Raw genomic sequence first — 70,485 nt, 5'->3', positions numbered from 1 at the left:
TCTTCCTTCCTCACCTGTCCCAGCCCAGACATCGGGGGCTGTAGCTCTGTAATCTGTATGTGTCTAGAGTTCTGTATGTGTCTAGTGCATGTGTCTAGAGCTCTACTGGTCATGGACAGGTGCCACTGACCACATGTGGCTACTTAAATTTAAAGGATTTACAGTGAAATATTATTGGAAATTCAGTTTCTCAGTCATGCTGGCCACATTCCAGTGCTTGATTGCCCCATGTGGCCAGTAGCTACTGTGTTGGACAGCACAGAGGACATGTCCACATCACAGGAAGTTCTATAGGACAGCACTGCTTTATGTGCTTCACTTCAAGAGAGGGCTCTCAACTGCCTCCTTAACTGAAGCTGGGCTCCCTCTGCCAATTGAGTTCTCCCTGAATGAAGTCTTCTCCAGGGAAGATTCTTCCTCTCCAATGCCCATCTACTTCGGGAGAGGCTAATGTGTCCTTTGATGAAAACCCTACCTATACGAAGCTCTGATCAACTGTCCTTTGCACTGTGTATGTGAAAGCAACTGGAAGGAGGGTTGATGACAGTGAGTCAAGCTAGTGAGGACATGACTTTGGCACCCACGCCTGTGGACCAGCCATCCCAACCTGCAGGCTTCCCAGTTTTCCCACCCTCAAGTCTCCAAAGACCCTATCAACTCCACCACAGTCACCTCTCCTAGGTGCTGTCTGCATGTTGTCATTACCTCCAGAATCTCTAACGCAGGCCTCCACTTTCTTACCCCAACCACCTCTCTTTCAGGCTCTCAAGGATCTTCAGGCTCTGTGCCTCCACTTTCTTTCCATTCATTAGCCTTTTCCTTTCTTCATCTCCCCCCATATCCAGGTAAGTGTCAATGACCCATCACTTCAATGCTGTCTCAACAACGTCCTAATCTTCCTTCCCCAATGTCCTTCTGTCACCTCTGCCTTATGTAGCATCAAATTGGAAAAAAAACTAAATATCTCCATCTTCTAGACACCTACCCCAAGTTGGTGAACCAGATTGGCAAAGTTCACACAAATGTGGAATGACACCAATATAAAGTTCTGGATCCTACTCCATCCTGAGACCTTTGCAAAGAATTCCATCTTCATAATATTTCCCTCTTCTTCTTATCATAAAAATGTCTGTCTTCAGGGGGCATAGCTCAGCTGTAGAGCACTTGCCTTGCATGCACAAATACCTGGGTTGAGTCCCCAGAACAATCCCCCAACACACACACACACACACACACACAGAAGTCCATCTCATTTGGATAATTTCCATTAACACTTAAAAAAATTTTGTTGGACCCCCACTGCCACCTCGTTACTTCTCCATTTCTCTACTTCAGTATTGGTCAAATCAGAGTTCTCTACACTCACCATCTCTACTACTCCCATTCTTTCATAAACTCATCCCCATCAGGATTTCAACCCTACCACTCCCCTAAAGTTGCTCTTGTCACCAGTAATCTCAACGTTGCCAAATCCAGGGTTTACATCCCTTCCCTCACTTACCACTTAGTTACAGTTGATCATTCTTTCCTTCTGGAAAAACTTGCTTTTCTTGACATCCCACTTTTCTGAAGGTATGAAAGTTAGGTGCACAGACTCTGGGAACATATTGTCTAGGTATAAATCCCAGGAGTGCCAACTAACAACTCTGTGACCTTGGGTAAGTTACTTTCCCTCTCTGGGTTTCAATTTCCCCATTATGGGCCTCCAAACATCTCTTCTCAGCATGTCTTGATTATCATTAATGGCACCTCCCACATCCAACTAATCAGTAATCCCCGACTCTAAGCTCTACCTCCAAAACATATCCAGAACCTGACTCTGCCTGCCACTTCCATGGCCACCATCATGCCAGTTCATGCTGGCATCATGGTTCACCTCCTCCCTGCTCTTATGGCTTCTGCTCTTGCACCACTGCGTCTAATTTCTGCAAGCAGTCTTCTCCTAAGCTCTCTGCCCAAGCTGAAAATGGGGCACCCTCTTAGATCCCTCCTTCCCTTTTCCCCTCAAGGTTTGGTTCCAGATATGGCTCCAGCCTCTTCAAACTCCAACCTCCTGGCATTTTGAGTTCATACTGGGCTTCCTGCTAGTTCCTGTCTAAGCTTCATCCTCTCTCCAGACCTTAGCTTTGAACTAGCTTCCAGGTTAATCACCTGCCCTGGTTAATCACCATATTCATGTCTCTGTTCAAGGTTATTGTCTAGAGCAGGAAGATGTTCTTAGCCACTAAGAACCACTGGGTGTCTTTTCACCTCCTTCTGCTCCAGTTCTCATTACCTGGCAGGATCACTTTCTCCTACCTCCCTTCTCCTTTCCTGCTGGGCATAGGATACACAGTTTACACTCACCATCCCCTGAGCCTCTGCTATGATGCCTGAGGGGGCACACAGGAAATATTTGCCAAATGCATGAAGAAAGGGATAAAAGTTCATTTCAAAAGCAGTTTATGATCAAGGTGGCCTTTCAAATCAGTGGATTAAAAGTGTATCATTCAATAAATGATGTTGGAACAACTGGCTATTTGGAAAAACAAGCTGGATTTCCTACCTCACACTCCACACTGAAATAAACTCCAGATGGCTCAGAAATTTAATGTAAAAAAAATGAAACCATAAAAGTACTAGAAGGAATCCTGGGGTGGGGACAGCCTTTCTAAGTATGTCACGAAAACCAGAAACCATAAAAGAAAAGATGGAGAAATTAATAACTTCTGTATGGCAAAACCCTCCATAACTGTCATTAGACAAATGACAAATGGGTAAGAGATATTATACATTGGATATGACTTTGAAAGTCTTAATGTTCCTAAAATAAATCCAAAAGAAAAATAGGCCGACAAAGGAAGGGACTTGTGAGTCACCAATTAACATATGCAAATGAAAGCATCAGTTTTCACTCCTGCCTCAGGTATGTGGAACTGAAAATGAATGCATATAAACATCTACCCACAGCCAGCACCTTTATCTTGAGGCATTCTGCCTTCCGTCCCAGTAGTTAGGTATGACCTATCCTATCTGAGATGAAAGGCCAATTTCTCTTCTTGTGCCCTAGATCTCATCTCCTGTCTCCTACTCAAGGACATCTACTAACATTTTTCCCTTTCTCCTGGGTCAACAATTACTTCCTCTTGACTGGATCATTCTGATCAGTGTTTAAAACATGCTGTAATTCTACCTACTATAAACCCCCCTTTCTTTCACCCCACATTCCCTTCCAGGTATTCTCCATTTATACCCCTTCCTGTTACAGTACCAATTCTTGATGGATTATGTGTGCTCACTGTTTCTGCTTCCTCTTCTTTCATCTGTCTTTAATTCCTATCATTATACAGAATTGGCTCTTGAGAAGGTGACCAATGCTCTCTGTATCACCAAATCCAGTGGACAATTTTCAGTTCCCATTTTACTGGAAACACCAGCAGCATTTGAAATTTATATCTTTTTCTGTCTCTTGTGGGCCCCTTCTCATTTTCCACCTTCTCTCCCAGTAAACTTTGAAGGGCTCCAGGAGTCAGAGCAGAACTCTGCTCTATTATACTCATTTCTATGGTGATTTTAATTTCGAATCCATCTTGTAGCTTTAAATACCACCTGGGGGGCTAATGACTTCAAAATGTACTTCTCTAACTCAGGCCCTTTCCCTGGATTCCAGATTCTTATATCCCATGGCCTACTTAGAATCTCCACCTACATGTCTACCAGGTGTCAACCTAAGGAAAAAGCAATCAGAAAGAAATTTTCCAGAGAATACTGATATTTATTTAGGAATAGGAGAGCACTGCGATGAGAATTCACATGCCCTAGTAAACTATGGGCATACTCAAGAAGTTTGAGATTGATGATGATTTTGTAACAATAATCCTTGGCCACAGTGATTAATATTAAGGTTGTCATTAGTCTGAGGTTGAACAGACAGTTGGTGGGCAGATGTTCTTGTAGAAGTACTTTTTTGTTGTTGTTTTTGTTACCAGGGATTAAAGTCAGGAACACTCATCCACTGAGCTACATCCCCAGTCTGTATATTTTTATTTCTATTTTGAGACAGGGTCTTGCTAAGTTGCTGAGGCTGGCCTTGAACTTGCCATTCTCCTGCCTCAACCTCCTGAGCTGCAGGGATTACAGCAGGTGTGTGCCACCGTGCCCGAGTTAGAAGTACTTTTTCAGTTAGGTTGCAGTGGCCTCTGTGCAAGCTTGTATCCTGGCAAAGTCTATTGAGATAGTTACCGTCAGGTGGTCTGTGTAAGAATCCTTCATGACCTCCAGGATTTACTTTTGGGGGGTATAGGATTGTCATAATCAACTCCATTTTGATTCTGACGACTTTCACATTTCTTTTAAATAGGCATAATATTCCATATTCCAAGTTTTTGCAAACCTGTTCCTCCTCTTGCTGACCCCACCCAGATGATGGCCATAACACTTTCTAGTAGCTCAGGCCGAAGACCTTGGTATCACCCTTGGCTCTTCATTTTTCTCCCTTCCCACACCCAATCCATCACCAAATCCTTCTTTGACCTTCCCGATAAATCCAGAATCTAAACATTTCTCTGTATCTCCACTGTTTGGCCAGGGAATGGATTTGTCTAGTTCTTTTGCTGTTACGAACAACACTGTTCTGAAAAAAATGTTGTACACATATCTTGAGCACATAAGTAAGAGATTGTCTACACCAACAATTCTCAAACTTGGGTGGGCATCAGAACCCCCAGAAGGCTTATTAAAACACAGAATGCTGAACCTCACCCCCAGAGATCCCCATTTGGTGAATGTGAGCAGGACCCAGAATGTTTAACCTGATAGTAGAACACCAATTTTCCTTCCCAAGAGTCCCAAATGCTCCACATGCTGCTAGTTCATTGTGATTTTGAGTTGTACATAGGCACCTATCCTCAGATTGTAACTGCACCTGGGAGGAAAAATTAAGTATCAGAATGCTTATTACAACATTGTTTATGATATTGAAATAAACTGCTTTCAAACTGATTTTCCATCAATAAGTTTATCCAAGATTTGTAAGAGCATAGTTAGGTATGGTGGTGCATGCCTGTCATCCCAGCAACTATGCAGGCAAGTAAGAGGATCACCATTTCCAGGCCAGGATCAGCAACTTAGTGAGGCCCTGTCTGAAAATAAAGTTAAAAAAATAAAAAAGGACTGGGGGTATAACTCAGTGGTAGAGAATCCCTGGGTTTAATCCCCAGTATGGCCACAAAATTTGTAACAGGGTAATACAATGGCTGATTGAATTGATGATTTCATAGTTTTAAATCTCTAGTTATGGACATGGAAAATATCTGTTATATTGGTAAGTGAAAGAGGAAAAATCATTTTGCATAAAGGCAAGACACATGATGGCATCAATACTGTGGTTTCATTTCTGCAAAATTGTGCAAATGCATTGAGAAATACCTCAGAAAATGCTATCATGTAGGAGAGGGACTTTGAAAATTTATTCTTTGTTTTGGGTTTTTAGTTTTTTTGTTTTGTATTTCCTCTAATGTTTTGACTTTTGACATGTGCATATGCCTTCTTTTTTTTTCTTAAGAAAACAGTGTTCAAAATGCATTTTTGTATCTGTCACAATTGCATATATGTAGAAAGTACCTGGAAGGTTTCACATGAAACTGATCATAGTGGCTGCCTCTAGGAAATAGGTTTGTGTGGGCTGAGTGGGAAGCTACTTTGAGTTTTCTCTTTATTCCTTTCTGTACTCTTTGAATTTTTATGACAGTGTATTATTTTAGTAATAAAAAAACACTAATAAAAACAAAAAAGAGAGCTATTCTTAACACCCAGGAAAGCCCTGCCAACCCCTGCCACTCTAGGCCTAGACCAACCAGCCATGCTGAGGCCCCCTGAATACTTCACAAGGAGCCCACTCAAGTCATGCCAGAGCCCCTCTGGCTGGGGTGCTTTCAAGCTGCAAAGTCAGTGCCAGTCATTGCTTCTGGATGTTTCCTTGAGCCAAGAGTAATGTGTCACCCCCATAAAGTGAGTGACTGTGGGCTCCTTCAGCCTCTGTGCTGGACGGAGAGGCCTGGGGAGGAATGATTAACACAACCAAGGAGCCAACAGTCTGTCAGAGGCCAGAAAGTGCCACTAGCGAACCAGTCTATTGTTCGAACCAAGCACTTTTATGTCTGTAAAGGTGACAACTAGGAAGAAATGATGTCTACAGAACCAGAAAAGTGTACAGATAGTAAATGGGAAATTATCTACCCTAAATTTTTGTGGATCACCTTGAAATGAGAAAGAATTAACTTTAGCTAAAATGAACAAAGATTTCACTTGGTGGGTACCAAATATATAGTTTAATAGTATAGAGTTTGTAGTTTCTCAAAGACCACCAGAAGGAGATGCTTTGTTCTCATGTGCTTTGCCTGCTGAGCTTTTTTTTTGGGGGAGGGGTTTCTGGGGATTGAACTTAGGGGCACTCAACCACTAAGCCACATCCCCAGCCCTATTTTATATTTTATTTAGACACAGGGCCTCACTGAGTTGCTTAACACCTCGCTTTTGCTGAGACTGGCCTTGAACTTGTGATCTTCCTGCCTCAGCCTCCCAAGCTACTAGGATTACAGGCATGTGCCACTGAACCTGGCCACCTGCTGAGCTCTTTATGACAGCTAAGTTAACACAAATGGCTCAGTGCCTTCATGGAGCACATAATGTGGTTGTGAACTGGTTTTCCTCTATCTCCTCCATGGCACATTAACTCTTTTTTATTTTTTATTTTTTTGTTTTTTTCATTTTTACACACTGCATTTTGATGCATTGTACACAAATGGGGTACATCATATTGTTTCTATGGTTGTACATGATGTAGATTCATGTACATAGGGTAATGATGTTTGTCTCAGTCCACCATCTTTCATACCCCCTCCCTCTCATTTCCTTCTACATAGTCTAAAGTTAAGGCAGAAGGCAGCTGACATTCCTCTGAGTCTACAGTAACAGCTATGGGAACTGGCATTCTCCAACTCAGTGTTGAGGGGGAAGGGAACAGGGTCATTTCCAAAAAAGAAAGAAAAAAGATACCATTTTACAAATGTCCATGTTACTGAACTAAAGGTAGATGTCACATATGGATGTCTCCCAACATCATTGTCTAATAAGTGATGGCCCAGTTCTGGAGGCCACATGCAGAACTTGGTTCATGTTGCCTATCTCCAAATTATGGAGGTGGCAAAGCCTGTGAAATCCAGTGGTAGCACTTCACAAGCTGCCTTCTGATGGACACCTGGTAGAACCAAACTTTAACTGTCCTTGAATGATTGCATTTGTCCATTCTTAATGTTTGTGTGAGGATATATATTCACAAGGAGAAGCCCAATAAATATTTGGCATATTTTAAAAACAGGTTAAATGGAATTTTTAAATGACATTTTTAAAAAGTCATAGAACCTTGATTTAAAATGTCAAAATTGTATGGAATTGTATGAAGTCACTGCTGAAGGCATTTCCTGGAGTCCCACTCCCTGTTCCTCTTCCTACAAAACATGTCCTGAGCCCTGCATTGATTTAGCTTCAGATTCCAGAAGGCTCTGTCTGGTAGGGGAGACAAAAGTATCTAAGAGATTCAACAATTCCTCCCATACTGAGGCAAAAGGTAGCAGAGAGGAAGAAGTTGGTGAATGGGGTGGGAATAAGCAGGACAGGGGATGCAGAGGTATGTTGGGAGAAAAATAGAAAGGCTCAGTGATCCAAAGAACAGACTTAAAGAGGTGCCTGGATCCAGCAGAGATCATAGCCATTTATAAAGGGTTTCAAGATCCTCTGAGCCTCCGTCCTCCTCTACAGCGTGGATCCTGATATGGTGAAATGATGTCTTCTTTGGGTGGCTGAGAGCTCTTTCAGATCACAGGTATTAGCTCCTGGCTATGCCCACAGGGTACACAAGTGATGCTCCCTCTCTTTGGGTTGAACAGTCCTCTCCATGAAATCACCAACACATCAAGTTTCCTCATAGTTTATTCCCAATATGGAAAAGGTGGACTCACAGCAGGTCTTCTTTTCCCTCCAGATAGACCAGTCTTTATTCGTTTATTATCTTTCTTCAGGGAAAAGAGGTGGGGAAGGGATAGAGGGTTAGTGTGTACTTCAAATTGTAGAAGGAAGAGGTAAGGATCCCAGAGGTTGTAAAGTCAATCCTATATGGGCCACTGAGATCCAAGGGGGCTCCTGTGCCATCAGCTTTGGAAGGAGAGTCAGGGAGCAGGAAAATGGTACAGGCATGCTCTTCCCTTCCTATAAAGTCCAGATTCCACATAAATCACAATAAATGTGGAGTCACATTCGTCCATTAGCTCATCTTGTGGCCACTTTGATGTAGGTTTCTTGCACCAGCAGAAATATCCCTGTGTGGCTGAGATATACTTTCATCTTCCCTTTCCCTGCCCCTCACTCCCAGCTTCAATCAGGGAGGCCTCCACCAGTCTTCTCTTGAAGACTGGGGTTTGACTGTTCATCTTACCTTCCCACAGAAGGAGGGGTGTTTGGTGTGTATTACATGGAGGAATGGGCTTTGCTTACAGGGAGTTTGGGCTGGGAAGGAAAGAGAGGGTTACTGCAGGCATTGCTAACTTGTACAAAAACTTTATTCAGGAATTAGAGCCACCATGTGAAATAATTGAGGGAAGGGATCCAGTCTTCAGGACTGACCTTCTGAGGGATGGGTGATGGAGTTAGTTTGGTAGACATTAGGCCTGAGGGGCCTGTGTGACAACCAAAGGGAGAAGTTGAACTGCCACCAGGATATGACAGGGTTGGGGCTCTGAAGAGTCATCTAGGGGAAAGTCCAAGTGTATGGGGCCAGAGGCAGCTGGTGGTGTCGAGACCACAGTGGGGAGGGGATGGCATGACATCACCTAGGCAGCATGGAAAGGGTTGAGTGCATGCAGAATGATCAGAGAAGGCCAAGGAGGAACCCACGCATCTCCATCACAGGGAATCCACGAGGAAGGAACCTGAGAAAAGGCATCGGTACTCATGTTTGTCAATACTCATCTGCATGCAGAAATCTACTAATGCCCCAAAGAGCCCTTGAAAGCACTCACACCACCCACATGAGATAGCAAGTGACCTTTCATTTTTCTGAAGAGGATGGGGCAGATAGAGGAACTCAGAGCAGCTTAAATTGAGTCTGTGATTTACATTTCAACCTGGTCTGAGTTTTAAAAACCACAGGAGACCAGAAACTTCTGAAACCTATCCAAGATGCTGTCAATACATAGGAAAAGCCAACTTGACAAAGATTGATTTAGTGATTAGCTGATGTTTATTTTTTTTAAATATATATTTTTAGTTGCAGATGGACATAATGTCTTTATTTTATTTATTTTCATGTGGTGCTGAGGATCAAACCCAGTACCTCACAGGTACGAGGCAAGTGCTCTACCACTGAGCCACAACCCCAGCCCCTGATGTTTATTTAATAATCTATTTTATGTGTCAGGCACTGTGCCAAGCACTTTACAGAAATTATCTCATTCTATCCTTAAAATCTTTATGAGGTCAATATCACTATTATTCCCATTTTACAGCTGAGGACACTGAGGCACTGGAAGGTAAATATGGAGCCCACGATTGAACAGCTACTGAGTAATTGGACTGGGATTTGAACATAGGCTGTCTCACTTCAGAGCCTATACTCCTAACTTCCATGTTATTATCCCACTGGGTTCACACTGTCCAAAAGACTCTTTTCTTGTGAACTCAGAGGTCATTTGTGGGGGATGGATTAATGATAATAATGATGCTTATATTCATTGAGAGTTTATTATGTGCTAGAAATGGTGTCAAGTGCCTCTGTTAGTGGGTATCCTGACAAACTCATCCTTGGGGCCTTCTGCACTTATATGGAGGTTTTTTTCCTTTGGTTCAATTAAGTTATTGGAATTCAGTAGGCCTTAAATATACAAGAGGTTCATGCAACCTGTTGCTTATGCCAGGGTTTAAACATCTCTGCAAAATGCCACATTTGACAGAAAGCATGTGATTGGTTTGAGTAGGATATTTCTAGAAAGATCAGGAGGTGACTTGCACTTGGTAGTCCCACCTTGAATACTTGGCTGCTTGCAATGAGAGTAAGGACTCCACCTCACCAGCCCCAGCAGGAAATGCCCCATGGCTGTCTTTCACAGGACAGGCAAGGGGGGATAGGGCAGAACTCAACCAGCTGCTGCTGTTGCCCCTGCTGAGACCCCTGGCAGAAATAAGATTCCTGGAGCTGAGCAAGGCAGAGCTGGTTCCCCCACTCAGACTGCCTATCAGCTGCTGCCATCAGCATCTGTGGCACCCTTCCTGATGGGCAAATGAGCAATAACTCGTTCCTGCCCTTTGAAACAGGGATACCTTTGTAGTCCTCAGGAGGACAATGAGGCTGAGAATGGTAAGGCCATTTGCCCAAGATCACATAGCTGGGAAGTGGCTGAGCCTGGACAACAATCCATGGAAGCTGGTGCCCTTCAGAAAAGTAGAATGCTGGGTCAACTAACGTGCCACAGGAGACAATTTGTATTTTTAACAAGTGTCCCTGAAGACTCAGGTGTGCTCCAAAGATTGAGGAGGGCAGGAGAGTGGTGCAGGGGTGGAACTGAAGCATTTGAAGACCAGGAAGCTTCCTTAACCTGGTTTCTCAGCTTTGGGTCCTGGGGCATGAAGGTGTCAGGCACAATAATGATACAAAGTAATTGAAGCATATGGTCATTGATGTAAAGTGCATTTCAGGGTTGGGGCTGTGGCTCAGTGGTAGAGCACTTGCCTAACATGTGTGAGGCACTGGGTTTGATCCTCAGCACCGTATACAAACAAAATAAAGGTCAATTGACAACTAAAAAATGTTAAAAAAATAAAGAGCATTTCATTAAAAATGTTCCACATCACTAGCAATTAGAGAAATGCAAATTAAAACTACACTCAGATTTCATCTCATTCTAATCAGAATGCCAATTATCAAGAATACAAGTAACAATAAATGTTGCCAAGGATGTGGGGGAAAAGGTTCACTCATTCATTGCTGGTGGAGTTGCAAATTGGTGCAATCACTCTGGAAAGCAGTATGGAGATTCCTCAGAAAACTTGGAATAGAACCATCATTTGACCCAGCTATCCCACTCCTCGGTTTAAAACCAAAGGACTTAACATCAGCATACTATAGTGACGCAGCCACATCGTTGTTTATAGCAGCTTAATTCACAATAGATAAGCCATGGAACCAACCTAGGTGCCCTTCAACAGATGAATAGATAAAGGAAAATGTGGTACATATATGCAATGGAATATTACTCAGCTTTAAAGAAGAATGAAATTATGGCATTTGCTGGTAAATGAATGGAACTGGAGAATTATCATGCTAAGTGAAATAAGCCAGTCCCAAAAAACCAAAAGTCAAATGTTCTCTCTGATATGTGGATGCTAACACACAATGGGGGGTCAGGTAGGGAGTGGAGGTTCACCGAATTGGACATGGGAAATAGGGGGAAGGAAGGGAGGACGGGAACAGAAAATACAGTGGAATGAATTGGACATAACTTTCCTATGAATACACAACTGGTGTAACTACACATCGTGTACAACTACAAGAATGGGATGTTATACTCCATGTGTGTATGATATGTCTAAAAACATTCTACTGTCATGTATATCTAAAAAGAACAAAGAAAAAAGAAAAAAAGAAAGTGTATTTAATTAAAAAGTTTGATGGTTGGCCTGCCACTGTTTTCAACTGAATTCCATCCTGCTGTACATTAATGAGTTGCCTGGCAATTGCACCACTGCACCACCAACTTGGTCATGATGCAAGATACTTTGACATGTGCCAGTATTTTGTTGAGGCTTTTATTTTTTGCATCTATGTTCATCAGTGGAATCAGACTGTCATTTTCCTCTTCCATTCTGTTCTCATTAAGGAGTTTTCCCCTCTTTTCCTAGTTCTGGTAAATAGCTGATAGACTTCACTACTGAAACCCACTGGGGTCATAGACTTTGGGGCCGAAGTGTGCATCAGTGAGGGTTTCAGTAGAGAATCAGTAGGAGACATAGATTAAGAGATCTATTGCAAGGAACTGGCTTATGTGGTGGTGGGAGCAGGCTAGGAGGTTGAGATCCATAGGGAAGGGCATCAAGAAGAGCAGCTTGAAACTCTTGGACATGGGCTGAAGCTGCAGTCTATGGACACAAGTTCTTCCTCAGAAAACTCTCACCTCTAGCTGGGCACAGTGATGCATGCCTGTAATCCCAGCAGCTTGGAAGGCTGAGACATGAGGATTGCGAGTTCAAAGCCAACCTCAGCAATTTAGCAATGGACCTAAGCACATCAGTCAGACCCTCTCTCTAAATAATATACAAAAAAGGACTAGGGATGTTGTTCAGTGGTTAAGCACTCCTGATTTCAATCACCAGTAACAATAACAAAAAATCCTCACCTTTGCTCTTAAATCCTTCCAGCTGATTGGTTGAGGCCCACACAGATGCTTTATAGACAATCTTCTTACTTAGAGTCAACTAATGATAGATTTTAATCATATCTGTGCAAATCTCTTCTTGGTGATACCTAGATTAAGGCTTGACTGAATAACTGGGGTCTGAACACTTTTCCTGTTTTTTTTTGTTTTTTTTTTTTGCCCTGGGGATTGAACCCAGGGGCACATTACCACTGAGCTACATCCCCAGCCAATTCCATTTTTTATTTTGAGATAGGGTGTCACTGAGTTGTCCAGGGTTGGCTGGAGCTTGCGATCCTCCTGAGTTGCTGGGGTTACAGGCGTGTGCCACCACACCTAGCCTTGGAACTATTTCGACTCACAATTCTGACCCTAAATGCGTAGGTGTTTTCCTCCACCCACTGCTGATTCTCCAATTCTCCAGATCCCAATGTAGTTCTAACACTAGCTAGCCAGAGGTAGCACAGGACCTGCAGGACCACCTCCACTTCAGATGTCAGCTGTGAGTCCCTGGTTGTCACCTGTACTTTTGGCAAACTGGTTCCCAATACCCCTTCCTCAGGTTCAATAATATGCTAGAATGGCTCACAGAACCCTGGAAAACACTTTACTTATTTTCATTGTTTCTTATAAAGGATACAAAACTCAGGAATGGACAAAAGAAAGAGACACACAGGGCAAGGTATAGGGGAAGGATGCCGAGCTTCCATGCCCTTCATGGGCATGCTACAGTTTGGATCTTGAATGTGCTCCCAAGGCTCACATGTTGGAGGCTTAGTCCCCAGGGTGGCACTATTGAGAGGTAGTGGAACCTTTACAAGGTGGGACCTAATAGGAGGTCTCTGGGTAATTGGGGCATACTCTGGAAGGGGATTGTGGGACCCTGGACTCTTCTCTCTTTCACGTCACAACAGCTGTGCTCTACCACACATTTCCAGCATAATGTGCTGCCGCACCACAGGCCTAAAGCATTGGAGGTGCTTTTACAGAACTATGTTCTCTTTGGGAGCAGCCATTGATCTGAACGGTTATATATGATATGCGTGATATATACATATTATATATGATATGATATGCTTCAGTAGAAAGTCAAAAAAACAGGAGAGCACCAAACTCTGAGGTTTTGGGTTTTTTTTCTTTCATAATCTGAAAGATTGAAAAAGATTGGGGGTGGCTTTCCTTTCTTTGATTTGAATAAAGATGTTTTGGGCTTAGATGCAGCTCAGTGGCAAAGCATCTGCCTCACATTAGCAAAGCCCTGGGTTTGACCTCCAGTTCCAAAAAAAAAAAAAAAAAGACAAAAAGCTGTTTTTTGTATTGCTGATGATGTTCAAGCCTATTTATCTGCTGGGATACACAGGTAAGGTTTTAGTAAGGCGGTGCCAAGAACAAATCTGCCTGTTGCACAGTGCTGACTCTGTCTGCCACAACATGTCCACTGACTGTCCACTGAAGACACCAGCATGGTGAAGACAGCCCCAGCCCTGCCCTCCTTACCCTGCCCTATGAGTCTGGCCTGAGTCTCTCCCTGTTCTGACTTCTGGCCCGGGCTTCCTCTGACTTCCGGCAGGCTGCTGCCTCCTGGCTTTGCAAGCAGCTACTTGCCCAGTGCAAGAAATGCTTGCCTGCTGGGGTCCTGAACATAATTAGCAGAGGGATTATTTTCCTTTTTTCTACAAGGTACGGGCTACAAAGGCCTCTGAGGTCAAAGCAACTAATTCTGAGGAATATTTGAAAGTACATGGGTTCTTGTGGACATTTGTTTAGAATAGGCAGGAAGACCATTTTGGTCATGTATGGATGGTGCTAAGTATGTGACAGAGGCTCAATCACAGAAGCCATTTGTTTTGTGCATGCTTGACTGGCCAAGTGAGCCCACAGCGGGCCATTTTCTGAAGCTTGTGGAGCTGAAGTGAGTAGAGGGCTCCTGTTGGCCATGGTCCGTGGGATGGCTGGGAAAGGCACAACATGTTACCACAAGACAAGGCTCATAGACCAGCAGTCACCAGACTTTGCTTGTGGCTAGATCTGGGCACAGAATGGAGATGATGTCACTAGACCTTCAGGTTATTTCATCCAATTAACTGAGAGTTAATTAGTATTTCCAAAGTACTTTGAAGATGAGGAACACTGTTTATTCACAGTTGGGGTGGTGGTGGCAAGCTCTAGAGGCAATGCAAGGAGCCTTGGTATTCGAATGAGAAGACAGGCAGAAGGCAATGCCTCCAACCGACTTGTGAAGTTGTTGGCAGACATGTGTGAAAGGGTTTGGATTAATTTTTTAGGGTTTCTGGAACAAAGTACCATAATCTGGGTGTCTTAAAACAGTAGAAATGGATTCTGCTCCAGTTCTGGAGGCCAGAAGTCTGAAATCAAGGTTTTCAGAGGGCCATGCTCCTTTAAAAGCCTCTGGGGATGAACCTTCCTTACCTCTTCCACATACTGGTAGCCCCAGGTATTCCTTGGCTTGTGGCCACATTGCTTCAATCTCTGCTTCCATCTGTGTCTCCATTTCCTCTTCTTATGAGAACACCATCATACTGGATTAAGGCCAACCCTAATCTTAACTTGATTATATCTACAAAGACCCTATTTCCCAATACATTCACATTCATTGGTACTAGGGGATGGAACCTCAACAGATTTTTTGGGGGGATGCAATGCAATGCATAACAGTGCCCATATGATCTCCAGTGACCAATGAACGTGTCATTCCTGGGAGTTTCCCTTCCTCTGTTCTTTCCTCAGCTGAACATCTTGTAGTATCCTTCGGGCCTTAGGTTTTGCCTCTGCCTCTTTTCACAGTGCCCAGTCTTCACAGGCTTGGTCTTTGTTCCGCGTAGATTCATGTTGGAAGCCTCTTTGGTTGGGCTATGGATATGTGGCCCAGGGCTGGGAGGCATTAGCTCAGCTTCTGAGCTTCCCTCCCCTAAATGCTAATCACAGCCCCAAACAGGGCACTGAGTTCCACCCTTAATAGAATCTGAGGCTTAGACCCAATATCAGAGGTTCTAATGTTGAGCCTGGAGGCAGTACTGGCACAAGCACTTGCTCACCTGGGCCACTGAATTCTCTGGTGGATCCACCCATACTTTTCAGCACAATCCTATTGGTGACCTCTCTACAGGTTTTGCAATCATTGACTGGGTGCCAAGATGGTCCAGTGAATGGTCTGTAGTTTTGATAGACAAGGCTGAAGGGATCTAACACCTTTTACTTCAGGTCCTTGGCCTGTTGGAAGCCAAGGTGGGCCCTGTGTGGCAGGTCAGGGCATTGGTTAGACAGTCCTTCAGCACTTTACCCAAGGGCCTGCCTCTCCACGCTAGCTTGTTTGGCTGCCCCACCCTGGATTTGTGGCAATTCAACCTGTTAGAACTTGCCTGTCCTTTGACCTCTCTTCTAGCTGGAGCCAGCCTCATAATCAGGCCTCAGTATCTTCTATGCCTCAGCAGCCTGCTCAGCACCTCCTCTGTCTGTCTCCCCACAGTGACTGGGCTTCAGACTCAACTCTATCTGGCTCCACTGTAAGAGCTTGTTCTGCTATACTACCTTGTGCTGAGCTTCAGATAGAACCTGATGCTTGACTGGCTTTGCCAGGCATTAGTTAAGAGGATCAGTACGTCCCTGTCCCACTGTCCTGCCAGACAAAGAAGCCCTTTTCAAGATCTCAGGTACCTCACAAGTCATTATTGTATGTTAAATAATGGCCTCTGAAAGATAGCCATGTCACTGTTACCTTATATGACAAAAAGTGATTAAGTTAATGATCTTGAAATGAGAAGATTATCCTGTCATCTGGGTGGACTCTGAGTATAATCACAAGTGTCCTCATAAGCGAGTCAGAGGGAAATTATACTACAGAAGGAAATGTGGCTGTGGAGGCAGAGATTGGAGTGATGTACTTTGAAGATGGAGGAAGGAGCCATAAGCCAAGGAAAACAGGTGGCCACTAGAAGCTCAAAAAAGCAAGAAAATTGATTCTCCTCTTGGAGACTCCAGAAGCAGTTATCCCTGATAGCACATTGACTTTAGCCCAGTGAAACTGATTTTGAACTTATGATCCCCAGAACTGTAAGAGAATAATTTGTATTGCTTTGAACCAGTGAAATTGGAGGTACTTTGATATAGCAATCATAGGAAACAAAAACATCCAATGTTCCATCCAGTGCAGAACCAAGGGTTAAGGATAATCCTCAGAGACAAGAAGGCTATCAGGCCAAAGGATGTTGGGTCGGGGGGCACCCAATATAAGGAGGTCCTGCCTGTCATCCTCCTGTGCTCCTGTGACTTCAAGTAGCAGCAATTGGTCAAGATCCCTCAATGATTTATCTCTTAACTTCTAGACACTTCCAACTGGGGCTGAGACCCAGTTTTGCCCCTAACTGTGTGTCTTAAAAAGTCCTTTTCCATCTCTGAGGTTTGGGCTTTCCTATACAAAGTGGGGATGATAATAATAGACCTTGCTGAACCCAAAAGGCTTGCTGTGAGGATCAAAGGATAGAGTCCATGGTCATGTGTCCATCAGTAATATTTGGGAATGAGCTGGCTAGCTGAGGAGGGGCCCTTCTCCCTACAACCCTACTTCTATCATTTTGTTCAGTATTCATCTTTGTCTTTTCCTCCAGGCCTCTCCCATTAAAACCACTCAACAAACCTGGAGTGTTCATGGCATACGTAACAATTTCTGTCCTGGGACCAGAAGGGGCCCCCAAAAGGTCTAAGGAAATATGCCCTCAAGAAAACCACCAAAGAAGAAAATGGAGGAAAGGAGGACGGAAGCATATAAGTTCTGTGAGCAGGACATGGTATGTCTTGGGCAAAAGTCATCAGCCCACTGGGATGGTGCCACCTCATGTTCCAGCCTATGGCTGCTCAGCCCAATTGTAATCCATTGTTATTACCACATTGCTCCCAGCCCCAGCACAAGACCAGTTAAAAGTAGGTGCTCAGTATCCATTAATCTTTGTTCACTACCTGGGCATCTATTACTCTTCTTCAGCTTCCTCAACTTCTCTCCACCACCTGACACTGCTGATCACCTTCTTGTTCTTGATCCTTTTCTCCCTAGCTTTCCTTGACACCCCAGTTTTTTGGTTCACCTCTTAATTCTTGTTTTTTTTTTTTTTTTTTTAAATCTCGTAATTCTTAAGGTTCTGTCCTTCATCCTTCTGCACTCCTTTGGCTTCAAGTAGCAGCAATTGGTCACAACCCTTCAACCATCTCCTGACTTCTAGACACTTCCTTCTGGAAACCCCAAGGTTCAGCAAACTCACCATGGCCAGAATGGAATTCAAGCTCTACCTTGCTGCTGCCCAAATCTTACCCTCTTCTAGGCCCTTAGCACCAGCAAAGGTATCACTAGCCACTGATTCCTCTAAGCTTGAACTTCCTACTTATCCTTAGCCCCTCCTCCTTCCTTAGCTCCACTTCCAATTAACTATCCAGAATCATTTCTTGACTATGTGTTCTCTTTACCCTCATTACCAGTCCCCCAGGTCAGATGCACTCTTTTTTTCCAGGGCTAGGGGGTACTGGGGATTCAACTGAGGGGCACTTGACCACTGAGCCACATCCCCAGCCCTATTTTGTATTTTATTTAGAGACAGGATCTCACTGAGTTGCTTAGTGCCTCACTTTTGCTGAGGCTGGTTTTGAACTTGCGATCCTCCTGCCTCAGCCTCCTGAGCTGCTGGGATTACAGTCATATGCCACCATTCCTGCACAGATACAGTTATCATCTCTTACCTAGACTAAGGAAGTTCAACCTTACTAGTTCCCTGCCTATAGTGCCTCTTCTTGTATTTTGCCCACCATCCGAAACACAAATTTCACCACATCACTCTTCAGGGGGTGCTCAAGTCCAAGCTCCTTGATAGGCAGCTTCATCTCCTAAGGTGCTTTCCTTAGTTTGGAAGCTGGAATGTCATTCCTCTTCTCAAGATAGCAAAATTGTTCTCACTCTTCCATGGCTTCCTTAGGGGTCACCCTATCAAACACCTTTCTTGTTTTGATCCCTCTTTCCTCTGTGCACTCACAGGCCTTTATTAATCACTATTTTCAGAAACATTTTCAGTTCAGTAAAACACATGTAACATAGTTATCATCTTAGCTATTTTTAAATGTACAGTTTAGGGCTGGGGATATAGCTCAGTGGTGGAGTGATTGCCTAGCATGTGCAAGGCCCTGGGTTCCAACCCCAGATCCACAAAAAAAGTATAATTTATGACATTAAACACATTCATTGTTGTACAATCACCACCTACCATCCATCCACAAAAGTTTTTCATCTTTTCACAATTGAAACTAAATCCCCATTGAAAACTAACTCCTTCCTCTAGCCTCTGGCATGACCGTTCTACCTACTGTCTCTATGGATTTGACTACGCTAGGTTCCTCATAGAATTGGGGTCATATAGCATTTGTCAGTATCATCCATGTTGTAACATGTCTCAAAGCCCCCTTCCTTTTTGTGTTTGTGTGTGGTGCTGGGGATTGAACCCAATCCTTGTGCATGCAAGGCAAGCACTCTACCAACTGAGTTTTATCTGTAGACTCCTCCTTCCCTTTTAAGGCTGGATAATATTCCAGTGTATATATAGACCATCTTTGCTCTATTGTGAGAATTGCTGCTAAGAACACTGGTATACAAATATCTCTTTTAGACCTTGCTTTCAGTTCACTTGGGTATGTACTCAGGAGTGGAATTGCTGGATCACATCACAATTCTTTGTTTAATTCTTGGGAGGCCACATCATTTTCCATAGCAGCTGTACCACTTTACATTCCCATCAGCAGTGTACAAAGGTTTAACATCCTCAACAACACTTAAAAATACTATACTGAAGTGTGTGAGCTGATGTTTATTTTCACTTCTTTAATGACTCATGATGTTGAGCACCTTTCCAGTCTATAGTCGTTCTTAAGTGGGAGTTGGCAAACTTTCTGTGAAGGGTAAGACAATAAATATTTTAGGCTTTGTGGACCAGATGAAATTTTGCCATTGTAGCAAAAAGGTAGCCAGAGCTAGCACATAAGTGAATGGCTGTGGCTGTGTACTAAGAAAATTGTATAAAAGCAAATGGCAAGCAATATTTGAGTCCAGGCTCATAGTTTGTCCAACCCAGCTCTTAAGGCAAGAAACACTTGGGTTATTAATGTTGGCATTTTATTTCTTCTGTGGGATTATGAAGTCTCTGAGGGCACGGGCTCTATCTTGGTCACTTCTGCAACCCTTTGAATATAACAGGTACCCAGTTTACTTGTATTTATACATATGCATACACACTCACATATATATATATATATATATATATATATACACATATATACATATATACACAGAAGTCTGTGAGCTGATGTTTATAAATTTATATATATATATATATATGTACATAAACTGGGAAACTGTTACATTCTCTCTCTCTCTCTCTCTCTCTCTATATATATATATAAACATACATGAACACACACACACACACACATCTGCATATATATATTTGGCACCAGGGATTAAACCCAGGGGGTACTAAAGGGCTATATCCCCAACCCTTTTTATTTTGAGACAGGGTCTTGCTAAGTTGTTGAGGGCCTTGCTAAGTTATTGAGGCTGGCTTTGAACTTGTGATCCTCCTGACTCAGTCTCTCAAGCTGATGGGATTACAGGTGTGTGCCAACACACCTGGCTCAGTTAATATTTGTCCCCTATCCAGGACAGTCTAGAACATTCTCTGGCAAATTCTCACAGACAAAGGAGCTGATGTGAAAAAATCCTCCTGGGGCTGAGTGGGTAGGAGATAGCTCTAGCAAGGGGAAAGCTCCAATTTGGGTCTCCCATCATTTGGAGCCTTTCATGATCAATGGCTAAGTAGTGCTGATAAAAAGAGGTGCATACTGGAATGGAAAATTTTAGTGTCTTCCGCTATGCCTCTTTTCTTTTTCACAGTTCTTAACCATCTATTGGTTGTTACAGTTCCCATCATGTTAGAGCACCTTGGATTGGAGCCTGGATCTGACTGCCTTCCTCTCCACAAAGTCACCTTTACTACATTAGGCTGTTTGAACCTCAACGGGCTCCCCCAGCTGGCCAATGTGGGAGTTGGTGGATTTCTTTAAATGCTCTTCCAGTTTCAGAATACTTACAGGGCACCTTCCCTGGAGCAGAATTCAAAGGCCCTGGCTGTTGAGGAGCATGTAGGATTTTAGGGGGTATGGGCAGCAAGGCTGAAGGTTACTGTATGATTGTGGAAGTACTTTGATGGAGATGCAGGAAGCCAGAGGAGAGAGACTGGTGGGGAAGGGCTTGGGAGAGCTGCAAGGAGCTAATGAGGCTGGAATGGAGCTTGAAAGGGTGGCCAGATGCCCCACTGAGGGTTGTGTCACACAGAAAGCCAAGAATCTCTGAGGGGCAGGAAGCCTAGAGTCCCTTGTTGGTAGATAGAAATGCGCACCAAAGCTGGAGGGCTGTGACCAGCAGCCTCCACCATTTGTTTTTGACAAACTGGTGGAAGCTATGTGCCCTCTCCCACCAAAAGACACATACTCAGAGGTGGTGTGCAATTTATGAAGTTCATAGAGCTTCCAAATCCTTGCACAAATGCTGGGTCTGGGACTTGTGCTCCAACTCACTCTGGCTGGCTGTTCCCTTCCCCATTCCTTGGGTTGTTTCCTCTTCTGCTGTTACTCTAGGATTCCAAGCCAGGGAGATGATTATCTGCATTTCCTGAGCACCCACTCTGCTGTGGGGACTCTGATTGGTTCTGCCCTCAAGGAGTACTGGCCCAGTGGGGTTGGGAGGAAGAACAAACAGGGAACACACAAAATGAGGGAAAGGTCAAGAGTCCCAGGCTGGGAATCCAGAGAGAAGAGACAGATTAGGCTCTACTTTTAGGGGAAAGGGGACTGGCCATTTTGAACCTGGGGAAAGGGAGAAGAAGACATTGCCAGTAGTCAGGGCAATCTGAGTAAAGGTATATGACAGGGCATGAGCAGGAAATGGGCTCCAAAAAGTTTGGCTGAAACAGTAGATGTGAAGAAGCCCAGCGGAAACTGGAAAGATGGGGTGGGAGAACACTGGGACCTACATTTTCAGTGGAGAAGCAGAATCCAGATCTGGTTTAGGTTGGATTTCCTGGATGTGCATAGAGACTGAATCAGAGGAAGGACTAGGGAGGAGGCCCACAGGTAGGTTTTGCATTACACCTGACCTAGGGGCCAGGCACTGAACTAGGTCAGTATCAGTGGGGAAAGAGGAGGGACTGAAACAAATCACCCCAGTGGACATGCAGAAGTTGACAGTGAGAGTTTACCTGTCCCCAAGTTTGGGGAGAACTGCCTTCTCTTGGCTGTGATTCTCCAGATACCAAGTACCATGTGGGAGAAGTCCAGGCCTGGCTAAGTGCTCTAGAAACCATTTTAGGCTATTAGTCATCAGAATGGAACTGAAGGGGATGGTCTCTATGATCGGAGTCTGTCAGCAGGGCAAATTGTTTTGAAGTGGTCAAGGTGAGACTCTAGCTGGGCTCAGTGACCTGGGGGAAGCTACTTAAGTGGTCTGAATCATTCATAGGGCTTGTGGACACACAGTGCCAGATTTACCTCGAGTCTTAGTTCAGTAGATCTGGAATGGGGCCCAATAGTTTCTATTTCTTAAAGAGCTCTCAGGGGGGAACTGAAGCTGAGGTTTCCTGGTAGTTGGGCTTTTTCCAAATGGATTGTGGGGGTGAATGGGCCTGGGTAAGGACTGTGAATGAATACAGGGAGTGGCCAAAATACTCCCTGGGTGGAGAAGGTTGTTGGCTTGGCCAACTGGGAGTTCAGGGTCTAACTGGAGGGCTCCCCCAGCCTCTTCCTAATTAACCTGCCCTCATCTTTCAGATCTAAGTAGACACTTCTTTCATGATTATTCTGCCCCAATTTCCAGCTGGGTCAGGTTCACTTGTAGACCTATATCCGGCCCATGGCAAGCTTGACTTTTCCTTATTGGCAGTTGGAACATCTTCCTGTTATGTATAGGTTTGTGTGGCTCCACTAAATGTCCATTCCAGGCAGGCAGAAGCTGTGTCTTCTTTAATTATTGAAGCTCATGGTAGCATCCAACAAATATATGTGGACTGAAACATATATGCAATGCTGTAATTTGGATTTGAAATGTCCCCCAAAGGCCAATGTGCTGAATGTTCAGTCCCCAAAGTGGTGCTATTGGGAGGTGCTAGAAACTAGTGGAAGGAAGTTAGGTCATTGGGATTGTACCCTGGAAGGGGATAGTGGGAGCCCAGACCCTCCTTTGTCTCTTTGCTTCCAGTTGCCATGAAATAAACAGCTTGATTCTACCACATGGTCCTGTCATGATGTTCTACCTTGCCAAGGCCCAAAAGCAATGGAATCAACCATGCACTGGGACCTATGAAATTGTAAGCCCAAATAAACCTTTGCTCCTTATAAGTTGTTTATCTCAGGTGTTTTATCACAGTGATGGAAAGTTGACAGAAGACAGAAATGGTTTGGATGATCCAGAATTTGGCAAGGGTCATTTTTGGTTGACATAGTTATGAGCATTTTCCTAAAGAAGCTGTATGGACAAAGCCAAGGGAGGTTTGGTCCTTAGTGCTCATCAGTAAGTTCTGCGAGCTTCTCATCTATCTGAGATTCTCCCTCATCACTTCTAAGAGTAGCTCCAAAGCTTTGTCTTAGTCTAAGCTCCTTCCCTGCCTCTCTCTTTAGCCTGATTCTCCTCCACTGCTCCCCCTGACCCCAAACCAGCCTATTTGTTTCTTTCATTGAATCTATGTCACACCATTATTTTATGCATGCTAAAAAGTCATGCTGGTAATTAAAACTAGAACAAGCTGTTGATGGTGAGACTGACTGCTTTAGCCTGAAATGCCAAACAGAGATCTGTACCTACTGAATGTCTACTTTTCTAGGTGCAGCTGTATGTATTACCTGCCCTGTGGACACCACATCACCTCCCTCTGAACTTATACCACTTCACTTGAAGTTTGTGTATCATTTCATGCCTGGTACTACAGTGGCTTGCGAACTCATTTTAGCTCCAATATTCTAAATGCCTCAGGGGCAAAGGTGGTTTCTTATTTATGTTTATATCCCACTGCCCCATCCATCCAGCATGGTCTATCCCCAGTCGGAGACAATAGTCCAATAACACAAACGGCAGGGCTTGCATACCTTCACTTTATTCTAGTCTCCCATGTACCCCCTGCCCCTGGACAAAGGGAAAAAAAGAAAATGGAATTCCTTAAATTACATTTCAGTTAGTGGGAGAAGAAATCATGTTCTGTAAACAAAACATCACCAGAAGATAGAAAAGCCTGGATTATTATATGTGTTATGCCCCTGTGAAGTTGGTCTGATGGATTTTATGAATGTGACATACAGGGATGTAGACCCCTCTGCATCATCTCGTGGAGTTTCTGCCCGAACTCCAAGGAGTTTAAGGAGGCTCCCTTTTCTTTGGTTCACTGTCAACCAGCCTGATGCCCCATGTTAGAGAAGAGCTCAACAGTTGACATGGCATGTCACTGAGCCAGACCACTGCTGTCACTAAAAGTAACAATAGGACTGTTGATAAAAGAAAACGCTTTATGAAACAACATTGCAGGTGGGCTGGAAGAGTCCCTGAAAGACAACATGGAAGGAGGTAAACCACCAGCAGGGCCCCTGCCACCCCTGCAAGGATGGCAGGGATTATCGTCATTTATGCCCCCCCTCTTTTGCTCCAAACTGTGTGGATGTGAAATGTATGTTTGAAGTCTCATTCATGTGTTTACAAATTCTGCTTTTTTTCTAGGATACTGTTCCTTGAACAGAGTCTAGTGGCTTCCACTCTAGTACTGGTTTGCATGGTAAATATTTTGCTTTCCCATCCTCAATTAGCAAATGGATTGTTTCTTACAGCTTCCTTGATTATGTACTAGGATACCAGAATGAAATGGATGACTTCAGGGTGGTCTTTGGATAAGGAGCCTCGGGTGGGGATTGTGGGGGGGGGTAGAGAAAGATATGAAGACACAGAGGGAGAACAAAACAATATAATATGAAGGTGTATTAAAAATTCAAATCCAATGCCATGAAGGGAGGAATGTCTGCTGTTCCTGTCACTCTCATAGTCATGGAGGGAGCAGGGCATGCTCTCATCTAACTAGCAAGAAGAGTCTTAAGCTCAGAAGAAACTCATTCAAAGGATATTAGTTCATCACTGCACAGGGGAGAAAGTTATGGGCCAGGGCACGCACTGAGATGGCCCAGTCTCCAGGGTGCCTCACTTGACCTTCCGCAGGTGGTGAAAGCTCTGTATGGTCTTCTCCACGGCGTCATCCATGGTGACCAGTGGCTGGTAGCCCATGACCTTTTTGGCTTTCTCACAGCTGTAGTAGTGGAAGGTGCCAGCCAGTGCAACCCGCATTGGTGTGAAAGTGGGCTGCAGCTGGATGATGGGACTGATCACCATCACCAGCAGGGACAGCAGAAGGGCCAGGTAGTAGGCTACCCAGTAGGGGATGTGGTATTTGGGGGCCTCATAATTAAGGCCTGTCAGGATGCGGGACAGGAACGTCCAGAAAGGGATGGGTTCATCGTTGGTGATGTGAAATGCCTGGTAAGGGAACAAGAAGTTAGGAACCTCTGCTCAGCTGCAGGCATGAGCAGGCAGCCTGGAACCCAGAGTCCAACCACAGCCGCAGGCTCATCCCACAACTCATTGTGGGAAACCAGAGGCTGCTCCATGTCTGCTCGCCTGGCCAGTTCTTCTGCAGGGCAGCTAAATAGTGAGGTGTATATTTGGCTTCCTCATGTGCCTGGCTGCTCCAGTATTTCACACGGGCTGTCCTCAATTCTGCAAACTGGTAGCATTCAGAGGTAGAGAGGGAAGGCAATGCAAATTTTATCTATGGGCCAGGATTTTAAATGGAACTTAGATTGCCCTCAGGAAGGTACATTTGTTAATTTAATAACTGCTAATCATGGTAAAACTCATCTTCTTATCTTCAGATTTAATGAATGGGTGATTAATTTCTCGAACATGCTATGTTTGTTCTAAACGAAAAGCCACTCCCACTCTACTCCTAATCACCTGAAGGGTTATGAGTGGAAAACTGGCAGAGGTTCAGGACAAAAGAGGACCAAGCAGAGAGAGGAAGGATTGCAAATCTAGGAGTGAGAACTGAAGATGACACGGGGCCCTAGGAGTGGGAGATAGGGTAGGGGGACTAATCAGGCTCCTGATCTTTGCTTAAGAGCTGCTGTTCCCTGCCAGACCCACCTTACTTCAGAGAAGGCCACCAACCCAGCTCTGATCTGCCCACTGGGCACCAAATGCTAGTAGATTCAGCTATATTACCCTGCTGGAGGGGTGAGAGGCCTGAGTGATGTGAGCATGTGTGAGCCATAGGAGAAATGGAAACTTGATGAGCAGTGGGAGAAAGTGTGAAAGCCAGCGCACTGACAGATGGTCACACTCCAGCGAAGTTAGGGTTTGCATATGGACTGCTCACCCAAGGTTCAGGTGTTGAAAGTTTGCTCTTTAGCTCGCGGTACTATTGGGAGGTGGTGAAAACTTTAGGAGGGTGGGGCCTAGTTGATGGAAGTAGGTCACTAGGGGCATGTCCTCGAAGGTACACCTTATCCCTGGTCACTCGTTTATTTTCTCTCTCCTTACAACATTCTAAGACTTCTCTAGCTTCCATCTGAAAACTTTCTAAACTCCTCCCACAAACCAGTTCCAAAAGTTTCTGAACCATATAGTCAGGTACAGTCACGGTCATGACCAACAATTTTAGTGTATGTGCTACTAATAAGCCTGTAGGGACTCTTTTGCATTGTGAGATGGGCATGGACCTTTGGGGACCTGGGGTAGAATGTTATAGTTTGGAGCTGAAATGTCCCCCAAAAGTTCATGTGTTGAAGGCTTGGTCTCCGGAGTGGTAATATTGGGAGGTGACAGAAACTATAGCCAGTGGGGCCTACTTGGATGAAGTGGGTCACTGGAGGCATGTCCTTGAAGGGTATATTTTCTCCCTGGGCCCTTCCCCCTTCTCTCTCTTTGCTTCCTGGCTGCCATAATGCTCTGCCTCACTACAGGCCCCCAAACAATGGAGACAACAAAAAAACCCTTTGAAATCATGAGCCAAAATAAATCTTTCCTCCTTTAAGTTATTTTTCTCAAACATTTTACCACTGAATGGAAAGCTCACTAACATAATGGGGAATAGTGCTCTGAATCTCTGTTCAATCCTAGCTAATTAGCTCATAGATTCTGTGATGCTCAATGACACAGCCCTCCCCACTAGAGGGACTCAACCTTGGTCCAGGGGGTTCCTCACGCAGATTTGTCTGATACAGGATCACAGGAACAAGCAGTCAGCAAACCCAATGGCAGGGAGAAGAAATTGGCAGGAAGGCAAATATGCAGGGGCAGGAAGTTGTGAGCCAAACTGGAAGAAGTAGGTGCCTTACCTTCCCACCCAGGGCTGCGTCTCGGGAGAGGTGCTCTGCAGCCAGGATGTGTCCATGGACTACATTCTCCACGAAGGTGAAGTCTACCAAGTTCTTCCCATTTCTGCAGGTGCACACGGAATGGTTCAGCTGTGCTGGGAGTGCCAAGCTGTGAGCCTCATGGAGCCCCTTCAGCATGAGTGCCACCTGCCTTGGCAGTACCCACCCCCAGCATACCTGGATGTCTGTAACAGGTAAGGAAGTGGAGAGGGCCAGAACTCCTGGAGCCATCAGGTTAGTGGAATATTTGAGGACCAAGCCATGAATGTGAAAGTGGGGTGCCCTGCTCACACCATCCCAGCACCGTCAGCACTGCTACTGTCTGTTCAGGCTTCAACTACTTTCTAGGATACACTGGACCAATGCATGGCTCTTTGTAATTCCTCAAAATGATAAGTGAGGGTGGCAATTAGGCTTAGCAAGATGCAGGGATAAGAGGGGAAATGAAGGGGAGGGGTTATGGAGGTAGGAAGGGTAGTAGAAGGAATTGGACATTAATACCCTATGTGCATATAGGACTACATGACCAGTGTGATCCTACATCATGTACAACCAGAAGAATGAGGCGTTAGACTCCATTTATGTATGATGTGTCAGAATGCATTCTACTTTCATGTATAACTAATTAGAACAAATAAAAAAGACAAAAAAGAAGGGGAAATGAAGGAAGAAAAGGCACATTTGGGAGATAGCCATACTTTCTGTCACCTGTGGGAGGCCCTCCACCTGTACTTTCCTTGAGAAGGGATGTGTAACACCTACATCTACCTTCCAGATAGAAAGATTTGAGACTTTGGTCCTTCACTCTGAGCCAATTGCTTCTGCTCTGAGCCTCAGTTTCCATAATTTCTAAACAGGGAAAGAAATATTTTCCCAGTCTTTCTGAGAAGGCACACCAAGTTAAATAGTGGCCTCCAAAAACTCATGTCCTTCTGGATCTTTTGAATATGATCTTATATAGAAATGGGGTCTTTGGTGACCACCAGATTCACCTTCCCCACCAGCAAAAGGAATAAACTTTGTTGACGTCTTAATTTTGGACTTTTGGATTCCATATCTGTGACAGAATCAATTTCTGTTGTTTTAAGCATTAAGTTTCTGGTAATTTGTTATGGGAGCCCCAAGAAAGGTCACTGCTATGTTTGGAATGTTTGTGTGCCCCCAATACTCATATGCTGGAACCTAATCCCCAATGTGACGCTGTTAAGAGGTGGGGAGTTTGGGAGTTGATTAGGCTACAAGAGCTCCATGCTCATAAATGGAACTAATTTCCTTATAAAAGAGGCTTGAGGGAGCCTGTATGTTCCTTAGGCTTTGTGAGGACAAATAACAGGTGCCATCTATGAAGAATTGGCTCTTATCAGATAAAAAAATTTGCTCATGCTTACATCTCAGACTTTTCAGACTCCAGAACTGTGAGTAATATATTTCTGTTGTGTGTTGTTACTATTATGGATAGATGTGAGGTGTCCTGAAAAAGCTCATGTGTGAGACAAGGCAAGAAAGTTTACAGGTGAAAGGATTGGGTTATACGAGGTTTGATCTAATCTGCGAATTCATCCCCCTACAGGGATTAACTGGCTGGTAACTGAAGGCAGGTAGGGTGTGACTGGAGGAGGTCTGTCACTGGGTGCTTACTTTTGTCCCTGGTGAGGAACTCACTCTCTCTCTGCTTCCTGGTGTCCTGTCCTTAGCCACGTCCCTCTACCACACCCTTCTGCCATGGTGTTCTGCCTCACCTCGAGCCCTGAGGAATGGAGTAATGGAACTGGCTGTCTATGGATTGTGACCTCTGAAACCTTGAGTCCCAAATAAACTTTACCTCTTCTAATTGTTCTTGTCAGGTCTTTTAGTCACACTGGCAAAAAAGCCATCTAAAACAGTTACCCAGTCTAAAGTATTTTGTTGCAGCAGCCTGAACAAACTAAGACTGGCACATGAAGCTGCTTGGGTGTCGACAAAAGCTTCTCTGCATGTGCACTGCATGGATTAGGGAGAGGTGAAGAGCAATGGGGGTCAACTCACCCAATCATGAACTTCATCTTGCCCTTCTTGGCGGCCTCAATGAGGATGGGGACCAACTGGGGATCCCGTGGGCCGAAAATGCCATGAGGGCGGATGGCTGTGGTTAAGAAATTCCTCTCAGGATCATTGGCGTCCAGAACTGCCTGAAGGAGAAGAGGAGGAGCGTGTCCATTGCAAACTCTCAGCCCAAGCTAAGATGGCTCCTCACTGGCTGGTAGCATTTCCCATAGGGCACTGACAGATGATATGTTCTGCTGGTACACAAGCTACTGGGCAGTATTCTGCTTTGGGATGACAACCCATAACAGTTACCAGTACCTCTCTACTCCATCGGTCCTCCAAATTCTGACATGCAGGAGAAAGCTGGGTAAAAACCAGTGAGATCAAATTGAAAAGCTACGGTTTGAGTTCAAAGGCTAAGACGCATACATGCGTATCTTGGTAGCAGTTTGTGGAAAAGGTCTAAGGGTTCCAGTTATTGAGTCAGTAGTGAGCCTCCAGTGAGTCTGCTGCCACAAAAAGGGCTTGTGACTTAATGACATGTGCCAGTTACATGTTTCCCCCACACCTGGGCTGTTTGCTCAGTGCTGAGTGTACCACCTCATAGGAAAGGACTCAGATAAACCCAACTGGGCCCAGGAGGAGGGTCAGAGTGGGTGAAGGGTATGAGGAACTGACCTGGGAGAAATAGGGCAGCAGTGAAAGACATAAGCAGTCAGTGTCCCAGAAGAGGCAGCCACTCTTCCTGTTACCACCTCAGGAACAGAGGTGTCTTCTGTGGGGCTATGTGAACACACTACAGTCCAAGGGCTTCAAGTACAGTCATGTGCCAAATAATAGTGCTTTGGTCAACAACAGACCACATAAGTAACAGTGGACCCATAATTTCTAGCCAATTTTGTTCATATACGCACACTCTATGATGTTTCTACAATTCCAAAATCACCTAACAATGCGGCCCCCAGTTAACCTGTAGAGAGGAAACAGGTTTTGCCTCAAAAGTAACTAAAAAATCTCAAAGGAGTTGCTATGTTGTTGGTAAAACAGGGATGATCAAGGTGCCCACACTGATAAGACTTGGAGCATGTCACCTAGGAGTTCTAGTTCATGGTGGCAAGAAGATTGTACAAGTTTCAGTTCCATCAACTATAAGTTATTTATTGATTAAATTTATGAAAATGGAGAACCTGCCTCTTTCAACAGATTTCCAGAGTTGCCCTGCCTCTTGCTGTCAGGCCTGTGGACCCCTTGACAATGAAGGAAATAACTATGACTTCAAACAATGTCTACCACGGCTCATCTTGATTACTAAAGCGATGTGAGCTGGAGGGGTCCTACACTGACATCAAATTTGGTTTACTATTAGTAAGGAGATTGAAAAGCCATGCAGGTGTTCATCTTGGCAAAAACCAAGCTCCAGGTAGGTCACTGCTAGTGTCACCCTAAGGCTTCAGTATTCCTTGGGCCTACACTGAGCACTGTTTGGATACAGAAATTCAGCTTATTAAGGCCAAGCCTGTACACCCTGGTTTGGGGAGGTCTTTGAATCTCTCTACACCCAGTTCTGATGGGACTTTCTCAGCTGAAGTAATAGAAAACAGCTGGGAGGGATCTGGCTGGCTGAGCTCAGAGGACTCAATGCCAGTTGGGTGGAAAGATCCAGTTCATTGAGGGAAAACCTCTGTGGGTGTGATGTGCTACAAATGCCTGGAAAACATAAAGTCAGAGCTGTCCAGCTAAGACAAGCTATCTGGGGCTCAGGGGCACCCATGGCACCCACAGCTTAGGACTGCCTCAAGGTGATGGTAATGGCTCATCCAGGCCACCTGCACCCTGAAAGTTCAGTGGCTATCACTCAGTGGAGTGGCTGCTTAATCTAGCCAGGTGAAAATTAGGAGCCCCTTGATGAAGGTTCTGAATCCCTCTCTGCATCAATAATATGATCAATAATATGGTGATGATAACACTGCTCACCTTATGGAATCATTGTGAAGCTTAAAGGAGGCAGGTACCAGAAAATACTCAGAATAGGACCCCATCACATTAAACATACTGTTCTTATTTTACAATTTAATTTCACCCACCTATTTTACTTTCCAAGTTTGATACTCAGGCCTCAAAATACTAACTTTCTATGTTCACACATTTTCCTTAGGAATGTAAACCCTTCAGATGTCCGCTCACTCAAGTAGGTCTAAGTTACATACTCTTTCCTGTAAGATCTTAGTCTCCGTGTAGTAGTCTATGGGCTTCATGGCATAAGGAAGGTCTTCGGTTCCATTTTTGATGTCACTGCCCTCAAAGATGACACTGGCACTACTGGTCAAAATGAGTTTCTGGCAGAGGAAAATTTAAAGGGAAATATGAGTCAGAAATCATTGCTGTTCCAACACTCTGAGAGTTGTGTATGCATGAGAATAAAATGGCACCTCTTCCCTAGACTCACATGGGAGTCTCTGCACTAGTTATTAGCTGCAATGCCTTTTCTTTTTAGTTCTTCTTAAGATAATCACCACCTTCTGCAGCTATGTGGATTCCAGATACATCATGGTATTACAATTTAAAACGATTTAAAACACTGGACCTCCTGCTTTTTCTATCTTGTCACACCTGAGGAATGGAACAGACTCCAATTATTCATGGTATCTCACTATCAGACAGATTCTTCATGGGGGAAAACAGCCCACAAACTTCCCTCCCAGCACAGGCACAGACAGAGGCTAGCACAGCAGAGGAGGGAGTGTGGGAACAGGTTCAGTTTGGACACAAACACTGAAGGCATGGCTTGTTACATGCTGCAGGTGGCGCTGAACAATGAAGAAAGAATTAAGCAAGACTGGGCTGAACTGGTCATCTGTGTGGAGGAAAATATTTGAACTTGACCTCACCATATATAAACATAAATAGATTCCTGGTCGATTGAAGGACTTTAATGTGGGAAGCACTGCTTTAAATCGTTGAGATAAAATACGTTAAATAATCTTTTGATCTTGGTGTTGGAAATATTTTCTTAAATACAACACAGAAAGCCATTTCCTACAGCCCTACTCACTAAGCTATTCTGCCCCTTCAGTGAATGAACTATAGTCCGTATTCCAAGATGCATAGAGCTCCAAAAGCATAATACTAGAAAAGAGCAGCAAGTTGCATGTTCAATGTAATACCATTTTTATAAGGTTCTGTAACATGCAAAAGAATACCTTATATTGACTGCATATGGAGCAAACAGAAATGATTGATCTAAATTCAGAACAGTGTTACATGTAGGTAAAGAAGGGGATACAGTGTGCTTAATCTCTGCCACTAGTGTAATAAAGGCTATGATGAATATATGGGTGCTGTACTATTCTGGCAATTTAACCATAGCAGTAGCAAACTTTGCAGAGCTGCAGTTCCATAAGACAGAGTGGAAAGTCTGGAACTTGGCAAGAGAGGATCTACTTGAAATCCCACCTGTTCCATTTACTGGTGGTCTTCAATTAGCCCTTGGCTACCTAACAAGGAGAAAAATAGGGGGGAACGGCAGCAGGGCAGGGTGTCTTTTCAAGTGAAAGGTATAGGGGTCGCTATTTTAACACACTAATGGGAACCCACAAAATTCCTTCACCGCCGGCTCTTACTGGGCCAGTCAATGACGCTAGGGACTAGCTGAGAGCACCCAGAAGGATCACTGGGAGAATAATTCCCAGCTCTCTGCAGGCTTTTGTCCTAGTTATATAGTATCTGTGGCAAGTGTCATCATGAAGGAGCTGTTGCACCCACTGGCTGGAGATTCATCAAGGCCATTCTGAGGACCAAGATTTGTAAAAACAGTGCATCAAGTTCCCACATAGCAGAAATTCATGTTCTCTCAGGTCCAGCAATCCTACTTCTGGGTGCAGATGCCAAAGAAATGAAAGCAGGGCCTGGGACAGATATTTGTACAACCACATTCACAGCAGCATTATTCACATCAGTCCAAATGTGATAGTAACACAAATGTCCACTGGTGGATGAACAAAATGTGGTCCATCCATAACATGGAGTATACTCAGCTTAAAAAGGTGGGAAATCCCAATACACACCACAACAGGAACAAACCTCGAAGATGTTAGATTAAGTGAAATGAGCCAGTCACAAGAGGGATATTGTATGAGGTCCCTACAGTAGTCAGATTTCATAGAGACAGACAGTAGAATGGTGGACGCCAGGAAAGGGGAATTGTTCAATGGGGACAGAGTTTCTGTGGGGAAGAAGAAACTCTTGAAGAAGGATGGTGGTGATGGCTGTACAACAATGGGAACAGACGTAATGCCAGTGATCATATGCCTAAAATGGTGAAGATGTTACATATATTTTGTCACAATAAAAACAAAAGCAATTATCTCAATTTTGTAGCTTTTTAGTCAAAGACAGGCTTTAGAGGCCTCAGAAGGACCACGGATATAAGGTTAGAACATCCTAACTCTAACAGGCCTCGGCAAGGGGCCCTTCATGATACCCAGTGATGCCCAGGGTTTAAATGCTAAGATCTTCACATTTAAGAAACAAGAGACTGTGGCTAAGCCCAGGAAGACTGGATGGGGTCACATGTTCCTGACAGCACTTTCCACAGCCTTCCCCTTACCTGAACCCCAGCCTTTTTGCAAGTTTCAATGACATTCTTGGTGCCAATGAAATTCACTCTATAAAAGAGCTCCTTGTTGTTACTGGATGGTGGGGGTGACGCACAGTGGAAAACTGTGCTTACACCTTTCAGAGCTGGGTACAGGTCCTGGAAAAGCAAACAAAGACAAAAGAATCATTCGTGCTCTGGCAGGTCAACAGTCTTCTCATATTCTGACTCTCCAACATGTACCTAGTAGGTGGCTTGCCTTTTTATAATTGCTCAATCAATATGGAAACACATTCTTATAAAAGATCCAAACAATACAGAAGTGCATGGAAAAGAAAGCAAGTTATCCCTTCGACAGTCCCCTTTCCAAGAACCAGTCCCCAGTAAACAGAGTTTGGGGGCATGAGAAGACTATGGGATCTGGAGACAACACTGTGTTATATGTTCAGGGAATCTGTGTGGGGAGGGTAGAACTCCCACCTGGACAAGATGAGTTCATATACAAAAATTATAAATCATATGAAATAGTCCCATACCATTAACAGAGACCAGACATAATGCACAACCTGACTGTGACTTTGAAATATTGAATTTACTGCTTAAACAAATCCCCTGAGAGAAATGGCTGGTTGCAGATTTGGGTCAGGAAATACACAAGTTGAACCAGGAATACGCTGTCATTATCAGAAAGTAAGAAAGCTTGCCAAGAAGACTACTGGGGACATGTAGAAGGTACTCAAGAGCCAACACGAAGAAGCCTTAAGTGGTCAAAGATGAGATAATTTGATCATGAGTAAGATCTCTTTCTGAAACCAGCAAATAAAAGGGGAAGAACCAACAATTTAGTATGTACAAAGGTCCAAGCAACTAAGGAAAGAGAAAATAAGGGCATGTCACCATTTTGCCAAATCTTGATGAAATAAGGGGATCTAGGTATGATCCTGTCTGGAAATAATTGGAGAGTCAGGTATAGACTGCATGAACCTTGCCTCTGAAATCTTTGCCCACAACTCCTAAGAACAAAGATGTTCTCTTGAATAATCCTAAAATGGTGATCACAAGGCAAATTCCAACAGATTGGTTACCCCTATCTAACAATGACTCTATATTCAAGTTTCCCTAAGTGTGCTGATGATGTCCTTTCTAGCTATTTTTATTCCAAGGTCTAGAACTCCCTGTTTTTTCTTTATCTTTTGTAACACTGCCATTTTTCAGGAGGTCAAGTTGGTTATTTTACTGACTCTCCCTCAATTTGCATCTGTTTGTGTCCTCAGGATTATACTGACGCTCAATAGTTTTGGCAAAGATCCCTCATAGGTGCAGGTGTGTCTGTCCCAGGGTGGGCATACCTTGTGAGGCACATGTTGGTCCCACTGATTATGATGCTCAGTTGGATCATTCACTGAAGTTGACAGCTGCCTGATTCTGGCCATCCCAAGGTAACTTTACCCTTGTGTGACCAGTAAATCATCTTTGAAGTGATCATCCCATGACTGATTTCAGCATTTATTGATCACCATTTCCTGGAACACTTATCAATGTACTGGTTGCAAAATGGTGACATTCTTTTTCTAAGCATGCCTTTTAAACTTATTAGCTGGAATTCCTCTGCAAAGTAGAGCTTCCTTTCCCCCCAGTCCTAATTTTTCTTCTCCATATTTCTACGGTCACATGGATTCTTTTTAATTCAATATCTTTTAATTCACTACTATTATCATTTTTGAGGCTCAAAATGTTCTGAAGTTGGCCAGTTCTGGCCCTTCTACTTGGCTTCCCTGTCCTTCAGTCTTGTCCTCCGTAATTTGGTCCTAAGGAAAGCACTTACTGTTATTGGGGTTCTGATGATATTGAGGAAAAACTGCCTCCAACTCATTGGTTCCTACTCTGACAAAGCAGATCACTTCTGATCCCAGTGTGTGGGAAAACCCCTAAGGGTTTCCCTTTAACACTGGATTTAAACAAAGTTGGAAATAATATACCAATAACCACAGCACAGCAGTTGGGGGAATGTTTTGGAAAGAATTTAAAATTGGCTAAGGATCTCTGTCTCTTTAGAGGGGATGCACCAGTGATCAAAAAATGTCAAAATATATGTCTTCGTGGAGCTGATGTTCTCTGGTGGAAGGGATAAATAAGGACATAAACATAAAAAGTAGACACAGAGTACATCAACTCTTGCCAAATGTTATGCAGAAACATAACGTAGAGTGAGGGGATCAGAAGGGGAAGGCTGCTTAGCATACAGTGCCCAGAGACCTATAGGAAGTGAGGAAGCAGGCTCTGCAGTTCATAGAAAATTCCTGGCAGAAAGGACAGCAAGTACAAAGGTCCTGAAGCAGAAACTTGGTTGGTGAGTTGGAGAAGCAGTAAGAGAGACAGTGTGCCTGCAGCACAGCAATGAGGGGAAATGTGGGTGGGAGGAGGCCAGAGAGGGGGCAGGGGCATACTGTGCAGGTGGTGATTATATAGATCTTTGTTTGTTCTAAACGGAACTGGATGCCATTGGAGTTTTCAGGACAGAGGAGCGATGGGATCTAAGTTCTGCACTAAAAGGGTCCCTGTAACATCTAGGTGGAAGATGATGGTGGCTTGGATCAGGGTAGTAGCAATGAAAAGGGTGCAAAGTCGCTGGATTTAGAGTGCAGTCAACAAGGTTTTCTGCTGGATGGGATGAGACAGAAAGGAATCAAAGATGAATCTAAGGTTTTTGGCAAGTGTAACTGGAAAGACAGAGTAGGCTACTTTGGGAGCTTGAGAAGATTTCAGAAGAAGCAAGTTTGCTGTGGTAGGGAAGGAACCTGTGGCAGGGAATGGGGACCTTAAGTCTGGATATGGCAAGTGTGACTGTCCAACAGGTAAATGGCCACGTGTAAACCTGGACATATCCAGTTGGAGACTTAGCAGCTTCTAGAGTATATTAAATCCCTGAGGTGGGATGAATTCACCAGGACAATGAATGTACTTAGAAAAAAGATTCATGGAAAGCCCTGGAGCCTGCAAAAGTTAGAAATGATAGCGATAAGGAGACTGAGAAGGAGCAATCACCAAGGGAGGAGAAGGAGCGAGTGTGGCATCTCAGAAGGCAAGCGAAAAAAGCACCAGATGCTGATGAAGGGCCAAGTCTTATGAGGATGAGACTCAACCACCAGATATAGGCACCTCAAGGTCTTTTTAGAAGGACTGCAGAGATAATGAATACAAATAGTTCTTGAGCTCTGCTATCAAGGGCAGCAGCTGGCCTGGCGCATGGTTTTAAGATGGGCAACACAAGAATCTCTGTATCAGTGGCGGATTTAATGCAGGAGAGAGTGGGAGAATCCCTACTGTACTCATTGAATAGGGAAGGGGAGGTGCATTCCAGTTGGTACTGGATGGGAGCTTTCCCTAGGAAGAGGATTCCTCTGGCAGGGCAGGGGTGACAGGATGCAGATGCAGGGCTGGACAGCACTGGGAGCCGCCTGAGGGCCATGGCTAAGAGAAAGCCAAGAAGCAGCCAGCACATCATCTTCTCTCCAGCCCAGGTCAGCTGCCCAGATGCACAGGGAAGAGAGCGAACTGGATTTCTCCAGGGCTGGGATGACAATAAGACGTACCATGTGACATGGACTTTTATGTGTCTGGTGCCATCATCTCATCTAGCACTAGACTAGGGTTAACATCCACAATCAGTTGATGTTAACTAAAGGACACTATCCTGGATAATCTGACTGGGCTGCACCCAATCACACAAAGGCATTGAGAGCAAAACTAACTTGGGGTTGCCACATCAACTTCTGTCTGAGCTTCCTGTCGGTCCTCCAAATTTCAGACATGCTCAGCCAGCCCCCACAATCACATAAACCAATTCCTTGAATTATATCTCAACCTCTCCTTCTTCCTCAACACAACCCTACCTTATTGATTGCTTCTCTGGAGAACCCTGACAGTCAAAACCACTGAAGCACACACTTTAAAATATGAAACTTACAGTATGTGAATTCTATCTCAATTAGAAGGAACATGTACCTTGAGGTCCTGCGTGTTGTAGTCAGCAGATTACAATTCATGACATTTTTGGTAAAACTTTTGGGTAAAGTTTTATTGGTACACAGACACATCTGATCATATAAGCAGAGAGTGTTACTGCTTTTGGTCCCATGATGGAGTTGAGTTGCTGAGATGTAGATGCTAGTTATTCATTATGAGTAATAGCAATGTGTGTATTAAGTTCTTTCCTATAACTTTCAATAAAATAATTTCCTTCAAACAATTTGGTTGGCCTCTAAGCACAGGAAGTGAAACAGTTTCCCCTGGGAGTGCTGTGGGAGATTGGCAAGGGTGCAGAGTCCATACCTGTTGGCTGCAGAGGTCACCCAGAAAGAACTGCACCCGGGGATTATCAAATCCTTGCTGGATATCAAATACATTGACGTTGTAGCCCTTTGCCAGCAACTGCTCCACCATGTGCTGCCCCAGGAATCCAGAGCCTCCAATCACTGTACACTTCTTTGCCTACAGAAAGAGAAGGATGGCAGAAGAACCAGCATGATGATAACCAGAAGCTAGAAAGTGGCCAGGTTTACGTGTTGTGAGCCATTGCAATAGCAGGTATGTTTGTTTGCAACTCTAAGCCCAGGTAGATGCTTTATATAATTCAGGTATTCTATCACCAGTGCCACCTTCTCTCCTGGGACCAGCAAGAAGGAAAGACAGAGCAAATAATACTCGATAGACCTTGGTGGATTTGATGACAATACTCATGCTTTGTATTTAGTGAAGGGAAATTAAACCACTATGATGAAACTTGGATGGTCTATTTGTTTTTCTTCCTCAGTACTGGGAATGGAACTCAGGGCTTTGTGCTTGCCAGGCAAGCACTCTCTATCACTGAGCTACATTCCCAGTCCCAACCTGGACAATCTGAAAGAAAAAAAAATGAAAAGGAACCAAAGGTGACATCTTTTTGCTCCTGACATCTGATTTCTGGGCATTTCTCTATAAAAACAACAAACAAACAGCCAGTCATTTAAGAGTTTGCACTTAAAACATCAGAAAGGAGCAGTCTCCATACACACAGGACAACGTGCCTTCTTGACCACAAAGAGGCTTGGGCTCATCACCCAATCCCTTCCGGCCTCAGTTTAACTAATGAAGACTGTTCCACAGAGATCTCCTGGTACGATTGAAAGACAGTTGCTTGTCTCTCAGGCCTATGGCTTTGCTTCCCTTCTCTGAACTCTGAAGAGTCGACAAATCGGGAGTAAACTGTGATGCTTACATTTCAGCCTCCCAAGTGTGCCCAGATTCTTGGCTAAATTGCAACTTGGGAATTGGGGATGATGGAAGGACAGAGTACCCCACGTGGAGGCAATTGTGCATTTGAACTCCCTGCTGTCAATGCAAAACTGTTGCTGTCACCTGCTGAATAAGTTGGCTATAAGTGTCCCCAAAGATGACTTGTGATATTCTTCCTCCCTAGGATATCTACAAAACTATACATGGGTTTTCTCAAGATAACAAACCCCCGTTTTCCTTGGTTTATATAGAATATATCAAAGTTGAATATGTAGAACTAAAACTTTTAAGGAATTTGTGTTCTGATTAAAAACCAACCAACCTCCCTACTTATTCCTTAAACATTGACACAACTGAGCTGTGTGAGACTCAAGGGATGCCAGGGCCAGCCACCTTCTCCATATCTGCCTCTCTCCCAATCTGGGTGTTCTGTCTGAAATGGTGCTTTTACCATTTTTTTCCACCAGGCCCACCTAGAGATAGCACCATAACTTTACCATCATTTGTTCTTGCATAATCTACTGACATAACTGGCCTCACCATTCAAAACTCAACAAGTGGGGCTGGGTGTGGTGGTGCATGCCTGTAATCCCAGCAGCTCAGGAGGCTGAAGTGGGAGGATCACGAGTTCAAGGCCAGCCTCAGCAACTGAGTGAGGTGCTAAGCAATGCAGGGAGACCCTGTCTCTAAATAAAATACAAGAAAGGGCTGGGGATGTGGCTCAGTGGTCTAGTGCCCGTGAGTTCCATCCCCAGTACAAAAACAAACAAAAAACCCCAAAAGTAACTTTTCTATCTACTCTTTTCTATGCCATTCTACCAGGAAGCCCCATCTAGCCTACCATAGGCCATATGAAGGCAAAGTGAGGTGCCTGAACAACAACCAACAGTTACTGCCAAATAAGTGCATCGGGCGGGCTGGGAACATACCCCTCGGGGGTCTGCTGGGCACCTGTCACTGCACAAGTGAGCCAGGGCAAGACCAGCCAACAATCCCCGAGCTGCACTCAGCTCAAACCACAGAGTTGAGAAAAAAGGAACTGTTTTTCTTTCAAGTCACTGCATTCCAATAATGGTTGACTCAAAGCAATAAGTAACAGATATATATCTTCAGTAAAAATATTTTTCTTGTAAAAAAAATACTAAAAAAAATACCTAGAATTGGTTGATTTAATAAAAGTGATAAACATATTTTTCAGCCTATAGGTAAACATCAGTGGCTTGCTGGTAAGTTAAGTACTCGACATTTTCCCTACCTGATTTTGGTTAACCTTTTTATGGCTGTACTCACCTTGGAAATGTCCTCTATCACACTGGTGACCTGGTCTCTCATTGGTTCAACAACTGCTTGTTCCATTATGGATGAAAATATGGTCTTGTTTACAATCAACTTTTCTTCTTACTAAAGACATATTTAGAGATAGACACTAATGTTATATATAAAGCATGCCATCCACACTCTGCTGTTTTTACAAACAGCTGAACTGGAACTACAGCTGTTGGCTGAAGCACTTGGCTCATGTCCCTGTGATGCAGGTTGCACTTGCAGGGCATGACTGGGCTCATAACATCATATACTTGGAACAGGGGCATAATGGGAAGTCACTTAAATGATCTCACTTACCAGTTAGGAAAACAAGAAAATTGTGTTGTAGCTTTTGCCACTGCACTTACATGCTTACATGCTTCAATAATTTTTGCTTTCTCTTGGGGTACTTGTTAGGTGGTGGCAGGGCACAGGCCTAGGGAGTCCTGGGTTCTGGCCCTGTCATGAACTGCATAAATCCAGTTATTTCTCTTTGCTGTGACTTTATTTGCCCATCAATAAAATGGATTTGTGTGCTCATACCTATGATGTCCGGGCATGGGATACTGGGGCAGGTGGTGGACAGAGTGTAATAAGAGAACTCTTGCTGTTATGTCAAAGACATCTTTATTTTGTGTGAAAGAACTCAAGAGTGTCTGAAACCCTCAGGAAGTAGTCAGAGCATGGCGGGGACCAACCAGTTTAAAACCAGGAGAGAGTAGTGACAAAGTCCAACCATGTTACCAAACAAGTACAGCTTGTAGGGTGTGCTTCCCTCTTCCTTTACCCACAACATGGAACTGCCAACACAATTCATTTATGGAGTGTTTGGGCCTGTGCCAGCCAGAACGGTGCCTGATCACATCGGCAGTGAGGAGGTTAATTGACATAAGCGCACTCAGGTGATTTATCACTGGCCGTATTCAGCTAAGTCCACGCGCACAATGCGTTCACAGGTGTTCCCGAGCACGCCTGCTTGGGCCTGCTTGTTTTAACCCTTGCGGTGATAGGGCAGCTGGCTCCTCGCCTGATTGCAACTGGCGTGGCCCTGCCCTCCGCCTCCTGGAGGGAATATAAGTGGGCAGTGGGCGAGGGCGTGACAGTAAAAAGCAGCAGCAAGCAGAGCAGCAGCTAGCAGAAAGAAGCGGAGTAGAAGCCATTAGCAGAAAGGAAGAAGAAGCGGCAAGCAGATAGAAGTAGATAGATGCAGAGAGAAGTAGAGGCAGCTGCGGAAGGCAGATCGCAGAGCGGAGAACTGGGAACACATCTTTAGGTTGCATATCACAGATAGGCAGATCGCAGTACGCGGGACGCATCACTAAGAAGCACCTTAGGTAGACTCATCCTTAGTTCACAGGATGCAGGACGCACCTTTAAGAAGCAGCAGCAGAACAAAGAAGAAATAGATCTCTGATAAGCGTAGAAGCCTCTTTCTCTAAAACTTTCTCTCTAAGCAAAGTTTCTCTTCCTGATAAGCAAAGCCTATCTTTTTCTCAGGGTCTCTCTTCCTCTATAAATTAGTGAATATAGGAAAAATAGTTTATTTCCAGGCCCCTCCGATAAATACCTGCGCAATTGTTGTTGCGGGCGGCGACACTGCATCTCGTTTTTCTTTTCACCTGCCTGTGAAAACTTAGACTCAGAGAATACAATTTGAGTGAGGAGGTGGCAGACAGGTGGCCATCACGCCCAACCAATGGGCTAACATGTGTGCCCTTAGGGGCTGATTATGTGAGTGTATGGATTTTGTGAGCATATGGAAGGATGAAACGACCTTGAAATTGATGTTAGGACTCTCAGCATCTGATGGGATCATGCGGGGGAGCAGTTTTCTGAACTCATATGGAAGTTATTAGAAAAATGTATCTCAAAGTTTGACTATGCCTGGGCCTTAGTACAATGCATCCAATGAAAAAGCAAAGCCATCCTGCAGTTCTGTGCCTTCTCTGAACCCCCCTTTATCCCATGGTCCCCTGCATACTGGCTGGGCCCCTGTCATCTGTTTACTCCAAATGCATGTGGCTGAAATTTGACTCATTTAGCTCAATGTATAATAGGACCAAAGTAGTTGGACATTGGATTTTGGCAACCTGCACCAAAACACCTCAGAGTCTGGGTTGTCTTGGTTGGTGCTATATCACAGGCATGCAGCACAGTGCCCAATACAGAGTGGGCACCTGTGTGTCTGCCAGACTCATGGTATGTCATTCTACATATGAACCCACACGGAGCCTCTGCTGCTTGCCACCACGTACAGGGACTCTCATGGAAGCTCCCATCTAGGAGCTCTGCTGGGCATGTGGTTTTGTTCTTTGTTGGTGCTACAATCACAAATGCCCACTGATTCCCTGGGAAACACAAGCAAATGGGAAGGCATATGGCATCCATGGGGCAAGGAGATTTCTACCCCCTATCCAGCTTCTAACCCTGCCAAGGTCATTATTGACCTCTGGTAGGAAGAGGTCTGAGAAAAGCATGCCTGGGGCCATGATGATCTGCTCAGTAGCTTGCAGGATCCCAAGACAGGGCTAACCAGGCTATGTTGGCCCAAGCCTGGAGGCCTCGGCTCCTGGAAGTCTCTGCTCTCTTTTGCTGCCTGTGAAAAGCACAAATTACCCCACTCTTCAATGCAGCTGGCAATATATTAATGAATCCAGAGCTTCATGAGTTCAAGTCCCAGCTCTAGTTCTTACTGGCAGGATGCCCTGTGCACAGTTATCATTATGAGGATTGAATGAGAAAATGCATGCAACACTCCCTCAACACAGTGCCAAGTACTGTGACCACCCCATTAAATACCACTGCTATTGTCATCAAAATGTTACTTCCTCAACAGCAGTCTCCCTTACCCCACCTCCTTGTTGGTCATTGCTTTCTGCCTCTACTGTTTACCTGCACTCATGTGGTATACGCTCAGAAGCACCCATCCTGCAAGTGGCCTCAGGCCTCAGTAAGCTCATACTGCCTAATGGGAATACTTTGTAAAGTACTTACCTCGAATGTGAAAAAGGAATAAGACAGGGTGGGCTTTAGTTCAGTGGATCATGTGCTTAACATGCTCAAGGGTTCCATCTCTAGCATACATGTGTATACACATGTGCACACACATACATGCAAAGAAGGAATAATACAGATTGAGACTTATAAACAAATTTGGGTAGAAAGAGATCTGGCCCCCTTCCTTCCACTTCATTCAAAGAGCAGCATGAGTGACCTCAATGTGCTTCATTCAGTTCTTAATTAAAGACAAAGACTACATTTAATCATTCCTACAGCTTTCAGCTTTGCATGAGAATAGAAAAGAAGTAGACCAAAAGAAGGCCTGCTCAGGGTGGCTAAGGATGATAAAAATCCCACCTGGAGAGTCCTTGTCAATGGAGAGGAGCATAAACAGTGTCTTTTTCACTTAAGACCTCTGCGACAGGGTAGGGATGCTTTTGGCACCTGGGGGCCTGTGCAGCTAGGACAGGCTTGTAGGTTAACACATGGCACCACACCACTTGCTTCAAAAGGATCTGATGAGAAGAGTCAACTCTGGGGGTTGGATCATTCCACACAGAGACGGCCCTCAGGGGAGGGGACCAAGCAATGAAGGGACAAGGAGAGCACCAGGCCAGGCTTCACCTTGCCATTGCCATGTGAAGACACTGCTGGACTATTACAGAGGGGTGAGTGGTGACCCCTCTAAAGACCTGTCTCCATTCTAATCTTTGGAACCTATGAATGTGTCCTGATGCAGAGAAAGGGTCTTTGCAGATGTAAAGATGATGGGGAGGTTATTCTGGTGGGTTTAAATGCAGTGACAAGTGTTCCTGCAAGAGACAAAGAGAGAAGAGGAGGAGGCCATGAGAAGATGAATGCAGAGACCACAGTGAGGTGGCCACAAGTGTAGGAATGCCTGGGGACATCAGAAACTCAGAGAAGCAAGGAAGGAGTCAGGTTAAAAAAATATCAGGAAGAGCCCCGGTCCAACAGACATTAATCTGAAGAAGATTACTTTGCAAGATGGCTCATGAACACTTGAAACACTGTGAGACATCACTAATCATTAAGGAAGTGAAAATCAAAACCCCAATAAGAGACAGCCTCACATTCATTAGGATGGCTATTACCAAAAACCAGAAAGTGGAAAGTAGCAAGTGTTGGTGAGGATGTAGAGAAACGAACCCGTGTGTTCTGCTTGTAGAATTTTACTCTTAGGTAAAGTGGTGTAGCTGCTATTGAAAACGGCATGGCAATTCCTCAAAGATTAAACACAGAATCACCATATAAGCCAACATTTTTGCTGGTGGGTATACACCCTCCCAAATTGAAAGCAGGGACTTGGAACATGTACTTATACATCCATGTTCATAGCAGCATTATTCACTATTAGACAAAAGGAGAAAGTAACCCAAGTGTCTTTTGATGGATGAATGGTTAAACAAAAGTGGAATATTATTCATTCACAAGAGGAAATGAAATTCTGATGCAGGCTACAGTATGGATGAATACTGAAAACGTCATGCTATGTGAAATAAACCAGGCACAAAAGAACAAATGCTGGCCAGGCACAGTGACACACACCTGTAATCCCAGCACTAGGGAAGCTGAGGCAGGAGGATCTCAAGTTCAAAGCCAGCCTCAGCAATAGTGAAGTGCTAAGCAACTCAGTGAGACCCTGTCTCTAAATAAAATACAAAATAGGGTTGGGGATGTGGCTCAGTGGTCGAGTGCCCCTGTGTTCAATCCCCAGTACCCCCCTCGAAAAAAGAACAAATGCTGCCTGGTTCCACTTATTTGGGGTATAGGGTTTAAATTTTGCAGGACCAGGAGAGTTCTAAGATGGATGGTGGAGGTGACTGCACCACAATGGGTACGTATTTATTGCCATTGATGTGTATACCTAAACATGGTTAATGTGGTACATTTTCTGCTATGTCTATTTTACTACATGTATACATAGAACAGCTCTAAACTATTGAATATAGGACTCCAAAGTTCTAGGGGCTTACACATCTAAAGCTTCAAGTCTGTTTCCTTTGGAATGGTGCTCTATGAATCCATTAAAAACCAAGATATGCACACACCATTTCCACTGGAACAATGTCTTAGGCTAAAAACAGTTTTGGAAAAGAGACCCATCTTGTCCTGGTAAAACCCAAGCTCCTTGCTCCACTTTTGGTCTGCTGACAGGATTTGATGAAGAGAGAAGCAAGATAGCCCAATTGCCTCCTTCGTGGGAATGTTCCAGATCACTGACTCCTAGAGATAAAAGGAAGGGACAGTGTGTTTCAAACCAAACAAAGAGATTAAGTGCCCCCTCCTTTTAAAGGAGTGCAATGCAGGAAGCAAGAATGCGGCCACCAGGAGCTCATGGCCATAACCCATGGGCAGATGGTAGCAATCTGTAGGAGGAAACAAGAACAGGACTCCAAACATAATGAGCTTCCCCAGAGGATTCAATCAGTAGAGTGTGGCCCTCCAAAGACAGCAAAGCAACATTCCTCAGACTTCTGTCTGAATCCTGATATGGGAACTGAGCTTGGGATTATAAAGGAGGACTCCCCTGTCTCCCCTACCCACTCGCTTCATGCTTGGCATCCTGGTGAGACTGGGTTTGAGGATCTAATGGAAAAAGAGAGGGATTGCCCTGGGTGCTGGCGCATGCTTTCGTTATGTATAAGTTTTTGAGAAAGTATTGCAAAGCAGGAGTCCTGTGAAAACCAAAGTAAGGTCTCCCCTTTCACAACTCCAAGATGTGATACAGGGGAAAACACATGCAGGTTAGGACCAGTGAGGTCAACAGCTAGGTCTTTAGAGCTCTCAGGCGAGCCACTCCTGTGCTGGCACAAACTGGCTTGCCTTTGTCCTCTCCTGGACCTCAGGTGTCTGTGTGCTTCTGTCAGTGCTTCCTCTTGCTGCCTATTTGCTTTCAGAATGAAGCAAGTGCCCAGTTTTGAATGTGTGGTGGGCAACTCGGGAACCCCTCAGTCTGCTTGTGGGTTTTGCTTCCCCCTCCTCTCCATGGTGAGATCCTTCAAGCTCAACTGTCCCCTCTGGAAAGCCCCCTCCCCCAGCTTGTTCAAGTTCTCATCCTGGGTTCAAGTGATAATCGAATTACCCTGTTGCTGCTGGTTAAGAGTTCTCATCTGCCTATCTCAGAGCTGCTGTGGGGCTCAAGCAAGCCCTCAAGAATAAAAGAGGGGCTCATTCAAAAGTCATCAGATGCTAGCCACTGCCAGGTAGACACTGCATAAAACACAGTTCCAACCTTCAAGGAGCGCACCCTCTCATGTGGGAGACAGGGAGAGATGAGGAATTGCATAAGTATGTCTGAGCCCCAAGGAGGATCAGACCAGAGCACCAATACAGGCTGCTGGGTCAGTTAAGGTGACCCAAAAGCTGAGTTCTAAGGCCCCCGAGAAGTGAATCAAACAAGGTGGTGGCACAGATCCAGCACACTGATAACTGACCAGTTGTGTCATGGCAAGTATGAATGAAGTAAGACTAGGAGTAAAGTTAACAACATAACAGGGCTATGTGCCCCTCAGTTGTAGGCAGAGGTGAGAGTTAGGATCAGATCACTCAGGCTACAGTGTGAAGTCGAGATTTTAGTCAAGCCTAAGGGCCCCAGGTGTGCCAGGTAATGGAAATGAAAACAAGTCAGAGAAAAGAACTAGGAGACCTGCTAAATGTCGGGCTCTTTTACATATGAGTACATTATTCCATTAAGATTCAAAAAGCATCCAGTCAAGTAGACAGTATTGGTTTCACTCAACAGACGAGGAACTGAGGCTCAGAATTTAAGAGACTTGTTCAGGGTCACACAGTTGGCACAGAGCCCAGATAAAACTTGGGTTGTCTCTTCTACTCTGTAAGGCTGCCACCCTGTGGACTGGGAAATACGATGTGTCAGCCAGCTTTCCACCACTCTAACAAAACGTTTGAAATAATCAGTTGAAAAAGAGGAATGGTTTATTTTGAGTCACAGTTTTGGAAGTCTGAGTCAATGGCCTGTTGATGGCAGAGCATGTGGGGAAGGACACAGATTAGCAAAGAGAGAGGAAGGGGCAGGGGCTCCACATCCCCTTCAAGAGTACATCCAGTGACTTGACTACCTTTCACTGGGCCCTACCTCCTAAAGGTTCCACTACTTCCCAACAGTGATACAACCTGGCAACCAAGTCTTCAACTCAAGGGCCTTTGGGGGGACACTTCTGGTGCAGACTATAGCACAGGCTGTGGAGTGAAAAGAGCAGGAGGCGTATATGGACTTTACTTCACAGTTATGGGAAGCCTCTGAAGGTTGACCCAGAGGGCACTGACCTGATCAGAGCTGCTAACTGGGAGGATTAATCTGATGGAGCTGGGTGGACTAGATATGTGAGAGATGGGAAATGGGGTTACTGATTAGTTGTTTGACAGAGGTTTACTAAGCCCCTGTGTTCCTCCCTATTGTAGGTACTGGAGCATCAATAGTGAAAAAAACCAAGATGCCTGTCTTCTAGCGGAGGGGCAACAAAGAACAAAATAAATAAAATTGAGTTGGTTAGAAAGTAATAAGTACTATGGGGGGAAAGTAGAGTAAGGTGAGGGGCTTGAGTGTACTGAGGGTGGCCTCAGTGAGAAGCACTGAGAAGACAGCTGGGTGACCTGGAGGAAGAAAAGATATAGGTGCAGAAGACAGAAGGGTCAGTTGGGGCAAAAATTCAGTGTAGGAGTGTCCCTGACATTTGAGCCCCAACAACAGAACTAGTGTCTTGGGGCTGGAGTGAGGCAGGTTAGAGGAGAAAGACAGCAATTGTGGGGGTAATGGAAGGGGGCACATTATGCCAGGCTTTGCAGATCATGATGGGAACTATGGCTGAGACTAGTTGGGAGGCTGATACAAAGGTTTGAGAGGCAGCAGAATTGAAAAGAGAAAAGAAAGGGCATTTCAGGGACAGAACTGATTGAACTTGGAGGCTCAATATGGGGGAGGGGACAGGAAAACAGACAAATGTGACTGCAAGGTTTTGAAACTGGTTCACTGCTCAAAGGGGAGGAGGGCAAAGAGCAAATTTCCACCAATGAGGTGCGACTACACCCAGGCCTTTCTCAGTTAATAAACTTATATTCCGTCCTCAATCTGCTCAAATTATTGTCCCAACACCTGGCGGGGAAGCAGTGAACTAGTTAAGGAGGGCACTGGTGCAGTTTCATCTCTGCCATACCCTTTCGCGTATTCCTTTTTAATTCTCCAAGCAAGCTTCACATTCCCAACACTCCTGTGACTTTGATCATGAGGGTGTCTAGACCTGCCGACCTGCCGACCTGCAACGCTACACTGTCTACCATGTGAGGGTGGATGTCAAACAGGATATTCTGAAGACCTCTGAGGTCCCTCACGCTTGCAAGTATCTTCTTCACTCCGTTTACAGTCTGTTCCCAATGTCCCCGGCTCTCTATCCTGGGCTGCTTTTAGCTAGGTGAAAGCTAAAGTGAGTCTTCCGTGAAGGCTCACTTTCAAAAAAAAAAAAAAGAAAAAACAAAACAAAAAAAACCTCAGCTGAATTCAACTTCTAAGTCCCAGCGGTCTGACCCTAGGCAACAAAGCTCGGCATACCTCTTCCCCTTTCCTGCTCTCACCTGCCGGGTGAGTACAGTTCCCTCTGCAACACGTAAGGTCACATATTTTCTAGCCACTCTGATGTTGGGTGTCCCAAATTCAGTTTTAGGTAGCCCAGAAAACAACCTACCCAGACAGCCCCACCCAGCTCCTCGCCCTCCCACCCTGCCAAGCTGCAGACACAAGGCGACCTCCAAGGGCAAGATTATGATTCTTACCCGTCTTTCTGTAGGTGCCCTCCCAGTCTGCCTCCGCTTGCCCGCGGCCTGCACCCACAGAGCTCCAGCCCCGGACCACCAACCTTTTCTCCCAGCCAGCGTGAGCCGAGAATCAGCCGAGTTTCCTCCACCAACGGGATTGGTCCGGTTCGGCAGAGGATCAGCCAATGGACGATCGCAGTGTGATCTTGCCCAATGAGGATAAGTCTTGGTAGTCAGCGCACGCCTCTTGCCCATGTCCGGGGCCTTGCCGGGTTAGCCCCACCCACTCCGGCCCTAGGCCAATGGGGATCGGGGGCGCGCGCGCGCGCGGGACGGTGGGAACGGCGGGCGCCTAATCTGTGTGTACGCTGTTGCCTTAACAACCAGCAGCGGAGTCCGTTTGCAATGGTGAGTGCTGGCCACCCGGGTCCCTCTGCGTGTCTCTAGGCTGAGTCCTTCCCAGGCCCCGGTCCCACCACGCTGCTTCTCTTGCTCCTTGCTTGGCTTTGGCGCGCAAGTTCTTCCTTCGAGCTCTATCCCGGAAGGGTAGGGTGGAGACTAGAGACGCCCGCCACCCTGCTGGGCCTGCGCTTAGCCATTGTCCCCTCTTCGCCCACAGCTGGCCCCTGTACATCCCGTGGGCTCCTCTGACCTTCCCGAAATCCCTCTGTGACTGTCCCTATGCAAAGAACACCCAGATTCTCCATAGGCCTGAACCCCTCTCAGACCCTGGCCTCCAGGCCACCTCTTTTCTGTTAAAGTTTTTGCTTGTTATCACGCATTTTGCAATATAAGTATGGGGCATTCAGGAAGTACTTCCACCTTCTTGGAAATGAAATGAAGGAGCCGAATGGGTTGGATTTTGTTTTGTGATATTGACAGAAAATATATATATATATATGTAAACTTAACATTTGGGAAAATTTAGAAGTAATTGTAAAATTCAGAGTCTTCTTGGGAAGCAGAGTACTGCAAGTGGGTGCACCACGAAATTCAGAGAGAGTTGAGCATCTCTAGTTATCCAGTCAATTCTTTGGCTAGCTGTTTTTCGGGATGATTTTCAATAAAAGGGATCTCCTTGCTTCTAACAACAATACTAAAGAAAAGGGAGGGGATGGGGGAAGATAGGGACCAAATTATATTGTTATATTGTGTGCATGTATGAATTTGTAACAATGAATCCCACCATCGTGTATAATATTGGGGAACACAGGTTATTCTCATCAAAAAAATAACACGAAAGAAGGGGAAGGATAGAGGTTCATGAATAGATTGATTGTTCTTTCCACTAAAACCTTATCTCTCTCCCGTTAAGCAACATACGTATATTTTAAACTATTTTAGAAATATGTATGGTTGTCTCTAATTGTCTTACACAAAATAGGTACCATATCATGCACATGTGTTTGTATAATGTCTAAAGGCCTCCAATTTTAAGAAGGCAAACATGGCGTCAAGCGCCCAGCGTAAAAGGATGAGTCCTAAGCCAGAGCTTACTGAAGAACAGAAGCAGGAAATCCGGGAAGCTTTTGATCTCTTTGATGCTGATGGAACTGGGACCATAGATGTTAAGGAACTAAAGGCAAGATCTACATATTTCTCCTCCACTGCCTTTCCTCTTCCTTGTCTTCTTTCTCTCACTACATGATCCCTTTGACCTTCTTCTCCCTGCAGAAAGTAATGGGAGGATGTACTGTGCTTTTTTCCTGCTTTTCTTATTTCGTGTGTTATTAAAAGAAGGTAATTGCAAATATCAGATCTACATAACTGTGTTCTTCAATCACTTTAACATTATTGTATTGCATACTGTGTTAATACCCTTAGCAATCATTTTTGCCTCTGCTTGGCTTCCATGTGCTTATTGAGATGATCCTGTTTTAATTGTAGGTGGCAATGAGGGCCCTGGGCTTTGAACCTAAGAAAGAAGAAATCAAGAAAATGATAAGTGAAATTGACAAAGAAGGGACAGGAAAAATGAATTTTAGTGACTTTTTGACTGTGATGACTCAGAAAATGGTAAGTTATCTAAGATAATTAGTATGTTTCCCACCATAATGGTATATACATTTAAATCTAGATTTAAACATGACTTCACTAAAAAAAAGTCAGTCAGTAAAATCTGGAGAGTTTGCCTGATAAACGATAGTATTTTTAACTGAGAAGTTGGATGCCTAAGTTTTACTTGGCTTTTTTCAAGGTCATAAAGTTACAGAAATCATTTTAATCCCTGTAGAGTAGTAAAAATTCAACTGCTTTCACTTTTTGTCAATTATGTTTCTTCAACTGATAAGTCAATTGGATAATGACAAACAGTAAAACCTATAAGCCCCAACAATTTTAAATACTTTTCATTTTGACAATACAAAAATCCATACACTTTAATGTTCAGAACTCTTCTCTCCAGTTTTTCTTCTGGGCAACTCAGCCTAAGGGGTAGTTCCTTCAGCACCCATGCTTTCTGCCACAGTGGGGATATGTTTTACCAGCACATCTAAGGTTACACTCATCCATTCTCTAGTCTCTCAGGTGTCACCCTTTTAAATGATCTAAAAGGTCAGGAGAACATGAGCTGTTATTCTCACTGGGCCAACATCTAAGGCCTTGCTCTTTCACTGACCCCCTAGCTCCTTAGTGTGGCTTATCTTCTCTCTGCCTGTAGAAAGGTTACCCCCTGTTGGCCTAGGTATGTTTCCCAGGGCATAGGTCTTACCTTTTTCTCTGACAATTCTGTTTCTTTGAAATTATCTATTAATGCCTTCATTTTTCTTTGTGGACTGATTTATGAGATCAGGAGACTCATCATTTTGTAACCACCTAGTAAAACTCTCCCACGTTCAAGGTGGGTTCCCAGATTGCTCTTATTAAGGGTTCTCTCCATTTTTAGCTAATGGAAGTTACCCTTTTGGAGTATTTGGGATTTTGAGCTCTTGGAAATTTATTTTCTTCTGTTAAAATTCTCAGGGCCCCAGTAACTCTGTAATATAATAAGTAGAATAGCCTCTCTTTCCTCCTTGCCTGCTCCCCCTACCAAGAGGATTCCACCTCTACCAGCTAAGCAGTGTATTTTCCCTAATTTTAACTACCCACTGCTCCTTTATTTAAAAAATGAAATCAGTATCTCCTTAGTTTATATAAATAATCTTTTAGGTATAATCCTTCATATTTTTAATACTTTTTAGTTGTCAATGGACCTTTATTTATTTATAAGCAATGCTGAGAATCAAACCCAGTGCCTCACACATGCTAAGCAAGTGCTCTAATACTTAGCCACAACCCAGCCCTATATTTCCTTTTTAACCTCTGGGTTTTTAATAATTTTATTAAGTTTGTCCTCTTTTTCTACCCTGGATGATATTTGATGTGCTGCAACCTAGGACCTATGTCATGAAGGCCATAATTGAGACCATGGGAGTGATGTGGGGACAGGGTGCAGGGGTTAAGGAACAAATCCAACAGGCTAGTTCTCCTATAAGTCCCTCCTTGGCTTCAGAATTGGGGAAAGTTCTGAAAAAGAAACAATTAGGGGCAGCTGGTGTAGACGCCTATTGTTACCTGGTGCTGCACATTGAAAAGCTCAGCCTTGCTTTGTTGCAGAAACCTGCAGCCTCTACCTGTGGGAGCAGTTCTTCAGGCCCCCAAAACAAGTCCCCATGCCTATTCCTCAAGGATTCTTGGCTTATTGCACCAAGCAGACACCTCTTCCCACTGAATTCTGAAGCAGTTATGAACTAGATATGGGATAGGGCAGTAGATAAGTAGCCAATGTCACCTCAGATTGGAGAACCCAAGTCTACACTCAAGTTATGCTGTTGAAAAAGATAGGGTGAGTGGGCAGCGGCGGAACTGTAGGACATGAGCATCCATGGTGGTTCCTTATTCATGCATTTTCTGTTCTACTTAAGTCTGAGAAAGATACAAAAGAAGAAATTCTGAAAGCTTTCAAGCTCTTCGATGATGATGAAACTGGAAAGATTTCATTCAAAAATCTGAAGCGTGTGGCCAAAGAGTTGGGCGAGAACCTGACTGATGAGGAGCTGCAGGTCTGTAATACCTGAGTCCAGAATCAGAATTCCTCCCTTTGAGCCCTCTGGCTTTTCTGAGTTCCATTTTCTCTGATGGGGGTACATCTTTGAAGGAAAGCTAGTGTGTTCTTGTCCTTCTACTGACAACTTAATTCTCCTTTGTGAATGTGATACACCTATGAACCGTGCTTCCAGAAAAACACACATATGTGCAACTGAACTTACTATTGTAGGTTTCAGGAACCTCTGTAGGTAAGGTGATCTTCAAATTCCCCTCCAATTGATATGTATGACAATGTGTGACTTGGTTTTGAAAAACAATTTATCAGGAATAAGTTTAACTATTTACCTATCATATCTACAATCACACTTTCATATAACATTATTAAGCCTATTGCTTAATCACCTTTTAGTTTATGAATTACTCTAACCTGAATCCTTACTGTCTTGCAGGAAATGATCGATGAAGCTGATCGAGATGGAGACGGAGAGGTCAATGAGCAGGAGTTCCTGCGCATCATGAAAAAGACCAGCCTCTATTAAGACCAGTGTCTTCTCTTCTATTGCAAGCACACGTGACTAGATTTAGTGCCTGCCATTGTGTGAAATCTGGCTTTTGAGAACACGACCCCCCACTACCCTGTATAACTTTCCTCATTACCTTGAGTCTATTTTAGATTTTTGGAAGAGTTCTTTGATATTAAAGTTCTTTGTAAAATGACTTACCAATTACTTTAATTCTGGAAAGCAGAATGAGAGCACATTAGAGTGGAGAAAAGGGGCTTCAAATTCGACTACCTGCCACTTCGCCTTGCATTGCTTCACTGTTGTGCATTTCCACAAAGATACAAACACAAAACAACCTCTTAGACAAGCACATGTTGTCCTTCTGTCACCACAAGCAGTGGTCATTCTTCAGAGTTTCTGATTGTTAGTTGACACCTGTGTGTGGTTCTCTCTTTTATAAAACCCAGTGAACTCTTTCTCTGGCATTTGTATGTGTGTTAATGCTATTTATTTTGTCTGAAAAATAAAACCTTTCTTAATTTGAGCCTTTGTTCTCTAAGGATGAGTTCTTTAGCCTTGATTTGTGAATTCATCTAGACAATTGTGATGAAGGTAGCATGGTAGAGAGAAAACTCCTTACCAGCCTAGGGACAAGAAATGAAATAATGTTTTGCTACTTTCCAAACTTGAAGTGTTTTTTGCTTTGGGAACCTGTGGGTTTGCAAAAATAGTAAAATTTCCATTTCACTGAAGTCTAATGATGCCCTAAAATAATTTTAGTAAAATATAAAGCCAAGAAAGAGTCTCATGGGTAATTTGTGCTTTGACAAATTGAGGAGAGCCAGGCTATACCAACGGTAGGTCACATTCAGCCAATCTGGTGAATTTATTTAATTACAGTGTCTCGTAGACTTTTGGAGTTTTGTTGGAAAGGAAAAGAATTTTGTCCAACTGCCCTCCTGGCCCTGTGTAGGGAAGCATCCTGATCCTCTGGGAATAGGGTTGTTTGATTTAGCTACTAACGAGAACAGCTATGTAAATTTGAATTTCGGATCAACAGTTAGTTACACATATTAAATATTTTTATTTAATAATTTTCACACATCCCATTTGGACTTTTTGTTCTTAATCTGAAATTCAAATTCACCTGCAAATCCTATATTTCAACTGGCAACCCTACATGGGAATGTGTTGAAGAGGTGTAGTTCTGGGCCTCATCTTTGGACTTAGTGGTATAGGAATGTGGACTTTGCTGTGATCCCAGCTGAGCCTCATGTAGAGCAGCCAGTCCTTGGCAAACACAGGGTGAGGTGTGAAGAGCTAAGACTAGTCTCAGACCTGAGATCTCACCTGGGTTCCACTACTTCCTGAATAGGAAGTTGGGGGCAAGCTGCTTTTCAGGGTGCTTCAGGTGCCTTGTCTATACAATGAAGAGAAGAGCTGGGCTTAGCTCAGAATAGCTCGCGGTCAAATCAAAACTTGCTTAAAGGACACGACTTTATAACTCTTCAAAAATTAGGTGTTTCAAAAATGGCCAGTCTTACTCTCATTCCTTTGTTATAATAATCACATAAATTTTGTTACATGTCGGTCCAGGAGACTTAAATGTTTACTGTCTCCAAAGTAAGTTGACAGCATTTCCTGGGAGGATTTGACCTTTGTCATATTGCTTTTCTCTAATAAGGGTCATGTGATCTGATAATAGACATGCAGTATTAGAAAGAAATAAAAAGACTGAATCCCGTTTCCAATTTGTTTTATTGCACAAATCAAAGTTGTATTTATTGTATACGAAATTATGTTTTGAAACATGCATACATTGTGGAATGGCTAATCCAACTAATTACCCTCTATCACACTTTACATTTTGGGGGGGATCTTTCGATTTTCTAAATTCTATGACAACTTGGATAACAAGAAACAACACACATTTTACCACTTTCTTAGGAAGCCTAGAAGTTAGATTGTGAGGTTAGACCCAGGTCTTTCAGGGGACACATGGCTTGAAGCCAGGGGCTTCTTCAGCAGCTGCTGGGGGAAATTTCCCTAAAGTAAAGTGGCTTCTGAGAGTGCTGACATTCCAAATGCTACAAGTTAAAGGATCTCTGGTTCCCCTTTGACCACCCTTAAAACTCAGGCTCAAGAGAAGAGCTGACTCCTGCTCAAGGAGCTCCTGTGTTCAGCTACAACTGTGTTCCAGGGCTGCTCGACTTTATTTTATGTTTTGTCACACTTCCAAATACTAGAGTTTTGGCAGCACTGTCAGAGGGAGTAATACACTCAAAACAACAGTTTAACAGCAATTGCAACTATCACCATTCTGCAGAAACAGCCAGTTGTCAGCACACTAGATGCTTAGACACCCTTGAGTTTGACTGGAACTCTTTACTTTCTAGATGAAGCCAAGTTCCCCCATAGCCCATGAACTACCATTGTGATTAGTGCCCGGCAGCAAGTTGCTGCCTTTTTCACTGGGTCTTATGACCTGCTCAGTTCATTATTGTATATGCTGGAAGATGCTAGAATAACTTGCACCATTAATTGTAGCAAATGTAATCTACATGCATTGACTACAGTGTGGAGCAGTATCACCATCCTTGTGTGCCATGTTGGGACATATTGGGCACATTTGGTGATCCAAATCTCCATCAGCAGCCCCCCAAACTTATGAGGGTTCTGAGCCCATTGCCAAGAATATCATTGTCAGCACTCAATGTGTCTGGCACTCAAGTCTCCCTCTCCTCTGACTTTTGCCCACTGACTTCCAGTCTTTTCACTTTCAAAGGTTACCCTTAACTACTGCCCTTTGCTTTTATCTCTTTGATTGCTTTGGTTTAGAGGTTTGATGTCATTTTATTTCTTTTCTCCTCTTTACCCTGAATATCCAATATGTCACCAAGACTTTCCCTCCAGTAGTCATTCTGATCCACTCTTCTGTTTTCATTTCGGAAGCTGCTACCTCAAACCAAATTTGTGTTTCTTCAGTGTCTCCCTAGCTGACTTTTCTGTCCTGCCTTTTCCCAAGATAATCCATTGTACATCTTTTTCATGCCGTTATCTTCCCCAGGGAAGGAGTATGGCCTTTAGATTCAATCACAATCAGTTCAAATCCCAACTCTTCTACTCAACAGTTGAGACCTTGGAGGATATAAATGATCCCTCTTGAGCCTCGGTTTGCTCATCTATCAAATATGGGTGCTATGAGGTCAAAGGGAGCAGACAAGTTGCTGGGTACCTCGCACAGAGTGAAGCACGATGGGTACACAGTGAGTGATGGTCTCACCTGACTACTAATGATCACTGTCCATTAGCCCTTTTTTCTTTTTTTCCTACCTTGGATGCTTTTTCTTAATAAATGCTGACGTGTATTATCCTTGATGTAGAGCTCATTTCTATCTATGTATCTATGCCTCTGTCATTGTCCCAATTGAAATATTCCCCATCTTTTCCCCAGGTCTGTGTTTCTCTTATATGTGTGAATTCCTCCTCAAAGTTCCCTCCTTCCTGAAAACGTTCGTTTGCACATAGAGAGGACTTCCCTGCTGTAATTCTGGAAGACTGCAGTCTTGCAAATATGTCCTTAGCCACTAGATGGGGTGCCAGGACGAAGAGGCCCTGAGTGGTTTAAGCTGTATCTTTCTAGTGTTCAAACAGCCTTGGAGCATGAGGAAGAGTATTCACATTGGGGAGAATCCTGGTGCGGCTGGGAATCCCTCGGAAATGGCTAACAGGCGTGGGCACTGATGGAATGATAGCTCATTTGGATGAATGCCCCACTGAGTCTAATTAAAAGAGAATACATGACATGTTTGCATTTCTGAGTGTGTGCAATCAAAATCGTTTACCTGCTACACAGACTTATTGAGATTCCACAACTACATCGAACACTTCTCAAGGGAAGGACACAGCTGTGCCTTAGGTTCCTTCAGGACTGTGCTCTGTGCCTGGTACAAGACTCCATCCTTCATGAGGTTTACTCAGTTTGTTCATCTTATACCAAGGACTTACTGTCATTAAAATTTTCTAGACTTCTGTAGCTGTTTTGTTCAACCATTATCCCTTGTTACAGATTGAATCGTGGCCCCCCAAATTCTTATGTTGGAACAGCTAACTCCCAGTACCTTAGAATGCAACCTTATTTGTAAATATAGAGGTAATTGAATTAAGATGAGATCATTAGAGTGGCCCTAATTTAATGGGACCGGTGTCCTTATAAAAAGGGGAAATTTGAATACAGAGACACAGGAAGAGGGGGAACATGTGAAGATACACAGAGAGAAGGCATTAGTCAACAAGTCAAGGAGAGAGGCCTGGAGCAGACCCTTCCCTCATCGCCTCAGAAGGAACCAGTCCTGCCCACACCTTGGTCTTGGACTTCCAGTCTCTAGAACTGGGAGACTACGCATTTCTGTCACTGAGGCCCCTGAGTCTGTGGTACTTTGTTAAAGCGGTTCCAGAACATTCATGTGGTCCCTTTCTCATACAGAAAAGCTTCCTCTCATACCCCAAGTTTCTTGACCAGAAGTGCACAGAGTAATGTTGAGGGCAGTTTTGAGGATTAAATAAATAATCTGAAGAGCACAGTACAGGGCCTGTCACATGGTTGTCATTCAGTAAATATTTATTGAAAAATTAAATTCAGAATTTAGCTGCAATCTTCAACATAGTGTCACATAATTAATTCCAGCATTGCAATTTAAGGGTGTACCTTTATCAGTTCTTTCTTTTAATATATTTTTTAGTTGTTAATGGAAACAATACCTTTATTTTATTTATTTTTATGTGGTGCTGAGGATGGAACCCAGTGCCTCACACATGCTAGGCAATCACTCTACCACGGAGTCACAATCCTAGCCCCAGGGTGTACCTTTAGAACTGAGCTTTGGAAGCTGGGCCATGTAGACTCCAGGAGCCCATGAATTGCTCTGAGGAGGTTCATGAGTCTCTTGAAATAATGTGCACTATTTGTGGGAATATGCAGGTGGGAAATTCGTATCACATTTGTTCAAAGAGTTCATGAACCAAAAAGATTCAGGCTACTGCCCTGGGACTGGGTGTGGAGAGAAAAACATGAACCCATAGCACTGTGCCATAGTAGTGTGTGTGAATGTGTGTGTGTGTGTGTGTTTGTGGGAGCATGTGGTTTTGAGATTTTTCGTCCACACAGGCATTATCTGAGTTCTGCTGGGTTTCTGGCCCTGCACTGAATTTTCCACTGAGGCAGCTCTAGTGCCATTTCCGAACTGTGCCCGAGGCATGAGTCTGCTGCTTCCTGGCTGCTCTGGGACTTGGGGATCTCTATGATGCTCTCTCTGTCCCTGGCTTGACATTTCCTACAACCTCCCCTCTCCCCTGGATTTCCCATTATCCCTCTTCTCTGTCCTCCAACATTCTTAGCCTGAAGATCAATCTTCTTGAAGGAAAAATGCCAAAGAAAGAGGATTTATTTTCTTTCAAGAAATTGCTCTTTCCATTTCTTATACTAAGAAGCATTTTACTTATCTGTCTTCAGACTTTTTGAAAGTCTAAATTCATTTTTAGCTTTAGCCTTCCTGAAATTAATTATTTTCTAGTACTCTCACCATTGTGTGTGCGTGTTTGTGTGTGTATGTGTGTTATCCATCCTTATATCAGTATTCTTTATCTATGTTTTGCATTCATTCATTTGGTCATTTGCTCAGGAAATACTTAGCACCTATTTGAACCCAGGCCCTGAAATGGAAAAATAAAGCCTCATGGAATTTGTTTCTAGTAAAGGAGAAGACAAAACAAGCTCAAGAAAATAAAGAAGGGTAAGAAGGTAGAAAAGGATGGAGGGGATGCTACTTGGGGCAGAGTGGTGATGGAAGACCTGACTGTGGAGATGAAAGTTGAGCAAGACTTTTGGAGACCTGGAGAAAGGGTGACCAGGCAGAGGATACAGTAAGTGCAAAGGCCCTGAGACAGCAGCAGCAGCTATGGCACAGTAAGGAACAATCAGGAAGCCCACATGGTTGCAGCAGAAGGAGGTAGGGGTTGGGCTAATCCTCATAAACTCCATATGCAAAGGTGATGTTCTATGGGTGGTGGGGTAATCATGGGATTCTGAGCAGGAAAGTAAAATGCCAGGATTTCCTTTAAAATTTTTTCTTGCTTAGAATTCTCACTGTGTACAACTGGGACATGACCTTTTTCTTGCCTTCAGACTTCAACTGTGGCATTGGCTCTTTTTGGGTCTTATGTTTGGTGAGCTTCAGACTGGACCTCCACATCCAAACTCCTGAGTCTCCAGCTTGCTGACTCACCCTGCAGGTTTTGAGACTTGCCAGCCTCCATGATTGTGTGAGACAATTCCTTATAATAAATCTCTCTACATATATTTGTATAACATATACTATGTATATTTATGTGTCATATAAGATATATATTATGTAAATATATTTTCATATTAGTCCTATTATCTACCATATTGGTTCTGCGTCTCTGGAGAACTTTGACTAATTCAGCCAGCAGAGGGCGATCTCTTATCAAACATTGCCTGCTTCCCATGTTGGTATCCTCAGACAGTTGTTGTCTTCAAAAGGGGTTTTTTTGTAATTCTTTTTTTTAATTCCCAAACAAAAGAAAGTAATTTCAGAGAAAGAGAGTAGCATAAAGAGTTGTTAGTATATGTGATAAGAGAAGGTCATCCCTGAACAGGTCCACCTAGGCAATGAAATCTGCAAGAGGCACACACCAAAATTCTGCTACTAGTGAAACCATCACCCAACATGGCTTACTCATCCTGCAAGTCAAAGACGACATTACAACCAGTGGGATAAGCTGTGGGGCAAGTTTTCAGAAATGATATTTCCTTAACATACAGAACAACGAAATGGATGGATAGAGGGAGGGAAACGGACAATATTTATAGAATGAACATGTACCTACTGTGCATAATCTTATATCCATCACATGTAACAATATGAATGCAGAGAACAAGGTCCGGAAGTTGGCAGGTCAAACTTTTAATGAGTTTTCTCTGAACGGGGGAGGAGTTTGGAGGTGACTATGGTAAAGTGGATTTCCTCTTTGATTCTACTCTGGTATTGAATTTTGTGGAAGATTGTATTCATGTACGACTTTTATAGTTGAACAATATTCTTTGATACCACTTCACCTGTGCTAAGCTGGCTCTAATTTTAAAAAAGGAAAATTACAAGTACTGGTGAGGATGTGGAGAAAATTAATTGCTTGTGGGAATGTAAAATGGTTTATTTTCTTTGGGAAATGGCGTGGTGGCCCCTCAGAAGATTAAACATAGCATTACTTTATGGTCCAGCAACTACACTTCCAGGTGTATAGCAAAATGAATTGAAATCAGGGTCTCAAAGAGATGTTGGTATAGCCATGTTTATAGCACTATTGCAATAGCCAAAAGGTGAAGGCAACTCAAGGGTTCATTGATGGATAAATGAACAAAATGTGATCTCTCCATATACTGGAGTAGTTTTCATCCATAAAAAGGGATGGAATTCTAATATGTGCTGCAGCATGGATGAACCATGAAAACATTAGAGTTAGTGAATAAAGCCAGACAAAGAGGACAAATATTGCATGATTTCACTCATACATGGTACTGAGAGACTGACAGAAAGCAGATGAGAGGTTATCAGAGACCAGGAGAAGGGAAGTTTTTGTTGGAGAGAATGAAGAAGTTTTGGGTGCAGATAGTGGTGATGGTTACACAGCACTGTGACTGTATTTCATGACAATGTGATGAAGATTATGTTATATGTATTTTCCAATAATAAAAAACACCTGAAAACATTCTTTGAGGGGGAGCACTGCGGATTGAACTCAGGGGCACTCAATCTCGGAGGCACAGTCCTGGCCCTAATTTGTATTTTATTTAGAGACAGGGTCTCGCTGAGTGGCTTAGTGCCTCACTTTTGGTGAGGCTGTCTTTGAACTCACGATCCTCCTGCCTCAGCCTCCCGAGCCACGGGGATTGCAGGTGTGTACCACTGCACATGGCTGAAAACATAAGAGAAAAGGTATTATGCTCTTAGATCCACTTGTATCCTTTCACAAAGGGGAAAGTGTGGGTGCCAGGAACTCTGATTTATGAATGGTGTGCTTGTGTGAAGCAGCAAATACTGCAAAAGTTTCTAACAGCTGGAATAAGATAAGGAGACATGTGAATTCTCTGTCATCCAGTTCATAGTAAATGCTGTGACCACAGGGCCTGGATCTATTTTGCTCATCTGGCACATTGTGGGCACCAGATAAACATTAGCTGGATGAAAGAATGAATGAATAAATAAATAAATAAACAAATAAATAAATCTCTGTGATTTTATAGTAATCTACTTAAATAAATTCTTCTTTATCCTATTACTTTGGACTATCAATTATTTGATGCACAATTAGAAGCACAAGACTGGATTTCAAATATTTGGTGGTCATTAGCATAGAGATAGGGTATTATCTGGACCAGGCTAATTCCTGCATCAAATGATTTGTGCATTTTAGTGATCTGATTCAACAAAGGATTACTTTTTTAGTCATGCTATAGTTCAAAGTTAGTAGGGGTGGGTTGGGGTGGGGCTTGAGTTTGGCTGTATGCAGGGTGTTAGGTACTCAGCTCTCTCTTGGTCCTCTAGGCACTCAGGTGCCTTTTCTTGCACCTGGCTGGCAGATGAACAGAAAGAGAGAGCATGTGTGAAGTTTGAGAGAGCAGACCTGCAAGTGTCATAAACTACTTCTCAGTTACAGGGCTACACAAAAGAATCCCAATCACAAGGGTCAGGGGAATGTGCAGGTAAGGACGAAATGACGTCACAGGTCATAATAGAAACTACCAATGTGAGGAAGAGCTCCTATGGACCTCTTATATGTAGGGAGCATCTTAAGACATGTAACCCAGAACTGAACTCCAAGGGACTTCAATGTTTAAGAAATGGGAAGAGGAGTAGACACAAAGAAAGGAGATGAAAAATAAGGAAAGTGACTGCAAAAATCCTAAGAGAATGGAACTACCTAGAAGCAAGGGGCGGGTGAGTTCAAGTGAAGAAGTGGTCTGATGTGTCAGATTAGTGAAGGCTGGCATTTGCTCTCTGGATTAGCAACATAGAGTTCATTGGTGATCTTAACAAGAGCAATTTCTGTGACATTGTGGAGACTGAAATGTGGGTGAGGAAATAGAAGAACATACACAGAAACTTTCTGAGAAATTTGTTTACAAAAAGGTGAAAAGAGGATAGTTGTAGGTAGTGGGGAGAATGGTTTTTCAAATGAGAGAGACTTGAGAATATTTAAATAATACAGGGAGGGAATCACCATAAATAAAAACTGGTAAAGCCAAGTGCAGTGGTGCTCATGCATAAACCCAGTTACTTGGGAGGCTGAGGCAGGGGGATCTCAAGTTTGAGCCCTTAGCAACTTAGCAAGACCTTGCTTCGAAATTAAAAATAAATAAATATAAAGGGCTAGGGAAGACTCTCAGTAGTAGAGCACCCCTGGGTTCAGTCCCCAGTATTGCAATGAATAAGTGAATAAATAGGTCAGGCACTTTACAAAAACTGGCACAGGCCCAGGAAAAAGTAAACAGATTATTGGAACAGAAGAACTAGTCTTGAAACAGACTCGTGTGTATGACAATTTGGCTTATGGTAGGTTTGATGTTCAAATTGATGTGAAATGATGGGGTGTTTGTGAGGCAGAGAGGTGTGCATTCATGTATGGGGTCATCTATGGATATGTGCATACCTTTCTTCTTCTAAAAAGGATTTATAACAGATTCAAAAGATATGTTCTTGGAGATAGAATAAAACAAGTGTTTAAAGATGGAGAAAATGACATATTGGGAAGATAAAGTGAAACATGTATTTCAGTTTCATAGCTTTAAATATTTCTTTGATACTGACTGCTTTAAATGTCATTGCTGATTTTAGATACCTTGATCAATTAGTGCTGTGACCTGTTAGCTAGAAAGTTTATGTAACTTGCTCTACGTTGTCACCTGCCAGCAGAGATTCCCGTTGATTCTGGTTGTTGCTCTGAAAAGTCACACAGTCCCTGCTCTTTGCTCCAGTAATTGTGCAATAGTCTTTGACCACAGCAATAAAACCTGACATGACCATTAGACAGGCACTGACTGTTCTGGCCTTGGAAATAGCTTCTAAGTCACACAACAAGCCTGGTTTCATTCTTTTATAATCATATCTTGTTCCTGATCCCAAATGGCATGCTCTGAGCCATCCTTTGCTGAATTTACACTGAACTCTTTCTCCTGAGGTCTTTGCACATCCGTATGTCTCCTCATTTCTCCTCTCTTATTTCTCTCCTCATTTCTCAACACGCATCTTACCAATTACATGATCTAAGAGAGTCTTCCAGGATTCCTTCGGGCTGGATTTGGGATCATTTCTCAGCCCCTGTCTTCTCCACTATAGATATTTGTGGCCGTGTTTGAAATGTCACCTACTTCTTTGATCTTGTGCTTCAACTCTATATCCTTGAGGCCCAACACATGGTATGACCAGGGGTGGCACATTCTGCTTGGAGACCTTGTAGTAGAGAGATGTGGATTTTTATTTAAAAACACAGCCACTATCTCAACAAGAATGCTGATTGGTTGGGAGTGTACATTTGTTAAACATTTGTTAAATTTCTCATCAAGCTGGACCCCCAGGAAGGGGTGTGTCTGGGAAAGGGCTGCAGATGTTCTGAACTGGGCGAGCTGGGGTGCAACCCCATGTAGGCTGACCAAGTTGTAAACACAGACTGTTGGGCCAGGTCAAGCTGGGTTCAAGTTCTGTTGTGGCTGCCTAGTAACTTGCATAATCCTGAGCAAGATACTTCACCACTCAGAATCCTAAGGCCTTCCTTGGTTGAAATAGTCGTAGTCTTAACTTCCCAGGAGTGGGAAGTGTGAAGGATATTTTATTAGTCTGCTTGGGCTACAATAACAAAGCACAATGGACTGGGTGACTTAAACCACAGAAAAGTATTCTTGCCCAGTCCTGGAGGCTGAAAGTCTGAGATCAAGGTGTGAGCAGGGTTTAGGTCCTCCTGAGGCCTCTCTCCTTGACCTTCTCCATGGTCACCGTCTGTGTGTGTTTGTGCTCTAATTCTTCTCTTCTCATAAGTACACCAGTCACACTGCATTAGGGCTCACCCTAAAGACTTCAGTTTGCCTTAGTTACCTCTTTACAGATCCTGTCTCAAAATACACTTAACATTGTATTCCCAGTGCCCTCTCCCAGATTCAGTTCCTAATAAATATCAGCCTAGGATCTGACATGGAGAACCTCACTAAATGTGTATAGAATGTTGCAGGGAGCTTTTCCTATTTCCTTAGAATTAGTGCCTAGGGAACAAAAAGATGGGAAGTGTCCACTTTGGACAAGAGCCAAGATAGTAGAAAGCAGACAAGGCTGCTAAGACAGGGTAGGAAGCCACACCACACCACCTGTCATGGCCTCTTCAGCCCCTGTTCTCATGGTCTTTGCTTTTTCTCACGGTGCTGGGAATGGCATCCAAGGCCTCACACATGCTAGGTAAATGCTCTACTACTGACGATCCCAGCTAATTGTGTTTTCTTAATGCTGTCCATCTTTCCTATGAGACTGGGAGCTCCCTGAAGCCTTGTTTTCTCCAGTTCTGAATTTGATTCCTAGAACAAGTGAAGGGAACATGAGTGTGGCCATCCTACATTTTCACCATGGGGACCCCAGGCGGGTCTACCTACACTGAAGGTCTGTTTGCATCAAACCCTTCTGGCTGCTGATACTGCAAGTAACTAAGGGCAAATTCAGTGGCATTGAGGGTGTGCTTTCTGATATGTGAACCTAGTATCATTACACCTGCTCCCTATAGATTCATATAAAATGAGAGGTCTAAGTAGGACTGGCTACATAATTTGTGAATCCCAGTGCAAAACAAAAATTCAGGCCACCTTGTTCAAAATTATTAAGCATGTCAAGTTAGCGATAGCAGAGAATTAAACCAAGCATGTAGGGCCCTTCCAAGTGTGGGAACTTGTGTGGCCACCTAGGTTGCATATTGATGAGACTAGCCTGGGTTCTAGTGTTGGGCCTTCTCTTTAAACTCTTGACAAAAGTGTTCAAAAATAACCAAATACTAGACTTAAAGATTGAGGAGCTTCCCAAAGTCTAGTGTTTTCCACTTCTTGGCATCTATTACGCTCATCTGGACTTTTTGTTTTTTTCTGGTATCAGGGATTAAACCAAGGGTGCTTAACCCACTGAGTCACATCCCCAGCACTTTTTTTTTTTTAATTTCGAGACAGGATCTCTTGAAGTTACTTAGGACCTCACTAAGTTGCTGAGATTGGCTTTGAACTTGTGATCCTCCTGTCTCTGCCTCCTGAGCCATTGAGACTACAGGCATGTGCCACGGCATCTGGTTCATTTGAACTTTTAAAATGAGTTTGCTTACTTACAGCATTCCCTCTTTAGGCCACTCCTGAATCCCCTCACCCAGTGTGCAGCCTCCTTTCAATTGTCTGTGACTGTGGGCACCCCCAAAGGGTCAGAGTCAAGGGGACCCATCCATCCCTTAAGCTCAGGCTCACAACTGAGCTCCTGTCTCTGCCCTGGAGCTAGAGCACTCTTGCTCATCTGGAAGCCTGGGAAATCCCAGTGTTCCCTAGCAACAAGACCCATCTGGAGCTGTTGCTAGGGAAACCCTGGGATTTCCATAGTTACCAAGAGCACACTGAGCATCTCTGCTGTCACAGTTGAATATATCTAGTGTCAGCAGAAGAGGAAGAAGGGAGCTGATCTGCTGCCACCGAGGGGGCAGGGCTGGTTTCTCTGAATCTCATCACCCTGCACAGATGGGCAAACAGGTCACCAAGAGCAGGCCCATGCCTCAAGGCGTGGAGTGAGTGGATAGTTCCCCCTCACAGAGAAACCTCAAAGAAATGAGTGGTCAATTTGAAGTTGTGTAGTCTGCTGGGTTCCAATAGTACCAAGTGCCCCCTTCATAGAAATCACCGGACTGTGTTGTATCTATTTACTTGTTGTGCCCACCCATTCATAGAGGATGAGATTTTTTTCACAGTTAGTGACTGAGTCCATGTGTTGGGCTGCTGTGACTCTAGAACTCAGTGCAAGCATTCAACCTTTCCTTGGTTTTCTGGGGCACCATCTTCAGAGCAATGTTTTTGAATGCATGAAATAAAATAGGCAAGAGTACAAGGGAAGGAAATTCTTATTGAAATACAGTTATCAAAATATTTTCTAAAAATCACAATTATGAGAAAATATGTACCTCTTCATTAATGCATTAAATACTAAAATGGAATTACAGGTCTAATAATTATTATAATTTGGAAGTAGTGAAAAGTGTAAAGGATATTCAGAGAGAGTTGCTGCCATAGTTAGTGTGATATGAAAGCACCAAGAGGGTTTTTTTGTGTGTGGGGGTGGGGATGGGTACCAGGGATTGAACTCAGGGGCACTTGACCACTGAGCCACCTCCCAGCCTATTTTGTATTTTATTTAGAGACAGAGTCTCACTGAGTTGCTTAGTGCCTCACTGCTGCTGAGGCTGGTTTTGAAGTTGCAATCCTCCTGCCTCAGCTTCCTTAGTCGCTGGCATTACAGGTGTGTGCCACCATGCCCAGCTAGGGATTTCTCTGATGACAAAGTCAAAGGTACTGCTAATCTTTCTGTGGTTGATTGTTTGCTTCATTATCTATAATACTAAATTTCACTTAGAGGTTGGAAAAAGTAAAGATGTATTATTTCACCATATAATTCTACAGACTTCCTAAATTTTATGCAGGTTGTGGATTCTAGGTTTGAACACTGAATGAAGCATGCACAAATGAATGAATTCATGCCCCAGGTCCTCAAGTGAGTGAGAGATTCAGCAAGAGGAGGGGTGGGAATTGTCACTCTGCATATTGTCACTTCTGTTTAGAGCTGAAATATATTTACAATTAACATATCTGATAAGGGGCTATTTTACAGGATATTAAAATAACTTTTACAACTGAACAAGAAAAACAAACAATTCTATTAAAAACACACGAATGACTTGTGTAGATACTTCTCAAGAGAAAATACACAAATAGCCAATAAACATATGAAAAGATGTTTAACATCTCCAGTTATTAAGAAAATGAAAATCAAAACTATTCTCATACCTGTAAGGATGTCTACTATCTAAAAATCAGAAAGTAATAAGTGTTGGTGAGGGTGAGTATAAATTGATCCCCTTGTATACTGTTGGTGGAATTGTGAAATAGTCACCACTATGGTGGACAAATATGGAGTTTCCTCAAAAGATTAAAAAATAGCCAGGTGCAATGGCACATGCCTTTAATCTCAGTAGCTCAGGAGTCTGAGGCAGGAGGATTGTGAGTTCAAAGCCAGCCTCAGCAATTTAGTGAGGTCAGTCTCTAAACTAAAAAAAAAAAAAAAAAAAAAATCTGAGGATGTGGCTTACTTTTTAAGCACCCCTAGGTTCAATCCCCAGAAAACCCCCCAAAATATTAAAAAATAGAATTACCATATGATTCAGCAATACTATTTCTGGGTATATATCCCAAATAACTGAATTTAGATTTAAGTGACATTTAAACACCCATCTTTAGCATCATTTTCAACAGCCAAGGATCAAAACAACCTGAATGTCCATCAGTGGATGAATGGATGAACAAAAATTTGTGTACACATAATGGAATATCATTTGGTCTTAAAAAGGAAAAGAGGTACTGACACATATTACAATGTAGATGAAAACATTATACTCAATAAAACAAAAGTTGCAGGAAAACTAATACTGTATCACTCTACCTCTATGAAGGACCTAGAGTAGTCAAACCCAGAGACCATGAGTGGTGTTTGCCAGGGACTGGGGAAAGGAAGATGGGGATTTAGTATGTTTTTGGGGACAGAATTTCAGTTTTGCAAATGAAAAGAGTTCTACAGATGGATGATGGTGATGGTTTTACATTATGAAAATATTTAATATCATTGAACTGTGTACCTAAAAGTGGTTTAGATGTTGGATCTTACCTGTACATCACAACAATTACAAATAGAGAGAGTTAAGGAAAAGGATCAAGCAGCCTTTTTCTTGAAGATGCCTTGTCAGGCTGTCTGTGAATCCCGGTGTGGAGCTAGCAGGAAATCGACAGCTTCTCTGCTTGGTCCTGCAATCTGAGGAGGAGTGAGCTTTGGTTTGGGAACAAATGACCCCAACTCCCCTGGTGGGATATTGGAGAAAGATGCTTGCTACAAGTCTCTGACTATGGGTTGTGGGGCAATCTTCCAAGAGCTCTGAGTTCTCAGGCATTCCAGGCTTCTCTTCCCAGCTCCTTATGCTCTTCTTACTGGGATGAGACCCATGCAGTTATAATGTCTTCTTAGTCAAACACCAGAGGAAGCAAAACCAGAGGAGGCATGTTCTACAATCCCACAAGAATCAGAGAGAACAGCTGTTTAGTAAGCCTGGGCCTTTGGATGACACAAATCCTCACAGGCCTCAGAAGCTCAAAGGTAAAGAGACAGTGTATCTTCCTAGGTTGTATTACCAAAAGCACTGTGAGCCCAGATAATGAGGTTAATCATGCATTTCTAGGGAGGTCATGTATGAGGTTTCATGATTTTAACTTTCGTCTAGCATTGATGTCACATTCTGCAGAGTTATCCAATGAGAAAAAGACAGAATACTAGCCACTGTATTTGGCAACAAAGAATGGAGATGGAAGTTGCATTAATTAATTGATTAATTAATTTACTCACTGATTCATTTATCCAACTAAAATGTATTTTTGATCATTTCCTACATTACAGTCACTGCTCAGGAAAGCAGAAAATGAAAAAAAATAAGAACCAGGAAGGAGGCAGTTTTCAAAAAAAGGAGAAGATGCAGTGCCAGAAACCTTGATTCCTAAAGGAGGCTTTGGCAACCATGAGTCCTAACAAGGAGTCAATGTCACCTAATATTCCCCCATTCTCCCAGGTGAGCTTGGCCAGAGAGCAGGACTCTGGGAGACTGTGAGTGTGCACAGGCCTAGTGTACAGCCATTGTGTTATGTGGTTGGGGTGGAGGTACGTGTTCTCTTGACCTTCCTGCTTGTGGGAGCAGGTGCAGAATTCGAGACAATTTCAGGGGTCATGTTCAACAATCTGATCTTTCCATCACAGGTACCCAGAGTAAGCACAGCAGTGTCCAGGGTCATTGGCTAGGAGCAGAGCATGAGAAGATGATAGAGAAGAACTGGACTGGGCTGGGCTTTGCTCTCTCTCTCCCTTTTGTTTCCCTTTATTTTATTGTGCTTTCTATTTTTATGTTTTTTTCCTCCTTCCCTGACATCTATTAGATCGATCAAAAAATTTCTTTAAAAATTACTTACTTTCTCCGTAACACATTTGAAAGTTAGACATTCTATTTCTTTTAGTACCTTACACTTCAGCAGTCAACTTTCATAACTGACTAAACAGAATCTAAGATTAATTCCTATCTCTACACTTCTTTCAATGATGTTTGTTCATTTCTGGAAGTTCTGTTTGTATCTTTTCCAAATATGCCCATTTGTTCTTTATAGAATTTTATCTTTTCATTGTGTTTTTTAAAAAATCCCTATTTCTTGAAATATGTTTATCACATTCATTATATTGTGAGTCTTATGTTTTTGCCACTCTTCTCTAACTTCTTTTTTTGTCTTTTGAGATGTGGGTCTTATCATTCTTAATGTGAAGCCTCTAAGGAACTCTCAAGGTCTGACTTGCTTTTGGGCCAGCAGCTTTGGCGAATCCATCATCACTGCTATGCAGGGAACTGCTGGCAGGGGCAGAAATGAGGGGTTGCCCTCCCCTCACTTTTCTGGACCCAAAAATGAGCGGGGCAGGGCAGGAACGGCAAAAGAAGAACATGTTTTGGGTTCCAGGCTAAGCATAGATAACAGACTTGCTTGTGAACTCCTGTGTACCACACTGTGGATATCTCAGAGATCTCTTGGTGAAGATTTGATATCACTGATAGGCTTTTGTTTTCACTTGGAGACCAGTTAAGGGTA

General features: G+C 43.6%; 2 protein-coding genes across 6 annotated transcripts; one reads left to right on the top strand and one right to left on the bottom strand.

Moving 5' to 3' along the window:
* Nucleotides 1–24,473: 24,473 nt before the first annotated feature.
* Nucleotides 24,474–49,080, bottom strand: Nsdhl (NAD(P) dependent steroid dehydrogenase-like). 5 transcript variants are annotated; one of them, XM_047535977.1, is made up of 9 exons: nt 48,955–49,017; nt 41,714–41,769; nt 40,132–40,242; nt 37,900–38,058; nt 33,580–33,726; nt 31,181–31,309; nt 28,974–29,116; nt 26,910–27,012; nt 24,474–25,050 (listed from the first exon to the last, which is right to left on the bottom strand). In XM_047535977.1, the coding sequence occupies exons 3-9, from the start codon at nt 40,195–40,197 to the stop codon at nt 24,718–24,720; spliced, it is 1,080 nt and encodes a 359-aa protein (XP_047391933.1). In that variant the 5' UTR covers nt 40,198–40,242; nt 41,714–41,769; nt 48,955–49,017; the 3' UTR covers nt 24,474–24,717. The 5 variants fall into 5 exon arrangements, with proteins under 5 accessions (XP_047391933.1, XP_047391932.1, XP_047391934.1 ...); XM_047535976.1 differs by lacking the exon at nt 41,714–41,769 and having other exon boundaries at nt 48,955–49,080; XM_047535978.1 differs by lacking the exons at nt 41,714–41,769; nt 48,955–49,017 and adding an exon at nt 49,038–49,064.
* A 54-nt stretch (nt 49,081–49,134) lies between these two features.
* Nucleotides 49,135–54,009, top strand: Cetn2 (centrin 2). The gene is made up of 5 exons (XM_047535981.1): nt 49,135–49,344; nt 50,360–50,518; nt 50,824–50,952; nt 52,839–52,976; nt 53,412–54,009. The coding sequence occupies exons 1-5, from the start codon at nt 49,150–49,152 to the stop codon at nt 53,499–53,501; spliced, it is 711 nt and encodes a 236-aa protein (XP_047391937.1). The 5' UTR covers nt 49,135–49,149; the 3' UTR covers nt 53,502–54,009.
* Nucleotides 54,010–70,485: the final 16,476 nt, after the last annotated feature.

The sequence above is a fragment of the Sciurus carolinensis genome, chromosome X (assembly GCF_902686445.1).
Source record: "Sciurus carolinensis chromosome X, mSciCar1.2, whole genome shotgun sequence".
Classification (NCBI taxonomy): domain Eukaryota; kingdom Metazoa; phylum Chordata; class Mammalia; order Rodentia; family Sciuridae; genus Sciurus; species Sciurus carolinensis.
The sequence above is the reverse complement of the archived record's forward strand: the minus strand, read 5'-3'. Positions and strand labels throughout refer to the sequence as shown.

What these genes read in the sequence shown, in the direction of transcription:
- Cetn2 (XM_047535981.1), top strand. Translation starts at nt 49,150, where the DNA reads ATGAGGATAAGTCTTGGTAGTCAGCGCACGCCTCTTGCCCATGTCCGG. An exon ending in TAGATGTTAAGGAACTAAAG is followed by an intron (nt 50,519 to 50,823) that starts GCAAGATCTACA and finishes TTTTAATTGTAG; the next exon opens with GTGGCAATGAGGGCCCTGGG. An exon ending in CTGTGATGACTCAGAAAATG is followed by an intron (nt 50,953 to 52,838) that starts GTAAGTTATCTA and finishes GTTCTACTTAAG; the next exon opens with TCTGAGAAAGATACAAAAGA.
- Nsdhl (XM_047535976.1), bottom strand. Translation starts at nt 40,197, where the DNA reads ATGGAACAAGCAGTTGTTGAACCAATGAGAGACCAGGTCACCAGTGTG. An exon ending in CTAAGATCTTACAGGAAAGA is followed by an intron (nt 29,117 to 31,180) that starts GTATGTAACTTA and finishes CTTCTCCTTCAG; the next exon opens with GCAGTTCTGGACGCCAATGA. An exon ending in AAGATGAAGTTCATGATTGG is followed by an intron (nt 27,013 to 28,973) that starts GTGAGTTGACCC and finishes GTGCACCTGCAG; the next exon opens with AAATGGGAAGAACTTGGTAG.